The sequence below is a fragment of the Ruditapes philippinarum genome, unplaced genomic scaffold (assembly GCF_026571515.1).
Source record: "Ruditapes philippinarum isolate M1 unplaced genomic scaffold, ASM2657151v2 ctg4168_1_1_1_1, whole genome shotgun sequence".
NCBI lineage: Eukaryota > Metazoa > Mollusca > Bivalvia > Venerida > Veneridae > Ruditapes > Ruditapes philippinarum.
The window spans coordinates 1-51,774 of NW_026855361.1; the positions used below are offsets into that span (position 1 = coordinate 1).

Below are 51,774 nucleotides of genomic sequence, written 5' to 3' on the forward strand. Positions count from 1 at the left end.
AAGATAATTTATGAATTATAATGCAAAATTATACAGAGAGAATAATATTTTTGATTCTTTGTCTTTGGTTTTTTGTAGATAAATAATTTTGAAGAAGACATCAAAAGATGGTTTAGCATTTTCTATAAAGATGGGATTTCAGCAATTTATCAAAATGAATTTTTACCAAAGTTCTTTAGCATTCAGCGTGGGTGTCGGAAGTCTGGTTCCCTGCCTCAATTTACTACGGAAAGTACGTAGTATAAGGGGAAGGAACTCCAGACTAGGGTGACGGCGGGTGACCCGTAAATTGTTATATTTTATTTTATATAATAAAATACTTTCGCAGAAAATTAGGTCAAATAACAACATTAAAGGAATTAAAAAGAATATGGTAGAACATAAGCCACCTCAATTTGTAGATGATACTACAATTAATCTAAATGGTTCGGCCTCTATTTTAAATGCAACCATAGACACATTGTCCTCACAGTCCACATTTACTATTATTTCATGTTTAAAAAATTATTTTCACAAAACAAAATTCGTCTGGATTGGAAAAGAAAAATTCAGGGTAAATAGTATAAAAAATGAAAATTGTCTTGTAATCAGCAACATTTTGACATGCCTGGCTTCAAGTTCCATGTAGATTTGTCAAAAATGCTAGAACTAAACTACAAATCTAAAATTGCAAACGCAGAGCATTGTTAAAAATGTTGAAGAGAAGAATGATTACACAAATGGAAGAATAGTTGTCATTAAGACTCTTGTATTGTCATTCTTTTATCATTTGTTTGTCTCTTTGTCTAATGCTCCAAAATCTTGTTTTTAATAAATAGAAACATTATTCTTTGATTTTATATGACAAGGTCCATGCAAAGTTAAAAAAGGACGTTTTAATAAAAAGACGGTATAGTGGGGCGGGAAATAAGGTCTCTGCTGTCAAAATAGTGCAAATTGTGATACAAGCATGAAACTTTCAGGAAATCATCTTTAGACCATGTAGATTTCAAAAGTGAAGTGGGCCCAAAATATCTCTGCTCATTCAAGATGGCCGCCATTTTCAAGATGGCCGCCATATAAATTTGACGTACATAATAGCTCATTCATTCCAATTTCATGTACAGACTTGAAACTTACACCAAAGCATGCTTATAGTTTCTCCTTTTCAAATATTAAAATCTTTAAGCAATTTTTGCTTGCATATTTCTTCAGAATCCAAGATGGCGTCCAATATGGCTGCCAATTTTAATGAAAACTTATATATCTCTTTTGTAGTATAATTGTTTGCAGACAGTATGCTTATTTCCATATAAAAATGTTAAACATTTGAACAAAATCAAATTTTAGGTTAACCACATTGTTAGTCGTGTTTTTAGTCTTTTCTACAAAAACAAAATCTTTAAAAAAATATCAAAAGAAAAAGTGCTTTTTTTGCATTTTTCTCTAACATGGTTTTCTTGGTCTATGTACAAAATTCCAAAAGTTACATAGTTTCTTAAAGTGTATTAATTTTGATATTGAATCAACACTATGTTTTATTGTATAATTGTAACAAAAACAAAAAAATGTGAAGGTTTTATACTTATTCAAAGTGGGTGGGGTAAATTTATCAGACAATTGTAGTGCAAAATAACGTCTTTTATGAATTCTTATGCAACTATTCACTGTAAAAGTATTTTTATTAATATTAAGGTATTTGTGTCTTCCTTCAGGTCTAGAGGGTGTACTAAAATATCAATAAAGGCAGATACAATCATATGTATACATTCAGTTTAATATTAAATGTGTTTGCATGATATAAGTTGTTTCAATATTCTAAATATAAATTTGATAATTGTACAGAAAGAAGACTGAATATTCATCAACAAACCATATGTTAGATAAAATCATGAATGGACCTGAGTGAAATGCTGTCTATTTATGAATAAAATTATTTCCTGGACAATTGAGTCTTGCTAAAAGCTTGTAACAAAATGATTGAAAGTTATATTTACTTGCACATCATTGTAACCAAGTATAATTTAGTTAGTACTGTCTTTTTCTTATGTAGACATGATGTTTTCAAAAGAAACAAAAATTAAGGCGACTGATACATCATATTATCTATGTGTGCTAAAATAGGTAAAAACAATAAAACCGCTTGACCCACATAACATAGCTTATGATTTAGAATATAAACTAAATTTATTCATACTTTATTTTCCCCATTAAACAATAGAGAATAGTTGACCCTAGATCACTCGCCTAAGATCCACTGCTGGAAAACGTCTATAATTCTTTAATACTGAAGAATGCTAAAATCATATAAGGAGTATCTTTTTTCAACATATACAGTCATGCTTTATAATCTGTTTGAAAAGAAACATGCCCAATAACTAGGCTCTCAGAACTACAAGAAAACTCATATAACTATATTCCAATTAGAGGTCCATGTAAACTAAGTGATTTTCACCCTATGCCAAAATAGTTCATAATCTTTATATAGCATCAACAATGTGATGATATACGATATACTTTCTTCTCTATACACTGTAGTTTCGGAGAAGAATTTTATTATATAAGTCAATGTAAACAAAGTGACTGGTAAAGCCTTTTTTAGACTGCAGGAGCATGATTTAAGGCCCTCACGAGGAACACAGTTTTTAAAAACCTGTGTAGGGAATCTTATTGAATTTTTTTTGTTGTTGTTATTTAAAAAAAAATCAACAAACAAACAAACTACAATGCCTAGAGCTTAGATAGTCACCATATAACCTTGCCAAGTAAAGAAGACCTCTTTTAAAGTTACATAAAACACTTTTGGATCATTAAGTGTACATGCAAATAAAAAATCTTCTCAAAAATCAAAATGCACAGAGCACAGGTACTTAGCATGTAGCACCACCTTGTGTCTTTATTAACATATTTAATGTATCATGTCATAGAGCCACCTAGGTTCACAGACTTGTATAGGAAAACACATTAAAACATCAAGTGTTAAACTACAATGACTTTAACTAAGATATTTGGGATGTAGCCTGATATAACATGCATAAATTTGTATGATGCTACTAAATGGTTTAAAATGGTTTTGCAATGAGTATCACTTAATTTACAAAGACTAATGTATTAAATCTATTTTCTCCAAACCAACAGTATCCGATGCATAGACATTAATCATGTATCATCATAATTGTAGTATACTCTACATATATTTGATATATCATGGTCAACATGGTCGAAATTTACTAAGTTTATATGGACTCATATATGAATATGGTTATTAAAGTCCTCTCGTGTGAAAAAAATGAAACTAGATATTGAGCATGTTTCTTTAAACGCAACCGGATTCAATTATGACACAAATCATGTGTGTTATGACATAATTGACACTCCAAAAATGATCTTGTTACCTTTTTCCAACAATGATCTTAGGTGAGGGATCCAGGGTCATCATTGCCCTCTTATTGAAAGAAAAAAATGAGATATGATAACTTTAGGAAATACACTTAGTTTGTATCTTAACTTTTCAAAAAAAAAACAGCATGCAGGCCAGGCCATATCATTGATATATCTGTTTCGTATCATATACATTTTGTTGGCTTTTAAGCCATGTTTATATTATAAATATAAAATTGTGAAGCAGTCAAAAATATGCGTTTATGGACTACTTTTTAAACCTTACATTCTATACATGCTTGCTATTTTAAGCACGTTTAGTTGATTTATTGTCTCCTTATAAGACTTTACAATTAACAATTAAAAATATATGATATCAAATATATTGAAACAAAAATTATCATGCAACCACATTTAATAACTGAATGTATACACATGTTTGTACGTGCATTTCTTGCTTAGCCACTTGGCCCGAAGAAAAACAAAAATACTTTCATCCAATAAAAACTACTTTTTAAGTTGGATCATTCGCATTAGAATTCATAAAAAAGTAAAAAGGCAAAGAAATAGAATGAACTTAGCTATGTTTATTTTCTGTTGTTTTTTCTTTAACAATAATTTCCATACAAAATTACCCCACCCACTTTCACAAAATATAAAACCTACAGATTTAATGTTTTTCTCACATTTCTTTTACAATAAACACATGATATTAATGGAATGTCAAATACAGTTTAAGATATAAAGTAACTTTTTTAACTTTGTACATTAATTTAGAAAATCAAACTTGAAAAATATGAAAAAAATGGATTTTTTCTTGATCTTTCTAAAAGATATTTCTAAGAAAAAAGCTTTTAAAATGTTTTTCTTTTATTGAGATTAACATATAATTTGATTATCTCTGATATGCTTAAACACTTTTTACTATAATAAACATAATTTGTGCAACAAATTATACAATAAAAATGATATAACAGTTTTGCACAAAATCGACGGCCATATTGGACGCCATCTTGGATTTGGAAGAGGTATGAAAGAGAAATTTTGTAAGATTTAAATTTTTGAAAAAGAGAAACTATATGCATGCTTTTTGTGTTAGTTAAAGGTCTGTACCAAAAATTGGAATGATTAATGAGCTAGTATGTACGTCAAATGTATATGGCGGCCATTTTGAAAATGGCGGCCATCTTGAATGAGCAGAGATATTTTTGGGCCCACTTCACTTTTGAAATCTACATGGTCTAAAGATGATTTCCTGAAAGTTTCCTGCTTGTATCACAATTTGCACTATTTTCTCAATTTCCCTCCCCACTAGTAAAAAAGATGGAGGACTTGACATGATAGTTAAAATGCCTTAATATCTGCACTAAAAACTACTTGGATTAGAAAAATCATTATGAGCAAAGGAAAATGGCTAGATATTGTTTCTTAACTAATAGATATAAATTAATTGTTAAAACAATAGCGAAATCCTGTAGAAACTTATATTGAGAAGTTACATATAAGATAAATGCTTTTGTTCATTATGTGAAAAAATGTCCAATGTTCTGATTAGTTGTTGGATTATCCATTATTTTATAACCCAAAGATATTGATTGGTAAAAAATTATATCTTTAAAGTCATTGTTTTATGCTGGTGTTCAGTGTATAGGTGACTTGTTTAACATGAAGGGATCCATGAATACAATAAAATTTATAGCTTGAGTGCTTATTCTTTTGCATTTTCAAGGTATAAATCTATTATCTTAAAAGTGCTGGTTATTCTGTTAGTGGGTTGAAAAATGTTTCAAGACCTTTTATTCCACCAATACTATCTCAAATTTTAAAAAAAAAGAAAAAAATTCACAACCGATGCATTATATATTAAAATATAATGTACAGCTGTTTGTAAACTTATATGGTAATACTAAATTTGAAGATGAAGAATGAAACAATTTTTTTCACTTATATTTGATATCACTAAAAACACGATTGTACAGTAGTTTCAATAGATTACTTGGCACAAAGAACTTTTGTATAAGATAAAATACAAAGATAATACAAACTGCAGTTTTTGTAACGCTTGGAATACCTCTTTTGGGACTGTGAAGTTGTTTTTGATATGATTCGTGGTCTTTTTGAAAATACTCATTTGCATTTGACAAGAATGCAATTTCTTTAAGGCATACAAAATGCAGATTATGAAACAAGTCTTTTTGCTTTTATTTGTAAAGAAGTACATATATCATTGTAAAATGAATTTTAAAAAAACCGTCTATAGAGGTTGCTAAGCATTATATTATGTTTATATACATTATACTACAGGCTTCAAATATATATATAGAAAAGTATAGAGGTGTTTTACATTAATCGCAGGCTTCTTTTATTTATTTCATTTTATGTTATTTTTTATGAAGCATTGTTCGATTTAGATACATGTATCTTTGTATGTATGTCTGTATGTATGTAATTATCTATGTTCAAAATAAACGGGGTTACCTTTTAAGGGTCTAAAAAAAGAGAATTATTATACATTGCTGCAATTGTGTTGGTTCAAACAGTAGTCAACAGAACATATTAATATTATAAAATCACATTCACTGAGTGTAGTATCATATTCACTAGCTGAATAGGTTGTTCCGAATCTAAAAATAGAACCTGTCTCATATCAAATAACCTTTCAACAAAGATAATTAACTGCGCGTGCGTTAATTATATTCACCGAGTGAATATGATTTACGCATGCGCCGTTATCACTTGCACTGGCTGAATTTGACTTCCTCTATCTAAAATAGAAACAGACTCATAAATGACCTACAGACTTGAGTATATATTTAATGTTTCATTTTGTCCTTGATGGCATGTTTTGCAATTTAAAACTATTTACTCAACAATGACAAGTAAGAAAGTAACACCGCAAGTATAAGTATATTGATATCTTGTTTATAATATCGGGCTTTACTTTTTTTAATCTTAGGTTGATCATATAATAAAATAATAATTGACTAAATAAATGATTCATTGAATATGGTGTGATATTCACCGGCAAAATGTCACTACATTCCTGCAGGTAAATTATTAATTATTTACCCACTGTTTGCGTAGGTTTATTGAAACCTTGATGAACTTGTGATAAATATTATATATATAATTATTCTCAGGAGAAGAAGAACAGATATTTACCAGAGATATTATGATCCAGTACATTAATCAAATAAAACTTTGTGTTTATAATACTGAACTATTCTGCTCCGAGCATTGAAAATATTATTAAACTTTTTTTTTCTAGATAGAACATAAATTATATTTCTGAAGGGGAAAAATAATTATTGAAATAAACGAATACCAAAACGCATTTTGAAAGAAAATTTAAAGTGAACTGGTCCATAACGAAATGCCTGTGATAACATAAATAATTATATTGAAAGTATTCAGTATCGTACATGGCACAAAACCATGAATGAATTACATATGATGCCGGTAAGTGTGTCCGCAAGAAAACTACATATGTGTACGCTATTATCTACGTTACGTCTTACCGCGCTATTTGACGTCAACGTCACTTCTGACGTATGTTGTTATTGTTTATATATTACTGTTGAGATTTTGTACACATTGAATCGAGAGTCAATACAGATCGAACCTACACAACGCCTTTGTATTATTTACTTCCATATACGAAATCACTTCCACATTGGTGCCGTTTGTATAGCTATTGACTAATCATGAATCTACAGAAGCTTTTTTCAACAAGAGAAGGTCATCGCAGAAATTGTGCAGAGAAAATTAGCCGCAATTGATCAAAATGAGGAAATGTCATCTCTAGAAATTTCATCACTCATAGATTATCTGACAGAGAAAGCTACGATAATCAAAGGATTTGAATGAAAAAATCATAAATCAGTGTGACGATATTGAAACAGAAATCGTGGAAAGTGAAGAAATATTCATACGATTTGGATCTGAGGATTCAAAAGTTAAGTGAGACTTACCGGAAACATACTCAAGACTTTACAAACAATAGTTCCGTTGATCAAGAAGAAAACCCTATGGTACCGCGACATACGAGTTCGAGTACATTTGCGCAACATAAACTTCCAAAACTTACCATACCTAATTTTGACGGAGATCTTACCAACTGGCAGACTTTCTGGGACTCTTATGAGTTCATCTATTCATCTGAATTCTACGTTATCGACGTTCAGAAGTTCAACTACTTGCGATCTCTGGTTCAAGGTATAGCAGCACGGTGTATAGACGGGTTTCCTTTGACGAATGCGAACTATTTAAAGGCAGTGAATCTACTAAGGGAGCGCTTCGGACAACCACAGAAGATAATTCATAGATACATGCAGTCCTTGCTTGAACTTCCAAGACCTAGCAACAATGTAGTAAGTTTACAATGTTTTTATGATAAAATGGAAACTTTTATCAGAGGTTTAGAATCACTTGGGCAGTCACAGGAATCTTACGGTAGCTTATTAATACCAATAATCTTAGAGAAGTTACCAGGCATAATGAAGCAAAATATGGCACGTGAACATCGCAGTGTAAACTGGGAATTACAAGAGTTAAGGTCAGCTATCTGTAAAGAAATTTCTTTCATGGAAGCAGGTATTTCTACTAGTGATATTATCAACCGTGAACCTGATGTTCATATTCCCACAGCGTCATTCTTTACTGGAACCAGACAAAGTACAAATGAACGTAAAAATGAACGTAAGAAAGACGTCAATTTTCGGAAAATTTTCAAGAAAGTTTGTCCCTTTTGTAATGATGAACATTCCCCCAAACGAGTGCAGAAAGGTTACATCATATGAATCGCGTATAGATATTGTAAAAAGAGAACATTTGTGTTTTAACTGTTTACGGAAACATCAAGTATCGGCATGTCGTTCCACAAATAGATGTCGTCACTGTCAGCGCAAACATCATTCAAGTATCTGTGACAAATCTGCCAAGCAATCAAACTCAAAGCTCAATCCCAATGCCGCAAGTTTCACCATACCAGCTACTTCCGGTGTTTCAAATCAACCCGAAGCTGCAATTCTACACTCTACCACTCAGCTAAGACATGACGTTCTTCTGAAGACAGCCGTTGCAAAGATATGTTTTAACAGCGTTTCAATGGAAACAAATATTCTTTTTGATGAGGGAGCTCAGCGTTCTTTTATCACTGAAGAATTAGCGGAGAAACTACAAATTGAGCAGACCGGAAGTGAAGTCGTTCATTTAGCATCGTTTGGTGATACTAGCCAAAGAGTACGACACATGAGGACAAATGTTGTATACAACTTATTACAGACGACAATGAGAAAATATGCATTGATGTTTTGATTGTTTCAAAGATAGCCGTACCGCTGCGAAATATTAATCAGAATATATTAGCCCTCCCATACTTGCATGGTTTTAAAGCTAGCTCATCCAGTTACAAATGACAGAGATTTTGAGATATCGTTACTGATTGGAGCAGATTCATATTGGAAAATTGTTCAAGATAAGGTAGTCCGAGGGAATGGTCCAACAGCGGTGCAGTCGAGACTTGGATATCTTTTATCCGGTCCACTTCCGGTTTCCAACTTTCCAGCGTCAATACAACACCAACTTCCGGTTTCTACACTTACAGCGTCCACATCCCAACAGCCTCCAGTTCCCGCACAAGAAACGTCCACCCATTTGTTGAACATTCTAACGTCCTCCCCAGATTCCTTTGATATTGAGAGATTTTGGAAGCTTGAGTCTCTTGGTATATCTCAAGAAGAAAGAGAACCCTGAGGCTACATACCTAGAAAACTACCAGCGTGATTCTATCACCTACAATAACGGACGTTTACACAGCCAAACTGCCTTGGAAAGAAGATCACGCTATCTTACCAACGAATTATGACATCACCAAGAAACGCACTGAAAACGTAATCAGACGTTTACGTCAAGATCCTAGTAGTCTACAAACGTATGGAGAAATAATCAATGATCAAGAAAAGAGAGGTTTTATTGAGAAGGTAGACGAAGGTATCACACCCCAACACAAGATACATTACATTCCCCACCACGGCGTCAAGAAAGACTCAGTCACAACACCGATACGCATCGTATATGATTGTAGTTGTCATCAGTCACGTAACCAACCAAGCTTAAATGACTGTTTGAAGTCTACGCCACCAGAGCTTAACGATCTTACTCAAATTCTTATCCGTTTTCGGTTACATAGATATGCTGTTACTACTGACATAGAGAAGGCTTTTCTACAAATACAGCTTGCAGAAGAAGACAGAGATGTAACAAGATTTCTTTGGTTAAGTGACACCAAAAATCCCGACAGTACTTTGATCACCTACAGGTTTAAAGCAGTTCTGTTTGGTGCAACATGTTCCCCGTTCATTCTTAATGCAACGATTTTAAAACATCTAGCAAGTAACAGTGATGTATGGGTCAGTAGTATTTTAAGAAGAGATTTGTATGTGGACAACGTTTTGTCAAGCTTTGAAGATGAAAACCAGGCACTTGCTTACTTCCATGATTCACGAAAGCTTATGTCGTCTGCAAACTTTAACTTACGCTCTTGGAATTCAAATAGCCAGAAACTACGAAATTTAGCCTTAAACTACGACGTACAAGATAGAGATAAAATCACAAAGATACTTGGAATGCGATGGAATACAGAGACAGATATGTTGACTTTCCAACAAACCTATATACCTGTCACAGATACTACAACGAAACGAGAAATCTTGCGACAGACGTCAAAAATATTCGATCCTCTTGGTCTACTTAGTCCGGTTACGGTACGTGCTAAGATTATATTGCAACAAATTTGGGAAGAAAAGTTTGATTGGGATACTCCACTTCCAGCAAATATACAAAAGAGGTGGAAAAATCTTGCTGCAGATTTGACTACACTATCCACCACACAATACAGACGTTGCTTTTTCCCCGGAGCAGACGAGAAAATTAGACAAGCAGACGACCATTCACATACAACCTTGCACGTGTTTGTAGATGCTAGTCAGTCATCATATGGAGCTGCCAGCTTACCTTTCCAATGGTCAAAATTCATCACTAATTATGGCAAAGAATCGTGTGGCACCTCTTAAAAAACTTACGTTACCCCGACTAGAATTAATGTGCAGCTGTAAATAGGTGCTCGACTTTTAAGCCACATAAAGAAGACATTAAAACACACAAATTTCTATCTTTGGTCAGACAGTCAGATTGTTTTACATTGGTTAGAAAACAGTTTAAAACTTTACCCCGCTTCGTGAGGAACAGAGTCGAAGAAATACAAAAACTGACCGGGGACCGGAAATGGAAATACTGTCCAACCAACTTTAACCCAGCAGATTTACTTACCGTGGTATAACAGCGACCCAGTTTGTCAATAACAGCCTTTGGCAATATGGACCATCCTGGATCAACAATCAATCAAAATGGCCTACATGGAATCCAAAAAGATGCAACAGTACTTACAGCTTCCTTATATGACACTTCCGGTCATGAAACCAACACTTCCAGTCCAGACCCTAGCACTATCAGTTACTGTTACCACAACTAACGAGCAAGGCATTCATAGAGTTATTATATTGACAGATTCGGTTCATACCAGAAACTATTACGTGTTACTGCATATGTGATGAGATTCATACAAAACAGCAAACGTTCTAAAAAGAGACTCGAACCCCTGTCCCCCAATGAATTACTTCAAGCTGAGAAATTATGGCTAATAGACTGTCAGTCCAGTACTTATCCAGCAGAGATCAGCAACATGAGATCAAGTAAATCCCGCTCACAGCTTGTCAAAACAACTTCGACTATTTTTAGATAACGATGGCGGAATCCGTTGCGGAGGTCGAATTCACAATGCCCCACTGGTCGAGAGTTCGAAATTCCCTTACCTGTTACCATCAAAACATAAGTTGACCCGTTTGATTGTACTTCATTGCCATCAAAAAATACTACATGCTGGAGTAAATTCTACAATTACTTATATACGACAGAAGTTTTGGATACCTGCTATTCGTCAATGTATAAAGACAATTCTTCGCAAATGTGTCACTTGCCGGAAGGTAGTTGGCCAAGCATACTCATCCCCAGATCCTCCTCCATTACCCAGATATCGAGTAGGAAGATACAGTGCCATTTACAGTGACAGGTGTAGACTTTACAGGCGCACTTTATGTCAGAACTAAAGACGGAATTGAAACAAAAGCATATATTTGTTTATTTACGTGTGCCTCCACACGAGCGGTGCACTTAGAAACTCGTGCCAGATTTGACAGAAGACTCCTTTCTACAAGCATTTAGAAGATTCAGCAGCCGAAAATCTTTACCACATGTCATGATCTCTGATAATGCTTCAACATTTATGGCTGCATCCAACCATATAACACGTTTGTTCGAGTCCCGACATGTACATCACACACTTACCAGTCATGGTACCACATGGAAATTCATTCCTAAGCGTGCACCTTGGTATGGAGGATGGTGGGAAAGGTTTGATTGGACTCACAAAGACAGCACTCAAGAAAACCCTAGGCCGTACCTACGTTACATATACGACTCTTTGCAGGGACTGTCATAACCGAGATAGAAGCCGTTATGAATGACCGTCCGTTAACATATGTCTCGTCCGGCAATCGCCCAGAACCAGAACCATTAACACCAGCCCATCTTTTATATGGTAGACGCATTACTACATTACCGTATCATGACACTGTTGATGAAACGGACCTAAGTTTGAGCCTTGGGAAACAACAGAACATTACACAACGTGCCAGAGTTCAGATTAAAATCATAGAAGACTTCCGTAAGAGATGGAGACATGATTACCTAACTGCTCTTCGTGAACAAACATCGTACATCCGGAAAAAATAAAAATCCATATCAGTTGGTGACGTAGTACAAGTTCACGATGACGTACCACGTGCACAATGGAAATTGGCGGTCGTGAACAACTCGTGCCCGGGAGAGATGGACTCGTTCGGTCGGCGAAAATTAGAACAGACAGTGGTGTTACCAATAGACCGATAGTGAAACTTTTTTCCTTTGGAAGTTACAGAACTTTAACTATGAAATTATATTCATACAAAGTGACTCTTTTAAAAAACTGTATTTTAAAGATTAATAACCATAATATTTTTGCCAAATGAATGCTTAGAAACGATACTTACTTATTTAAATTACTCTTTGATATTGCTGATAAGTTATTTCTGAACATACTGCTTAAATATTCTTTATCTTTGTGTAATAAGTGTTAAACATTTCGCGGCCCCCCAGTATTCGCAAGAAAACTACATATGTGTACGCTATTATCTACGTTAACGTCTTACCGCCTATTTGACGTCAACGTCACTTCTGACGTATGTTGTTATATGTTTATATATTACTGTTGAGATTTTGTACACATTGAACGAGAGTCAATACAGATTCGAAAACCTACACAAAGCCTTTGTATTATTACTTCCCAATATACGAAATCACTTCCACAAAGTGCAAGATACATGATCCGATATTCAATATATTGTAGATTATAATGTTTCATGGACAGAGCATTTTTTTAAGCATAAGGATGTTCATATTGAACCACTTGGATTGCTATCAACATTTTTTTTCCAAGACATATTTTATAAGAATATTCAAACGATACATTTTTTGGGTTTTTTTTTGGCCAAATATTTGTAATATTTATGAAAATTGTGCCCATTGTAGATGGCACACAAAGCACTTAGTAAGTAATGAATTTAAGTTTTTCTTTAAAAATGCAAACCTGTGTTAAATCATCTTTTGTCAAATCAGTAACGTGAAGATAGTAGCATTAAATGTATAAAAATTTAGCATATACGAAGCAAAGCACACACATAGTGTTATTTTGTGTTTTATACTTAATACTGAATCATTATCACTTACTTTACTTTACCAAAAACGGAAATTGGTTCAGATGTATCAGCTCTATGCTTAATGAGTACAGTTTTCGAACAAGTGACCTTTTATAAAATAAATGTCATGTTTTGTTTTTACTTCTTTATGTATCTATTTTTGGGATAGGGTGGAGGGTGGAGGGGCTTAAAACTGCATGCCACTAGGTGAGTCACATATTTCAAGAAAATCAAAAAATGTAAAAAAGTAAAATTCTAGATTCAAGTAATAGTTGACATGGAATGTGCAATTAACGACTGATTTTGCAGTATTTATCGCCATATTTCTACTGCGTAAGTGATGCTGTCACGGTTTTTCTTCTCCATGCTATGGCCTCTTTCTGAATGATTGTAAGTGCTGATTGCAAATGTGTTGACAGTACAAAATTTTCTTTTTAAGTTATCTTTTTTCTTTTTTTAAATTTTTGTGAAAAATAAAATTAATCTGGAGGCAAGTTGCTTTAATGAGTATTTAGAAGAAGAAAAAAAACGTGCTCATTCACAGCGGCGGTTTAGATTTTTTTTGAAGTAGTATGTTATGTATTTTTGGCGCTACATAACATCATTACGGTTTATAAAGGATTTCTTTAAGCTTTGACTTATTGCATGATGATTTTTGTTGTTGATTTTTTTAAATAAAATAAGAATAAAATAAAATGAAAATACGGTCTACTTTATTGTTAACTGTACCCAAGTATCCTGTTTGAAATATATGTTATTGAAGAAAGTTATTAAATAAAGATACCTGAACGTACTATATAAGCAATACATACCAATACATTAAGGTTCCTTTTTCGGTAGCACATATTTACAAATGATCCCATTTCATTATAGAAATCATAAAATTATTTCTTATAACAATCTGTCACTCTCCTACTATTTACTGTCAATTACTGAGCAGCCTTCGTTCTTTGTTCAATCAAGCGGAATTATGAGGAAGCTATTACTAATTAATTAGGCATTAATGGGGCATTCTACGCAGCATCTCCTAGTAACATGCCTATCATCACATCTACAATTCATGCATGATATACGGCCGTATTGCTTGATGCCAGTTGTTCCCAATGCCCCTTACGTATGGACTACAAAATCCTCGTTACGTTTGATACGACGGCGATCAAAGACCGACATGAAATAAAATATTAAGGATAAATATTATAAAGTACAAAAAAGTACTTGGCTGTGTATGACAAAGTTTGTTCATTTTATACCTATGCCATAGTTGCAAGACCGTCAAGTGGTATTGCACCGCCATGCGTATACTCTGCGTTACATAAACGTGGTGTAAAGACGCTGTGAACATTTACGTTTTATTATCGGCGCCTCAAAGTAAAAAGGCTATTTTTTACAACTGTTAACAGTTCTTATTTTTTACATGTGTTAAGCATGATAGTATAGTATATTCGCATAGCTTCATTTCTAATTTTATGTAATATTTATATCAAACGAGCTAGTTTTGACGATATAATACTGGCTGGGGCGACATCGAGGGATGTTTCTGCGTAAAAGAAAATGTCGAGACCGTTAGGCGGAGACGCTGTTTTTATTACAGAAACCTTTGAACAAGGGACCAGAGTAAACTGTTTCTTGGAGTCCATGTAAGGAGAATGAGTTCACGTGAATTATTCTAAAATAGAAGATCTGCAAATCCAGAAACAATCATGCTAAAAGTATTCAGTATCATACGTGAAAACAAAAGTGTTGTGTACAAATCCGATATGACATATCAATATATAAAAGATATAAATGTTTTCTAGAACAGTATATTATTATTCATCTCATAAATACTCATTTCATTTTAGATCCCTTTAGAACTCTATCAAGATTTTATTTTGGCAGAAATATTTCATAAGAATATCCAAAAGATACATTCTTGTTATCAATGTTTACAATATTTATTGAAAATGTGCCCTTTGTATACCAATCCACTTTAAAAACCACCAATGACAAGACAACTAATTTTATTTAGATTTGTATATTTTACATAAAATAAAACTCATAACAAGCAGAAGCTTCCTTCGGAATAGAAATGTATTTTTCCCGGCCGGAAAACCGTAGAAATCGATAAACTAAATCAAATCTATCGATTATCTCACGATATTGGCAATTTTAATTTCTTTCTTGAATAATTTATCAACAAAGAGAAATATATTAACCTGAACATTCTTGGATGCACAAGAAAATCAATATAAGGGAATTTGAGTTATAGTTTAACATGCAAACATCAAGATACTATTGTAGATAAATTATAAGAAACTAATAGCAGAAAATATTCGCCGGTTAATATGAAGGGAGAATATTCGCTGCCTAGACTATAAATGACCTTTATAGATAGATTATTCGTTGGCTAATATGTAAATGTACGTTATGAATATATTACTGGCTGGCTAATATCCTGTAATATCTAATGTACTTTACAGATAGATTACTCGCTGGCTAATATGTAATGTTCAATGTACTTTACCGATAGATTACTCACTGGCTAATATGAAAATGAACGTTATGGATAGATTACTCGCTGGCTAATATGTAATGTTCAATGTACTTTACAGATATATTACTCACTGGCTAATATGAAAATGAACGTTATGGCTAGATTACTCGCTGGCTAATATGTAATGTTCAATGTACTTTACAGATAGATTACTCACTGGCTAATATGAAAATTTACGTTATGGATAGATTTCTCGCTGGCTAATATGTAATATCTAATGTACTTTACAGATAGATAGCTCACTGGCTAATATGTTAATGTAAGTTATGGGTAGATTACTCGCTGGCTAATATGTAATATCTTATGTTTTTTACAGATATATTACTCACTGGCTAATATGTTACTGTACTTTATAGATAGATTACTCTCTGGCTTATATGTAGGCTAATATGTAAATATACTTTATAGATAGATTACTCACTGGCTTATATGTAAATGTACTTTATAGATATATTATTGGTTATCTTACATGTATTAAATGGAGATATTTATAACGTAATGAATTGCTCTTAATAAATGATACAAATGTTTGCTTCTTTTCAACATAACATTATTAACTTGAAACGTAGTATATATACAAATCTACTTCCTGTTATCGCAAGAAAGGTATAAGTTAAAAATATATAGGTACAGTGGCCGGAAGTTTGCTTAAATTTTGTAATACCTGAGTTACATATTGAATAAGACACGGTGCAGTGATTTCGTTTATATATACTATGATAAGTATGATAACTTTAAATACATGACATTGTATCATATTCGTTTAAATTTTAGCCGGGGTCTTTATTTACGAATAAAAGTGTTGCTGTTGTTGTTGTTGTTGTTGTTATAAATGTAGATATTATATTATTATGCGTAGATAACTTTACTCATATAGACATTAATTTTATGTATACAGGTAATATGACATATGCAAGAAAGGTGCTACATGATCAAGCATTAAGAGCATACCACAGCCTGATGTTTCTATTTGACAAAGTGAAATTTGATGTTAAAACTAAATTATTATTATTTGATACAATGGTGGTGCCAATACCTTTATATGGTTCAGAGATTTTGGGGTATATTACTATAAAGAAGTGGACAAATTACATATCAGATTCTGAAAGCATGTTTTAGGTGTACAACAACAAACCCCAAACTATGCGGTACTGGGATAACTGGGTAGGTTACCATTATCCGTTACATGTAAGGAACGATCTTTAAATTTTTAGCTAAACATTATGAAACATGTTTCTTCCCCCATTTATGTTATGTATAGAGATCTTATTGACCTTAATATTAATAGCTGCTGGGCTTCTCGTATACATTCTACTATTGTTCAACTAGGATTTACTCATACTTATGTTGGTTAGAAATATTATCAATGTTTAAGAATCGTTTACGCGATCAGTTTTTACAAGATTGTTCAGTCAATACGATCTATGCCTAAACTTGAATATAATTTTAATTTTAAAATGGTGTTTAAATTTGAAAACTTTTTTTATTTAATTGAAAATGACACTCTTAGAAACTGTTTACCTCGTTTTAGATTAAGCTCGCACAATTTAGAAATTGAAACAGGTCGTTATAGTGGCATAGCTAGAGAAAACCGATTGTGTAAACTGTGCAACCAAAATGTAATTGAAAATGAATATCATTTAATGTTTTGTTGTAGCATATATAGAAATCTTATAAATAAATACCAATTTAATGTACCTTGGCCTAGAAAGAATATTTTTAATAGTTATATGTCAACTAAAAACAAGAAAAAATGTAATAATGCTATATACATTAAAGATGCTTTTACGTTAAGAAACAATACCATTGAAAATATTACTGTTTCTTAAATATTTTAATTATTGTAATATTTTGTAGGATGTTTGTACGAATGTTTTTGTATATATTATAAAATATGTCCGTCTTTGCCATATATAGTTATTGTAAATATGGCCAAAGACATTTTACATGGCTGATAGCAAATACATTTTGAACCCTTTGAATTATTATTTTTAGGTCTGTATAGTGATTACGTTTTTATAAGTAGCTTTATATAAGCTTTTGAAATTGGTTCATACGGGCTATATCAAATTATATATTTAATCTGGTTTATACGGTCTATATCAAATTATATATTTAATCTGGTTTATACGGTCTTTATCAAATTATATATTTAATCTGGTTTATACGGTCTATATCAAATTATATATTTAATCTGGTTTATACGGTCTATATCAAATTATATAATTATTTGATTTAATTTATACAGGCTATATCAAATTATATACTTAATCTGGTTTATCGGCCTATATCAAAGTATATATTCAATCTAGTATATACTGTCTATATCAAATTATATATTTAATCGGTTTATACGGTCTATATCAAATAATATAGTTTATCTGGTTTATACGGTCTTCATCAAATTATATATTTAATCTGGTTTATACGGTCTATATCAAATTATATATTTAGTCTGGTATATACAGCCTATATCAAATTATATATTTAATCGGTTTATACGGTCTATATCAAATTATATATTTAATCGCTTTATACGGTCTACATCAAATTATATAATTATTTGATTTAATTTATACAGGCTATATCAAATTAGATATTTACTCTGGTTTATCGGCCTTTGTCAAATTATATATTCAATCTGGTATATACGGTCTATATCAAATTATATATTTAATCGGTTTATACGGTCTATATCAAATTATATATTTAATCAGTTTATACGGTCTACATCAATTATTTGATTTGGTTTATAGGGGCTATATCAAATTATATATTATATCTGGTTAATCGGTCTAATCAAAATTATATATATATTTTCTAATCTGGTATATACGGTCTATATTATTTATTTCCCTTAACAACATCACCTCCGGACTAAAATCGACAAAAAAAAACGTACACTTTTTTATTGTGCATGACGAACGAATGAATTTAACCTTCGTACATACAAATCTTCGTAACTTACACATATATATGATATATTTGTTAAGAGATATACACGGCTGGATGGTTACATACTAACTTAACACTAAAACTTTATGACATAAAAAAAAACGACAGCTGTTGGAGCATATGCAGGGAAATCTATTTTCTTCTGTTTCATTCAGGTACACATATACCGAAAATTACATTTAATACTAAATTCTTATTATTATCGATGCACGACTATCAGTCAATGATCTGTTAATTTCGAAGGATACGGGTCGTAAGTTACTGGTATAGCGATTCACAAATCATAGTATACATGTATGTTATAATAATATGTTATTTTGTCAATACTGTATCAACTAAAATCTAAAATATATAGCAGGGTATCTTGATATTTTAATTCAGAGACATACCTTATTAGACATTTGCGTGAACTTATGTTGAGTGAGTGGAAACAAACTTCCTACTTGTAAGCATTTAAATTCTTTATTAAAATCTGGGAATGTTATAAAATAATTTCAAAGAGCTTAAACGCGAATCTGTTTAAGAAAAAGTTTAAAAAAAGGATATTATATTTTTTTATAATTATATAATAATAATAATAATAAAATCTGGGAATGTAATAATCATATCCCAGTTAAAATTCATGAAATGCTACGTCACAGGCTCAATATTAAATCACTTTTATAGAACTAAAAGATGTGCCATGCTCTTATATTCTGCACGATAAAATTTGGAACATAGCACAAAAATATTAAATAAAAATCATTTAAAGTGACTCGAAAGTTATGGTTCCGTGAAAACACAAGTAGGGTTCAGATCATTAAAAGTGTTAGTTATCAGAAAGTTCGCCTCTATTATTAAAGTTTTATCAAATTTTAAAAATATGTATACAAGTGTCTGTCCGGTAACATGAGGTAAAGACAATTAAGTTAAGATTAAGATATGAGTTATAGTGAAGTAAAACAATTTTAAGCATAAATTTGCTTGTGTAATCGGCGTGTGTTGACAAAAACAAAACATGAAGCGAAGAGCACAGCGTTGTATGCGCATATATTTTACGAAGAATGTTATGGATGCATAATTATAACAGCAAAGATAAAATATTTATTAATATGATACAAATGCTAACATAACTTCACAGATTAAATGCAAGCCGTCTTAAAAACGTTTTATGGTTCATCCAGCTTGTTTGTACGGAACTGATGTGGAGATCTTCTCACAAGATCTGGTTGGGGTACAAATCGTTTATAAACTGTGGGCAAAGGTGGTGTCCGAGAATGAAATTTAATTTGATCTTAGTATTTATTTATGTTTTTTATGGGTTTTAAATAATCTATACTGTTTTTTGCTGCGTAACGACGTGCGATCTGGTTCAGTTATTTATGTACTTCTTGTAATAAAGCACTCACGACTATGGGTACTATTAGTTATTGGGGATGTATCAAATTTTATAGACTTTATTGCGAGCGAAGCCGAAGGCGTAACGAGGCAATAAGTTTCATAAAATATGATATATACATAAAGATCTATAGTAGACCAATAACTTGCTTATAGTTTGTCACTATGTACATCAGCAAATTAGAAATCCGCACCGCAATATGAAGGGGTTAACCATATATATATAAATAATGTTTATGGCTGCAGCTTGAATTCATAGGGAAATACACCAAACAATATGTATTTTTTTTACGTAGTTTTGACAATGATTTTTGTTTCTGTTTATTTATTTAATCATTTTTATTTAGTTTGCTTGTACGGCGTGCAAACAAAATTTAGGTCATATAGCGCCAACAGAAGAAAGATGAATTTGGCTAAAATCGGGTGTCATAATAGGACGAAACAAATTTCAAAATCCTGTTAGCGAAATACGAAATACTGTTTTTTATAATAAATTATGTTACAGAACTTAGAACATTTAGTCGCCTGACAAATGGATGCCCTATAGAATAAATGGATAATTGGAATGTTAAATTTTAACTTCAATGCTATTTCACAAAAAAAAAAAATAAATAAATAAAAACAAAAAACAACAAAAACAACATCAAGCCACCAAAGTTCCTCAGCGTTACATAGGCTGACATAAACGATTCTGATTCTGAACATGTATGTAAGAAATGAATAACAAAAACAGAAACAAAACAATGTTCGTTAATAATACATGTTTTAATTATTATTACAAACAGCACGCATAGTATCGTTTTTTTTATTAACACACTGGTGTTATATACTGTCTAATAGAAAGAGCATCAAAACACGAGGCTTTCTGATTTATACGATAAGGGCTTAGCCCCCGAGTATTTATCAGATTGCCGAGTGTTTTGATGTTCTTTCTCTTTTGTATCATAGTCAAACATAAAAACTGCTGTTCCTTGTTACATCAACAATAATCAATAACAATATGAAACCCCAGAAAAAAGTAACCAATGAACGAGCATCTTAATATGATGTTTCTATCGCTTTCCCTTTCTTTACCATCACAAGAAGTAAACCCCAGCAAAAATGAGCCAATCAATGGGCATGCTTTTGAGTGCGGCACTCCAGTTAACTGTGCATGTATCTGTATCCGATTTAACCCTGCCACTTTTTCAACAGAAAGGTCCCCAAACCATGATACTTTCATATTTATACATTTAGCTGATGCGACTTAAATTACTTTAGCAAACATAGCGTGTCAAGAAAAATACATTATACATTTTTTTAATCAATGTTGTTGATCACATACAATTAGGGTGACAAAAATGTACTAACCAGGAAAACCAGGAAAATCCGTTTCGGTGTCGTTATTACTTTCATCACTTTGTTTCCTTCGGCAATTCAGTACTTAATCCTTGTTGAACAATTCATTATCATATATTTATATTTCTGTTTTTAGATTATAATAAAACAATATGAAAAAAGGAGAAAGTTATAGGTAATATTTCACGTTTGATTACGTCCATCATGATACAAACAGTAAAACACTCTGTCATTCAACAATACACCGCTAAATTTGTTTTACACGGTATCCGACTTTTCATAAGTATGTATTTTGCTACATACCTTTTATAGCATTTTTTAAGCTAAATGCAATACTAGTAACTACAAGATGCATTTTTTCGGTGTTCCCATTGATTTTATATATCGGGATGACATCTGCCTTTGCTATGCACCATTTCCTTTGCAATTAAATGTTTTACATTACTGGTACAGTAGCTGATTGTAACAGCACTGTAGAAGGAAGGTTGTCTCATGAAGCGTGACCGATGTGCTCGTGAACATTCATATTTGTTACAAATTGGAAGTGAGACAGATGTGCTCGACATTCAATAGAAAGGACACTCGAAGCACATTTGACTCACATTTTTCCATAAAATTTTGCTGAAAAGGAAAACAGTTTCTGCTTAGTTCATTGTAATTGTCCGAAAAGGCATGAGTAGTTTGACACCCCGAGTGGGTGTCGAACATACAGAGATTAGGGGCAAGTGTTGCTTTTTTTTAAATCACTCGCCCACAGAGGCCCCTTAATGATCTAAGGAAGAAAATGAGAAGACCATTTCACATGTATTTTGCGTTCATCAGAATGTATAGATTAAAAATATCGTCATTTTACGATCAACCATTTAACAAACGAATATTGTCGCACAATTCGCCCGTCACACAAGCTTTTGACAGAGATGCGGGCATTATATATAGGTACGCATAACGGAGACATGCTCAGGGCAATATCCGGAAAATATCTTATCATCTATAGTGGCCTTGACCTTGCAAATATTAATTTAAATTACAATAACATGTGTCACAATTGTACTGATGATAGTTATCATTTGTGTTACAATCCCTCAATAAATAATGACTAAATGGTCCCCGTACAAAATCTTTGACCTCTTTATGTGAACTTGACTCTTATAGCAGGGACCTGGAATTTGTGAGCAGTAAGCGTCACAATGGTGAACATTTGTACCAAAAACATTAAAATTCCCCGATGAATGTAAAAGCTAGGCTTCGAGCAAGCATTTTTAATGACCTCTTAGTGTGACCTTATCCTTTAACCTAGAGACCTGTATCATGCACATGACACTGCTTCTCATAGTGGTGAATATTTCTATGAAGTCTCAGAAGAATCCGAGCATGCGTGGAGGAGATATGCTCTGGACAAAATCTATATTTTATTATCTCTAATGACCTTGACCTTGCAAATATGTATTAACCTAAATTACATGTTTCACACCAGTAGTCATAATAATGACCATTTGTGTTTCAATCCTTGATGATTCATCCACGCCCCAGCAGTGTGATTTTAAGTAATTTTACGGTAGAAATGTTTCTTAGAAGATATATAACACCAACTTTCCTCATCATTTTATATCAGTTTTATCATCTCTTTAAAATGAAATAAGGATTTTTCTCTAAAATGGGACTAGCTATGTTTTGTATCTCTTGAAAAATGTCAGTTTAATAGAGATTATATAGGGAATACTACATAACGGTATTTGGCTTCAAAGGATTTTCTTCTCTCGAGTCGACGAACGAGATGCGAAGCGAGACGTGAGGCTAGCTTCGACGACACAATATTGTATATAATGCCCGATTACGGTGGTCCGGTTGGACATAAGTAACATTTTTTTCTCTCTGAACCGCGATTTATGATGGTACAATGGTAATAGCGCTCATAAACGATGATACGATAATGAAAACACAATTGCCGAAGATGAAACAACAATGGCACGATGGTGAAATCACAATGATGCGATGACACGATGGTGAAAATAATAACCCGTTTTCATCAGCATGCCATCGCAGTTTCATCATCGTATTTTCACCACCGACCATCACGTTTTCAGCATCATGCCTTCGTTGTTTCATCATCGTACCATCTTTGTTACCATCGTACAATCGTTTTACGTCATCATTACGTTATCATTGTGTTTTCGCCATCATATCATCGCGTTTTCATCATCGTACCATCGTCATATTGCGTTTTCACAATTTTACCATTGTGAACGGGATTCAGCATGTTTCAGTGGACTCCCTCAGGTTCAGCCAATCAATTTTCTTAAATAATAGATATAAGAATTTATAGTTCCACTGTAGGTTTTAGGTTTAGGATTTTAAAAAGTATTAGAAACTTATTCATGATTACACTTGCCATGAGGTAAAACGGAGAACCTTGATTCTAAAAAAATCTGCCTTGGGAAAATATGTGTCAAATAATTCATAAAACTGACATGAGACAAATGTGCTTTCTTGTCCCTTAAAACATGAGACAAATGTGCTTTCTTGTCCCTTAAAACATGAGACAAATGTGCTTTCTTGTCCCTTAAAACATGAGACAAATGTGCTTTCTTGTCCCTTAAAACATGAGACAAATGTGCTTTCTTGTCCCTTAAAAAACATGAGACAAATGTGCTTTCTTGTCCCTTAAAACATGAGACAAATGTGCTTTCTTGTCCCTTAAAACATGAGACAAATGTGCTTTCTTGTCCCTTAAAACATGAGACAAATGTGCTTTCTTGTCCCTTAAAACATGAGACAAATGTGCTTTCTTGTCCCTTAAAACATGAGACAAATGTGCTTTCTTGTCCCTTAAAACATGAGACAAATGTGCTTTCTTGTCCCTTAAAACATGAGACAAATGTGCTTTCTTGTCCCTTAAAACATGAGACAAATGTGCTTTCTTGTCCCTTAAAAAACAGGAGACAAATGTGCTTTCTTGTCCCTTAAAAACATGAGACAAATGTGCTTTCTTGTCCCTTAAAACATGAGACAAATGTGCTTTCTTGTCCCTTAAAAACATGAGACAAATGTGCTTTCTTGTCCCTTAAAACATGAGACAAATGTGCTTTCTTGTCCCTTAAAAACATGAGACAAATGTGCTTTCTTGTCCCTTAAAAACATGAGACAAATGTGCTTTCTTGTCCCTTAAAACATGAGGAAAATGTGCTTTCTTTTCCCTTAAAAAACATTAGGCAAATGTGCTTTCTTGTCCATAAAAAAAACATGAGACAAATGTGCTTTCTTTTCCCTTAAAAAACATGAGACAAATGTGCTTTCTTGTCCCTTAAAACATGAGACAAATGTGCTTTCTTGTCCCTTAAAAACATGAGACAAATGTGCTTTCTTGTCCCTTAAAACATGAGACAAATGTGCTTTCTTGTCCCTTAAAACATGAGACAAATGTGCTTTCTTGTCCCTTAAAACATGAGACAAATGTGCTTTCTTGTCCCTTAAAACATGAGACAAATGTGCTTTCTTGTCGCTTAAAACATGAGACAAATGTGCTTTCTTGTCGCTTAAAACATGAGACAAATGTGCTTTCTTGTCGCTTAAAACATGAGACAAATGTGCTTTCTTGTCCCTTAAAAACATGAGACAAAAGTGCTTTCTTGTCCCTTAAAACATGAGACAAATGTGCTTTCTTGTCCCTTAAAAACATGAAACAAAAGTGCTTTCTTGTCGCTTAAAGACTTGTTTGGAGCACATTTGTCACACATATGTGTTTTTAAGTTGATTTTTGAGGTCCCATTTGTCTCATGTGGGACAAATGCGATCACAAGACAAAGCTCCGAGACAAATGTGCTCCTACAAAGAACATTCCCTTCCCTTATATAGTGGATGTTGAATGACTGCAGATTTACTGCTAAATTTATTCAACAATTTCAGTAAATCAAGTCTTAAATCTACATGAATATTTAGAGATATTCCTTCAATAAATAAATTGCGTGATCGTGAAAGATTTTTAATTGAGTTATATCTATTTATTAAAACTTATTAACTTCAAGTAATAACTCAATTGTCAACTCTCAATGTACTGGAATCACAAGGCTCAATATTAGGATCTTTATTATTTCTAATATACATAAATGACATAGCTTTCATAGGTAATGATATAAAAATTGATTTATACGCAGATGATTCTACTCTTTATGAGTCCGGAGAAAATATATCAAAAGTAGAACTAAAACTTCAAGATCATTTAAATAACATTGACAAATGGTGCAAAATAAATAATATGGCCTTAAATCCAGATAAGTCAAAATGTAGGAACAAGGCAAAAAGTAAATATTATGAGAAAATTAATTCTTAAGATAAATGAAATAGCTCTTGAAAATGTAACTGATCAAAAAGTCTTGGGTATTTGCATAGATAACAACTTAAAATGGCACTTGCAAATTGACAATGTTTGTAAAAAGAACTTAACGTAAAAATTGCCTTATTGAAAAAAATATCGTATTTTTGCACTTTGATATGAAATTATTGTTTTACAATGCATATTATTGCCCATCATGGACTATTGTTGTATTATATGGGGTAAAGGAAACACAAACTACATAAATAATGTTTGTAAGTTACAAAAACGAATTGCTAAAATCATTTTACAGCAACCTCAAAGATCTCCGTTAATAAATCTATTCGAAACTCTTAATTGGTTACCGTTCCTTGACAGATGCAAATACCACACGGCAGTGCTTGTTTTTAAAACTTTAAATAACATGGCACCGACTTATATGACAGAACTGATGACTTTATCCGACAACAAAATATATAACTTAAGATCTAGGTCACGAAAAGATATTATATTGTGGACAACACCTAAAACAAATTATATTAAAGATACGTTTTCTTATTATGGCATGAACATTTGGAACAATATACCTTTAAATATTCGTAATGTTAATAACCTTAAATTTTTTAAAGAAAAATACAAAGCATATCTTGATGTTCATATGAGTGAATGAATGAGTGAATGAATGAATGAATAAATATATGAACGAACGAACGAATGATGCAATATACGTATATGTTTAAACAAATTGTTGAGTGTCTGTCGAAAGTATATGTGTTGTATTATTCTAAAAATCACATATTATACATTCATTTTTCTACCTATACATGTCCTGTTGTTGTTGTTGTTGTTGTTGTTTTCTATTTCAGAAGGCAACATTTGAAATAAGATATATATGATTGTTATTGTATGTTCTTAATGTGTAACCTTCTTTAAATAAAGATATTATTATTATTATTATTATTTATTGAAGTTTCAGAAAAATATAACAACACTGACTGAACATTCAAAATAGATCCTTAAATTGCCGATTATGTTTGTTTTTGTTTTGTTATTCGTGAATTTTTATCCCAAAAAGGTTTTTTCCCTTTGAAAATTTACCCAAATTTTTTTTCATTTTAAATATTCCCTTTTTAATTATAGAAAATCATTTTTAATTTTTAATTTCATAAAAAAATTTGAAATAAACCCAAAATTTTTCCCCTTTTTTAGAAAAACAGGGTTGTTTTTTTTTTTTTTTTTTATTTTTTCCCCTTTTTGTTACTTAAAGGGGAAAATTGGCCAAATTTTTTCCGTATCTTAAAAAGGGGTTTATCATTTTGTAAACCATTGTAAATACATACAATTAAAGAATTTTGATGCTTTTAAATTCCCTTTTAAACCTTATGTGCCTTTTTTTAAAAAAATTGGGGGGGGGGGGGTTTTTAAAAAAGGTAAATTCCCTTTTTCCCTTTAAATTTTTAAATACACAAACATTTGTTTAATTTAAAAAAAAAGGGAAAATGTTTTAAATTTAAAATTTTCTCATAGATCTTGTTCGCAGGCAATGTATTATGCTTTTTTTTGGAAATTTTAAAATGGAGAAATTTGTTTTTAAAATTATTTTTTAATCTTTTGGTTTTAAAATTGGGAATGTAATGAGTTTGATCGGGAATGTTTGTATTTTAAATACCCCTTTAACCCCAAAAAAATTGTAAAAACACTTTGTACAAATTTAAAAAACAAAAAACAAAAAAAAAACCCCAAAAAAAATGACACCCCCCAAAAAATGTCCTCTAATTTTTGAAAAACCCAAACGAATAATGAAACTGGGGAACTTTGTTTCCCGCTTTTTGGGCGTTCCAGAATAACCCAGTTCATTTTAAAACATCTTTCCGACCTAATCTCGGCGACTTTTTATACCCGGGGAGTAAAATATCACGCGGGTTTTTTTAACTAGCTAAAAATTTGGTTTTAAAATTTTTGCCAAAATCTATTGCCGTGTCTTTTTCCCATTAATTTTTAAAATTTCTTTTTATTTTTTAATTTTTCAATTTTCACTTTTTTCACTTCAAATTTTAAGGTTTAATTTAAATTTCAAAAAGGGCTTTAATGAAAAAATTTTCCCAAGGGCCCTTATGAAAAAAGTAAAACATTTATGAGAAAACTGGTTTTTAAGAATTTAAATTTTTGGCCCCCCAAGCTGGCCTTATTTTTTTTTCCAATTGAAAAAACCCTCGCCATTTTTAATTTCCTGAAGGTGGGTTTTCCCCGGGGAATTTTAAAAAACTTTAATCCCCATTTCCCAATAGCAAAAAACCGGGAAATTTACTTTAATTTATTTTTTCATTAAGAAATTAAATTTTTTTTATTTTATGTGTATTATTATTTTTAAAAATTGTTTTCAGAATGGTTCGTTTTTTGGCTTTAGACTGTCATATAAGCGTTCTGCTTCATGCTAATATGACAGTCTTCAGCCCAATAACAAAGCCATTATTAAAGCACTTAATTATTAGCATTATAAAAATACTTGTTTTCTTAAGCTATAGAGCAATGCTGCGTGGTATAAGTGTGCTTTTATCAATTTTGTATTTTATGTAGGTTTTTTTAAAGCATAATCTCACTAGATTTCAAAATTATAAATAGATACTACCAAACAGGGAGGTCAGGAGTTGAATTCCTTCCTCTTCGATGTGTTGTACATGATAAGTTCAACTTGGTTCTAGTTGATCCGTTGTTGTTTTTGTCCGCACTTTGTTTTAATATTCCTATTTGAACGCGTACACACTTACTTTGAATCTTAATTAGAAATATTCTTTGGATAGTTTATGGTTTTGTGGTCACCATAAATATTATTGTTACCTCAATTGCAACGTTATCTATTTTGCCATGAAATGTTACCACAAAATAGCATATATATTACATCTATTATATTCAAGTAAAAGGAGGTGTGTGTGCGGAGGGGGGGGGGGGGTATAAATACGGAGAGGAGTGGGGGAATTAAACGAAGAAAAGTAAAAAAGGAAAGGAACGATTCCTTTTTATATACAATAAAACTACTAGCAAAAGACAATACCAAACAGATTGAAACACACTCGAATATTTTTTCCATCGACTTTTTGGATAAACTGAAAAAATGTTTTTAAAATTTGTAAGAGACAAATCCCATTTTTAGCGTTCCCCAGGGCTTTCCCTTAAATGAAAACCATCTGCCGGGAAATTTTTATCCCCCTCAAGAACAAAAGTGACAAAAAGTTACGGGAAGGGCCCCGCCGTTTAAAAAGCGGATTTCATTTTCTTTTGTTAAAAGACATCGCCGTTTTGAAAAGGGAAAGTGACTACAAATTTAAAAGGCGTTTTTGAAAAAAAAGCCCCGTTTTGAATAGGGAAAAGGTAACATTTCTTTGTTACAAGGATCTTTGAAGAAAAAACCCTTTAAAAAGATGTGACCTGTCTCCCCCCGTATAAAAAGGTTTTGTTCTTTAAATTCCCTTTGAAAGGAAATGACGTAAAAACGCTCCCAAAGGGTCATTTTTGACAAATTCCCTTGGGAAAAAAAGTCCTTTTTGAAAAAACGGAAGTGACGTATACCAGTATACCCCGGGTACGGGTAAGAACTTCGTTTTCCCTTTACGCTTGCAAAATTTGGCCGTCGGGACAAGGAAAGGACGACTTGTAACCTCCGTTTTCCCTACATTCTTTTGATAAAAGGGGAAAAATTTTATTAAAAAAAATTTTTTTAAATTCCCAGCCGTTTTTTAAAAGAAACGGGAAAAATTTAATTTTAAAAAAATTTAATTTTATTCAAAATTCCCAACCAAAAAAACTTTTACCAAAATTTTTTTAAAAAATTTTTAACACCTTCCTTTTTTAAAAAAAAACGTTCCGAAAAACCACATTGGCAATTTTCCTGATTATAAAAATAAAGATGAAAAAAAGGGCTTTTTTAAAATTATTTCACCCTTGCGCAAAGTAAAGGGGAAAATTTTCCCCTTTTAAGGACGGGAAATTTTTTTCAAAAAACGGGAAAAAACCGAAAAGGTTAAAGGACAAAATTTCAGATTCCCATGATGAAGGGAAATTTTCCTTTTTTGTAGTCCCTTTTTCTGGGTTACAAAACCCCGTGACTGCTTCATAATGATTAAAACCAAAAAGAACGCTGATACAGTCGAAAGAAAATTTTTGAGGGCCATATCCCGAAAGATTTAAATAATTAAAAAAAAATTTGTTTAAGCTTCTTAAATTAAATTTCCCCCAAAACAGATTTTGTGTTATAATAAAAATTAGCAAATAAATGCCCTCCCCGTAAAAAAATTTTAAGAAATTTAGATAAAATTTTTACTCAGTTGGGCTAATTCCCTTTGTTTTTTCATTTGAAAATGTTAAATTTTTCCAGGGAAAGTGTCCCCTAGGAAAAGGGGGCCCCCCAAATCCATTTTTAATTTTTTGATTTTTTGCCAAATATCTTTTGGGGTACATGTGCCAAATTGAAAAATAAAATCCTTTAAAAGTAAAGGGGAAAAACTTTAGAAATACTGAATTTAAATCCAAGCAAACCCCCCAAGGTGCCCATTAAAAGTACGGTTTTTTTTTGCTTTTTACAAAAACTGGGAAAAACAAAGAAAAAAGGGCCCAAAAAGCCCTAGATCGCTCACCTGACACAAAACCCCTCCAATCAATATTTTGACTTTCTCCTTTTGAGTTTTTATAAAAAATTTTGTCCCAAAAAATAACCCCCTTTGATGCTAACAATGTTTTTCCATATTTGGGGAGTGGACCTTGCTTTTTAAACCCCAGGTAACCCTAATCGATTTTTACCAAAAAACATCAAAACCAAAATTCCCGACCAATTTCCAAGGGGTATTTGGATAACAACAATTTGCCACTTTAGAATTAACAATATTTTTCTTTTTTTTAAATCCGTGAAATTTTTCCCTCAGAGTGATTTTAAACTTTTAAAATCAAATCCCGGGGGGCCAAATTAACTAAAGAAACCAAGGGGGAATTTCCCCTTTTTTAAAAATTAAGGTTTAAAAAAAATTTGAAATTTTGAAGGCAAAAATTAATGTTTTTAAAAAAAACCAAAAAAGGGAAAAAATTGTTTAACAAAAAAAGGTTTTTTTTTTTCCAAATTTTTTTAAAATGGGGGACCTTAAGATTTTTTGAAAACCCCCGGGGTGACCCCAAAAATTTTTTTTTTTTAAAAAACTCGACCTAAAAAAAAATCAATTTTTTTTAAACCAAAAATTTTAGGGAAAAAAAGGCAATTTTTTTGGAAAATTTTTTTGGATCAAAAAAAAAAGGGTTTTGGAAAAAACCAAAAAAAATCGGGCCTTAAAGAAAAAGCCTTTTTAAAAACAAAGGCAAAAAAAGGTGGGGGGAAATGGGTTTTTGCACAAAAAATGGTTTGGATTGAAAACCTGTTTTTCAATTTTTGGTAATGGAAAAGAAAAAAGGGGTTTCCGGGTCAACCCCCCCTTAGCACCGGGCCTTTTTAAGCCCCCGAATAAATTAAAAAATTTGGGGGCCAAAAAAAAAATTGGGTTAAAAATTTTTTGAATTTAGGGGAAACATTCCCCCCAAAAAATGGGGGGAAAATTAGAAAATTGGGGGAAACGATTTGAGTGTTTTTAAAAAAAAAAACCCTTTTTTTTTTTTTAGCCTTTTTGTTTTCCGAAAATTGAACCATTTGGGGGTTCCCCGGGAAAACTCATGGGAAATTAAAACGGTTTTTGTTCACTGATGAGTCAAGGGTTTTTACCTTTGACTTCACATTGAAAAGTGCTAGAGTCTGGAAAATGAGGGTTTAAAAATTTCAGACTGCAAATATAGCTAAGCATGAAAGCTACGGAGTTTTGGGTCAGGGTTTTGGGATTGGGGAGGACAGCTGGGATGGGCGAACCGACCTTTGGGTTTTGCTAAATTGGGGGCCAAATTGACAGGTTTAGCAATACATTTAAGACACTTAGAAAAACCAGATTATGTTGTTTTGCTGGAGGGAGTCGGGATCATTTTATTTTAATGGGCAATAATGCTTTTCCCCTATCGCCAGGTTGGTCAGGACTACCTAAGAGGGAGCCCATTAGCGCATGGGCTGGCCAACTCCCCTTTTACCTGGCTTAATTCCCAAAAGAACTCATGTGGGGAAAAAGCTGCAATTTGAAATTTCCTTTGTCAGCAGCAAATCAGAACCATCCGGGAATTGGAGTCATATTGGGCCAATATCCCTTAGATAGGGGGATGAGAAAGGGGCTGCCAAGGGTGTCAGTGAAAGTCACGGGGCACCACACGGTATTTTGTTAAAAATTTAAACAAAAAAAACAACAATTTTTAAAAAATTTGGAAAAAATGCTGCAAAATTTTTAAAATTTTTAAAAAAAATGTGGGGTGGTTTTTTTTGTGTTTGGGGTGTGTGGGAAGGGGGTGTCATGCTCTTCCAAGCATAAAATTAGTGTAAAACTCATTTATGAAGTTAATTCGCCCTTCAGCTGAATTCAATTTGATACAATGGTAAATTTAAAATTTTAAAAAACCCATCGCTCCCGGGGTTAAAAAAAAAACAATTCCCCAAAAAAAATTCACACCCAAAAAAAAATTGCTTAGCAAAAGTTTTAGTTTAAAAAAAGCATTGCCCCGGAAAAAAATTTTAAAAATAGATCATTTTTACCCTTAGATGTTGAAATTTTTTTCCAAAGACCCTTCTTTCCGGGGTGTCTGTGTCGTTGAGGGCTTTTTTTTTGGCTGTGAACAAAGTTTTTATGGATACCCCTATAGTTTTAGCATTTTGTTGTTGTTGAGACGATCCGTTGTATCTTCTGTTGTTTTCTGAAAATCGATATCGTTGTTCTTCTGTTTTTTGCTGAACTCGATATTGTTGTATTTTTTGTTGTTGTTGAACCGATTTTTTTTTAATCGAATTTTTTATTTTTTTTTCTGTTTTTTTTTGTTTGAACCTTTGAATTTTTTTCGGGTTTTTTATTTTTCTTGTTTTTTGTTGAACTTTTATATCGATGTATCTTCTGTTGTTGCTGAACTCGGGTATCCTTTTATCTTTTTTTGTTGGTGAACTTGATATTGTTGTACCCTTTTGTTGTTGTTTTAAAAAGATTTCCCATGTATTTTCTGTTTTTTGTTTAACTTGATATTTGTGTTAAATTTTTGTTGTTTTCTGAAATTGATATCGTTGTATCTTTGTTTTGCTGAACTCGATATCGTTTGTATCTTCTGTTGTTTTTGAAAAAAGATATTTTTTCCGGGTTTTTAATCTTTTTTCTTTGTTGTTGAAAATCGATATCGTTGTAAACTTCTGTTGTTGTTTAACCGTATCGTTTTTCTTCTGTTGTTTTTTGAACTTGATTTTCCCTTGTTTTCTTCTTTTTTGTTTGTTTTGAACTCGATATCGTTTTTTTCTTTTTTTGTTTGTTTTTTTTGTTTGAACTTGATATCGTTTTATCTTCTTTTTTTTGTTTAACTCGATATCGTTTTTATCTTCTGTTGTTGTTTAATTTGATATCGTTGTAAACTTTCTGTTTTTTCTTTAACTCCCATTCGTTGTATTTTTTTTTTGTTGTTTTAACTCATTTTCGTTTTATCTTCTTTTTTTGTTGTTGAACTTGATATCGATGTATCTTCTTTTTTGTTGTTAAAATCGGGAAAAGTTTTATCTTTCTGTTGTTGTAATAAGGACCTGTTTTTTGTTTTTGTTTTTGTTTTTTGTTTTGGAAATTTATATTGTTGATTTTATTTGTTTTTGTAGGACCTGGGGTGTTTGTTTATTTCTGTTGTTTGTTTTAAATTTCTTTTAGTTGTTTTGAATTGAATCTTTTTTTGTTTTGGAAAACCTATGTTGTTTTTTTTCTGGTTTTGGGTTTTTTTTTGGGAAAACCCTTTCTTTTAGTTGTTTTGGTTGAATGTAATTTCGGTTGTTGTAGGACCTTGTGTTGTTTTATCTGTTGTTGTTTGACTTTCAGAAGTTGTTGATGTAATTTCTGTTGTTGTAGGACTTGGTGTTGTTTTATCTGGTGTTGTTTGACTTTCAGTGGTTGTTGATGGAATTTCTGTTGTTGTAGGACCTAGTGTTGTTTTATCGGTTGTTGTTTGACTTTCAGTAGTTGTTGATGTAATTTCTGTTGTTGTCGGACCTTGTGTTGTTTTATCTGTTGTTGTTTGACTTTCAGTAGTTGTTGATGTCATATCTGTTGTTGTCGGACCTAGTGTTGTTATATCGGTTGTTGTTTGACTTTCTGTGGTTGTTGATGGAATTTCTGTTGTAGTAGGACCTAGTGTTGTTTTATCTGTTGTTGTTTGACTTTCAGTAGTTGTTGATGGAATTTCTGTTGTTGTCGGACCTAGTGTTGCTATATCGGTTGTTGTTTGACTTTCAGTAGTTGTTGTTGTAATTTGTGTTGTTGTAGGACCTGGTGTTGTTTTATCGGTTGTTGTTTGACTTTCAGTAGTTGTTGATGTAATTTCTGTTGTTGTAGGACCTGGTGTTGTTTTATCTGTTGTGGTTTGACTTTCAGTAGTTGTTGATGAAATTTCTGTTGGTGTCGGACCTTGTGTTGTTTTATCTGTTGTTGTTTGACTTTCAGTAGTTGTTGATGTATTTTCTTTTGTTGTGGGACCTAGTGTTGTTTTATCGGTTGTTGTTTTGCTTTCAGTAGTTGTTGATGATATTTCTATTGTTGTGGGACCTTGAGTTGTTTTATCTGTTGTTGTTTGACTATCAGTATTTGTTGATGTAATTTCTGTTGTTGAAGGACCAAGTGTTAATTTATCTATTGTTGTCGGACTTTCAGTAGTTGCTGATGTAATTTCTGTTTTTGCCGGACCTGGTGTTGTTTTATCTGTTGTTGTTTGACTTTCAGTAGTTGTTGATGTTATTTCTGTTGTTGTGGGACCTTGTGTTGTTTTATCTGTTGTTGTTTGACTTTCTGTAGTTGTTGATGGAATTTCTGTTGTAGTAGGACCTAGTGTTGTTTTATCTGTTGTTGTTTGACTTTCAGTAGTTGTTGATGTAATTTCTGTTGTTGTAGGACCTAGTGTTGTTTTATCTGTTGTTGTTTGACTTTCAGTAGTTGTTGATGTAATTTCTGTTGTTGTAGGACCTAGTGTTGTTTTATCTGTTGTTGTTTGACTTTCAGTAGTTGTTGATGTAATTTCTGTTGTTGTCGGACCTAGTGTTGTTTTGTCTGTTGTTGTTTGGCTTTCTGTGGTTGTTGATGTTATATCTGTTGTTGTCGGACCCAGTGTTGTTTCATCTGTTGTTGTTTGACTTTCAGTAGTTGTTGATGTAATTTCTGTTGTTGTCGGACCTAGTGTTGTTTTATCTGTTGTTGTTTGACTTTCAGTAGTTGTTGATGTAATTTCTGTTGTTGTCGGACCTTGTGTTGTTTTATCTGTTGTTGTTTGACTTTCAGTAGTTGTTGATGTAATTTCTGTTGTTGTCGGACCTAGTGTTGTTTTATCTGTTGTTGTTTGACTTTCAGTAGTTGTTGATGTAATTTCTGTTGTTGTCGGACCTAGTGTTGTTTTATCTGTTGTTGTTTGGCTTTCAGTAGTTGTTGATGTAATTTCTGTTTTTGTAGGACCTTGTGTTGTTTTATCTGTTGTTGTTTGACTTTCAGTAGTTGTTGATGTTATTTCTGTTGTTGTGGGACCTTGTGTTGGTTTATATGTTGTTGTTTGGCTTTCAGTATTTGTTGATGTAATTTCTGTTGTTGAAGGACCTAGTGTTGTTTTATCTATTGTTTTCGGACTTTCAGTAATTGCTGATGTAATTTCTGTTGTTGTTGGACCTTGTGTTGTTTTATCTCTTGTTGTTTGACTTTCAGTAAATGTTGATGTTATTTCTGTTGTTGTCGAACCTTTTGTTGTTTTATCTGTTGTTGTTTGACTTTCAATAGTTGTGGATGTAATTTCTGTTGTTGTCGGACCTTGTGTTGTTTTATCTGTTGTTGTTTGACTTTCAGAAGTTGTTGATGAAATTTCTGTTGTTGTAGGACTTGGTGTTGTTTTATCTGTTGTTGTTTGACTTTCAGTAGTTGTTGAGGTTATTTCTGATGTTGTAGGACCTGGTGTTGTTTTATCTGGTGTTGTTTGACTTTCAGTAGTTGTTGATGTTATATTTGTTGTAGTAGGACCTAGTGTTGTTTTATCTGGTGTTGTTTGGCTTTCAGTAGATGTTGATGTACTTTCTGTTGTAGTAGGACCTAGTGTTGTTTTATCTGTTGTTGTTTGGCCATCAGTAGTTGTTGATGTTATTTCTGTTGTTGTAGGACCTAGTGTTGTTTTATCTGTTGTTGTTTGGCTCTCAGTAGTTGTTGATGTTATATCTGTTGTAGTAGGACCTGGTGTTGTTTTATCTGTTGTTGTTTGACTTTCAGTAGATGTTGATGTAATTTCTGATGTTGTAGGACCTGGTGTTGTTATATCGGTTGTTGTTTGACTTTCAGTAGTTGTTGATGTACTTTCTGTTGTTGTAGGACCTAGTGTTGTTTTATCTGGTGTTGTTTGACCATCAGTAGTTGTTGATGTAATTTCTGTTGTTGTCGGACCTTGTGTTGTTTTATCTGGTGTTGTTTGACTTTCATTAGTTGTTGATGTTATTTCTGTTGTTGTAGGACCTAGTGTTGTTTTATCTGGTGTTGTTTGACTTTCAGTAGTTGTTGATGTAATTTCTGTTGTTGTCGGACCTTGTGTTGTTTTATCTGTTGTTGTTTGACTTTCAGTAGTTGTTGATGTACTTTCTGTTGTTGTAGGACCTGGTGTTGTTTTATCTGGTGTTGTTTGGCTCTCAGTAGTTGTTGATAGAATTTCTGATGTTGTAGGACCTAGTGTGGTTTGATCTGTTGCTGTAAATTGCTGGGTTGTTGTTGAAAATGCTGAACTTGTTTGCTGACTAGATTGTGTGGTCACGACTGTAGTTGTTGTAGTTTGTGGTGACGTCATTGATGTAGTTGATGATGTCGACGATGTACTGCTAGGTGTGGAAGACTGACACGTGAGACAGCAATCCCTCTTTGGATTTTCGTAAGTATTGCATAGAAATGAGAGACACACCAGTCTATCTCCATAAAGGCAGTCTAGACAGGAAAAATAATCATGTTATCATTAAAGATTGAATTGTCATGAAAAAGATTGAATGTAGTTATTACGTTATTTAAGACATATATATTTTAACCATAACAATCTAGGAAAAAGACTAATCCAAATTTCAAAACATGACAAATCCATTGCGCAATTTTATTGTATAAAGGGTAAATATTATACCTGGATTTCCAGAACTGACTTCAGTGCACGAAAAACAGCAAGCTTTCTCCACATCCTCGTTATAGCATTCTCTCGTTGTAGATTCTCGGACTAAACCGCTACATGTCTTACCTTCCTTGGTAAATGATAGGTCATCTACGCATTCATCTTCCTTCTCTGAAACTTGGTGGAATAAAACATAAGATGAACAGTTCGAAAGTTTGGGAAAACTTGTTTTGCAAAGATTGTTATGAAGATATCTTATTAATTAAAGAATTTGTTGTTATGTAAAGTTAATATAGCGGAACATTTATTGTTATTATAGTTTAAAATGCTTTTATCACATATACAGTTCGTGTAACTTATTGATGTACGCCACTTATCTACCTATTGTCTTTTACTAAATATTTCTAATGTCGTATTGTATATATAATTATCAACTCAAAAATTTTGAAGTTTGTTTTCTCGAAAAACCACCAAGATACTGATATCAAGCTTACAACTTATTTTCCTACCCTACTTTACTTTATAGACATCGTTTGTACTTAGATCTAGTATGAAATATTCGAGGATATATAGCATACCGAAAACAAAATTTATAGAAAGAAAATCAGTATCATTCAGAAACCTGGTGGTAATTCTGTCAGTGACGTAGACGGCTTTTGTACCGTAGTTAATGACGTCGATGATGACGTTGAACTGCTTGACATCAGCGGCATGCATGTGAGACAACATTCAGTAGGATCGGTGTAGGTGTCACAAAGGTAAGGATAGCATACTTTGCGGTCTCCATAGGGACAATCTGTTGATAATGTTGATTATATATATATTGTTAGTTATATATAATATACTTTATGTATAGATTTATTTTATTTATTTCACACCTTATGAATCATCAGCGTTTGAACCATTTGATGTTCCAAACAAAATTATGAGTGGATCTTATCAGTTTAGCGTCGTTTCAATTTCCAGAAATCTATATCAAATATCTAAATCAAATAAATATCGTACTCGTTTTCATTCCGAAAAATTCACATCAAATCCTTATTATACTTGAAGTTATGTACAAAGTTCTGTCAAAATGTCTAAATATGGTGGTGTGAAATAAAGAGGTCAGTATACATTGCCGAGGACATACTGATTTTGTTGGACTCGTTCACAGCTTTAAAACCTATATATCAGATTCGACTTGCTGCCATTCCAGTATTGGTTTCACAACTGTGTACACTTCCAGTAGAATTCAATATTGTACTCAATGTTTCAATGTATAATAACCTCATAATATACATGTTAATATAAGGGAATATTGCAATGAACGAAATATTCTAATTGTTAAATTTGCTCGAGTTAATTGTGTAAAACTTATTCTAGGAAGTCTGTCGGGCGAAACGGGATGATGCTTTATGCAATTAAAAAGAGCAATACAATCCATCAGAAAAGCACATTCATCAAGTTTTGTTGTATTATATACAGTTTCAACGTATTAAAATGAGCTTTTCCCCATTGATTGACTGTCCACTAACTTATTGGCGTCCGCGCCGAAGCGCGTCGCCTCTTATGGAATGAAATCAGATTTTGTGACAATCTCCTACGTAGTGATCTCCCCTTACAGGTTAAGATCTCTGCCATCACAACATTTTCGTCAAGATATTTGACGATATGAATTTTTTCAATTTTTATATTTATTTTAAAAAGTAAACACGGTTTTGCTAATGTTTCAAGACCGATAGATGTTAGATGTGAACTTAAATAAAAAAATAATTTTGGAACATAAATATTATGAATTTTTTTTTATTTCCAAAACAATGACCCCTCTCGAAAGAGAAATCATTCAAGTAATTATTAATTTCGACTCTAAGCTTTACAAAAATCTTTTTTTTTCCAATCATTGACATATTTGAGACCAGAGTTAAAGTTTTTAATGTCGCTGTTTATTATAGATAAAACACTTTTTAAACGATTTCATTGGCGTATACGCCATTTTTACACAATCATGTGATAAGACCATCATCACGTGATCTGTGTGAAGGCAGTGGTTGTAACCGGTGCGCGGAGTTTAATTTTGGGAAAGGGCAACTGCAAAATCTTGGGCATTTTCGTCAGGCATAATAGCCGATCATTCCGATTATTGTTATGCTGTTATGGTACTCCTTTGCATTCATGTTACGTCATGGAGCGCGCGAAACTATCCGCCATTTAGATATTAAACAAAACATGGTTTTAGAATCCTTTGGAATTTAATGTGAAATAATATGCATTTCATTTTGTTAGTCTGATATTATTTACATTTTAAGGATATTTTTCTGCATCGATGTTGTGACGTCATAATTGACACATCTAAAAATAAAGAAACTTGGGTTTCCCTCTACGTTCTGTAGGCGAAAGAAAACACAAGTAATTCGTCAAATATTATGGTTGACATACATATGTACTACATATGTATAACAAAGGCTAAGTGTTGGATACGAATTTTCGTACCTCCTTCGCGGAAAATTAATGTATTTTCCGCATGAAACTTAAAGCTATAATTATAATAAAGATCTTCATGATATTCCGTAATCAAATTTTCCAGAAGTAGTGTAACATAATTATGTCAAACCATCATTTCTCAATATGTTACAAAGGATTAAATGAACGAACAGAAAATTTATTACACTTGTTAAGATAGTTACAAATGTTCATACAGGTTGGGGATGGGGAATGCAGATGAGATATTAAGATAATTCATTTCGGCATCTCATAGCTGATTCCGTCGAATTGAATTAATCTAACATGCAGTAGTCCTACTTAAAGATTTAAGTCAACCATACAACTGTATCATAGTTTGAAGACTTTTTTATTGAAAATGTGTCAGAGTCAAATCAATAACCTACACATGCACATTGCGTTATCCGGAGTGCAGCACTTCTGTTACCACATGAATGTCGGGTATAAAAATAGATCATGTTCGTTGATAGACTTCATTTTTTCTGGGTTTTAATTATTGTGACGAAAGGGAAAGAGATAAGTAATAGAAAGAGCATCGAAACGCGGGGATATCTGATTTGTACAAGGGGGGATAGCCCCCGAGTATAAATGAGATTGCCGTGTGTTTTGACGTTTTTTCTCTTTTGTATCACAGGCAAAAATGAAAACACTTTCCTTGCTGTCACAATATGAAACCCCAGAAAAAATGTTAACAATAAACAAGCATCTTATTGTGATATTTCAATCGCTATCTCTTTCTCTGTCATCACAATAAATAAAGCCCGGTCAAAATGAGCCAATCAATGGGCATGCTCTGAGGTGCGAGTAAGTAATAGTTCCTGCACTCCAGTTAACACACTGTGCATGTATACTGCAGTATGTATCCGATATAATTCTGACACATTTTCAACAGAAAGACACCCAGACCATGTGCCAAACTATGATACCATGATAGAAAGTTACATTTTTATTTCTGGGGTTTCATATTGTGACGACAGGCAAAGTGTTGCCATTTTTACCTATGATACAAAAAAAACCCCGAACATTTAAACACTCGGCAACCTGATTTATACTCGGGAGCTACGTCCCTCTCGTACAAATCAGATAGTTTCGTGTTATTATATAACCATACAGTAAATATACGTTATGGTATGTTCGAAGTAATTTTTACGTATTGAAGCGTACAGGGAACAATAATTAATTAAACACAAAAGAACTACTTTATGTTAGATTATTTCAGCGTGACGGAACATTTCCAATATACAAAAATATAATAAAATTTCAAATGGCGTTCAATTTTAATTCCTATACGTCATGCAATCATGCTTTTACAATTATTTATTCAAATCATGCATAATATCAAATTGTAAAAAAAGTATAATGGGATACCAGAAGTATAGTTACCTGCTATATTTAATTGTACATGTGAACAAGAATAACAGCACGCTGTGCTAACTTCCGGCTCATAACACAGCTTTATTGTTGACTCTCGTATCAGATATCGGCACTGGCGACCATTCAGCATGTATGTCGGATCGTCTACGCATGCGCTTACTTCTCCTTAATAAAATGTACAAAAAATATTCATATGTACAAACAAGTTAGTAAATTTTGATTATGACCTGTTCTGTATTGGCGCGTGTTCAAACCCAACCAAAATAAAATAAACATAAAACCATGATAACTGATATATCAATTAATATCTGCTAATGACCAACAAGTATTTCATTATCTTGAACAAAATCTTTAGTTCATGTCACAATATTTTCTTCCCTGGAGGTAGTTTTGCACTTTACATATTTACAGACACCTTTAATCAGTACAAATGTGACCACTGTAGCTCTGATTGACGGTTGATAAAATATTTAAACGTTTAGTTTTAAACGGCCCGGATGATTCGACAATATGCTAAAGAAATAAAAGAGAAACTGATCATCTTCACCCTGGACTTTTTTATACGAAAAGATAGTTTTCGAGTTTTTATACGGAAAGTTCGTTCTCAATTTTTTTAAACGGAAAGTTAGTTTTTGTGACAAGAGCATAATGACGTCACCATTTATTTGTTAGATACAAATGTTTATGAAATATATATCATTGATCTCAATAAATGTATAAGAAAGAAATTACGAAAAAAGTGAAAGCAGAAAGAAAGAAAGAAAGAAAGAAAAATAGGAAGGAAGAAAGTCAACATAAGATGAGTGAGAGAAACAATTTAAATGAATGGATGAATATATATTAATTGAAATAATTGTGTCACTTGCAATAAGACAAATTTTAGCAACATAATGTAAATATCTTTGGAATGTATCATTTATTTGTACAATATTATTTGGACGAATCTTTACAAATGTTACCATAAGGTCCTTCTGTTTCATTTGTTACAATAACATTACAACCTTTTAGATAAATGGCATAAAAGATATGTATAACTCGTCATGTTTACATATACATCGGTCAGGGGCACCCATCCAGTGCACTTAAGTTACAAAAATAATAATACTTTTCTAATGTTTGTGAGATTTGCTTCAAGAATCCAAATAAAACAATCTTTGTTCAATTATATAAATACATGTAAAATTATGTCAAAAAGCAGGAAATTGACAAAGATTTTCGATTAGCTAGTCATAAAGTTGATAAGAAACAACGACGCTACGGACTGGTGTCAATTAAATATTATTTAAGCGCTTACTATGAAACGCTTCTTTTTTGATAAATGAAAACATAACTTTAAATAATTAAAATAACATATATCATGTTTTACTTTACTTTTCCATTTTTACAATCTTTATAAGCATAATATTAAATCAGTTTAAATCTACTTAGTCTTTATTAAAGTTTTCTTTCTAAAGTAATTATTGTTTATTCTTGCAATTAAAATAATTATAATAAGTTTGTAAATTTGTATAATGTATGCAATGTATTTGTTTGTACGAACTAGATAATAAAAAAAATGATAAAAAAAGGAAACGACAGAAGGTAGTACGTGCTTTACAAGTGTTTTGTGATAGAATAGATGGGTTTTACATCGCACCAACAGTACTGTATATGTCATAATTACATGTATAGTGACTTTCCTGGTTTACTGGCGGAGGAAGACATCAAGTGGTCCTGTGTGTGTAAGCAAGCTGGATAGCTTTCACACATGAAATAATCCGAAGACACTTGGGCGACTAGAACCTACAACGATGAGAGGCAAATGGTTTGAAGTAAACGACCTTAACCACTCGGCCACGGATATGAATAAGGGAAGTCTCAACCTAGACTCTATGACAGAATTTACGAAAACATACACAATATGTAGTTATGCCGGCTCGCCACGGCGAGCCGGTATTACGGTAGGATTTTACTGAGAAACAACCTAAAACTCCGAAGCTATCCAAAAATTTAATCGAAGCTTGGCTTCCAGCTTTCTACAAAATTTATCTATCAGGGCTAGGATCCAAAATTATTTAGCCAATCAAATTTAATCTTACATAGCGTCAAAAAACCTTCAATTTTCACGCCATTTTTAAAAATCAGCAAGAATTGTTTTGAGCGCAAAGATATAATGATGATGAAAATGTTTGTCTTTATGAACTCTTTTCAATAAATCATATTTACACTGACTTCTGATTTAGCGATTTCACCTGTTTTCTCTGTAGTAAGTTTTCGTTTGGTTAATTAACATAAGTGTACTTCTTGTTCTGTGCATTTTTTATTTTTCCTTTTTTCCGGTCATTTTATCCTTTCCGGTATTTAGTGTATGTATTTCCTGGCCGGGATCCGGGACGCACGGGATCCGGGATCGTATAAGATATGGAGGAAAAACCTAATGAACTATATTTGTGTTGATTGATATCGCAATGAAAGGCCATTAAACGTTAATTTTTTTATTGTATATAATGAACGTAAAATTAATTTAACTTAGAATATAGATATATTTAGAGCTATTTATTAACAAACTTAAAATGCGGAAATCACAATACTTATAATTATATGCCTAATTAATTGGAAAAATCAAAGACTATTTCTTGAATTGGTCAAATCCCGGGATCCCTTTATGTTTTAAAACGATCCCAGCTTTTCTGAAAACTATATATTTGAACTGGCCAATCCGTGAGATCTATTTACATTTTAATACGATCCCGGCTTTTCTGAAAACTATATTCTTGAACTTGTCAATTCCCGGGATCCCTATATGTTTTAATAGGATCCCGGCTTATCTGAAAAACACCTTCTTAGACTGGTCAATTTCCGGGATCCCTATATTTTTTAATAGGACCCCGGCTTTTCTGGCTGAATTGATTGACAACTTGTGTTTACTTTAGGACTTGTGCCCCTCATTCCAATACTAAATAACATACATGTATTACAACTTAATTTTGTATAAAGAGACATCTTTATGAAATCTACTTATCTAACATTTTGTGGTCAAGGTCAACAGGCCATATAGTAAATGTGCATAGACATAGGTTCTTCATTCAATCTGTTTACATGCACCTTCATATATATTCATACTCATCTTGGTTAAACTGAGAGAACTTTATATGTCACTTTCAGTCAATGAGTTTAAGATTTTTGAATTTACTGGCCGAATTCCAGTTTTGAATTTATTCTACTAAATAATTAAACAAAATTTTCTTAAATTTACACTGGCCTGAACTTATATACACTGGCCATCGGGCACCGGGCCAGTGTTGACTTCACTTTTATTTTGATGTTCGCTGAAGTCTCTTCAGCTAACAGAACTGTCATTTTTACATTTAAACACACCCCTTGAAAAAAAATTACGAAGCAAGTCGCTACTAGCTTTTTTAAAAGCTAACCTTGTTAACTTATTATCTCACTAGCAATCCCATTTCCGGTCCGCTTTTATAAAATAAACCACCCATTCGGAACTGATTCGGTCCTTATCCAAAGACTGACGGAAAGGGCAGAGTAATTGCGATTGTTAAACTCCATGCAGAGGTTACTTCCCCTGATCAGTAGAAAAAAATAAGTGTGACGTAAATGATGTCAGAAGTTTGCTATGGAATAATTTTATTCTATCAGTCTTTTATAATAACCACAACACTAAAAGTAATTATGAAAACATTCCTGCATTATCTTTTTTATTTTTTGTGCAAAGAATTCGTGATGCACCATAATATTGAATAATCAGATAGAGCAAGACGATTCTTCCGTGGGTCAAATTCGAGGTACTTTAATTTTGCAACAATGGCATTAAAGTTTCATACGATAACTTAAACAATGTTATTAATGCACTTAGTTTTAATCAATGGCTTTTAGTCAAAATCTTTATTTCAGCTAGGATCACGGCAATTAGCACACAAGAGCACAGTTCAACTACAGCATCGTTACTGGGCTCGTTACTGTGTTGTCAAGCAGTTTACTAGTACTACTAATGCATTCACTTTCACAAGGATCTGATAACCTCAGTACATGCCAGAACAGAGGTACTTTGTAATTGACCATAGCAAGGTTTTCATGATCAATCACAACGAAAGTGACTTGCACCGTTCGGGAGTCGTACCCGGGTCGCCCGATTTACAGTCAAAGGTTCTATCTATTGAGCTAACCGGACGGTTATCAATCCCATATCGGGAAGATGCTATTGGAAGCAGATCTACATTTCGTATCTCCAAATGAAGAGAGTTTTGGGAGTTGTTTTATCCCACAATTACCGACTCTTCATAAAGTACTTTTCGAAAATCTTTCCAAAATCCTCATACATTGTAGTTTGACACATACGAGTCCCGTATTGCTCGCAAACTTTGATGACGGCTCTTCGAACTGGCGATGACAAAAACAATCATGGGATCTTCTTATGAACCAATATTTATAGGGGATATTTGTTTATTTCAGTGCAGGGTCGAATTGTAGTTCAGTAAGTGTACATCAACACATTTGTCATGTAAAATATTCTTTGAGTATCTTATCACTTTTGGCATGACGTCATTAGATTATTGCGTAAAATGGTCATAGTAAAACATAGTTTAACAAGATAAAATTTTAAAATTGAGTTTGCAATTATTTAAGAACAAATTATACTTTTATAAACAATTGAGTGTTTTTCTGTAAATGCTCCATTTATCCGGAAATGGAAATATATATGTTATTCTACGCTTATCATTTTGTTATAATAAAATGATATCTAAAATAATAAATTGGACATGTATAGCAAAATGAAATAAAAGTCACCAGTTTACAATTGAAGCGTCCGTTATAGCACAGTAATATTAATCCATGTGTTAGTAAATTGTGTCAACCATTAAAGCAACACGCCTCCAGAATCATGCTTATTTTATAAAAAATTTGAAAATGTATTTGAATGTGATATATTGTGATGTAACCAAAAGGATGCAGTTTACACATTATCATTGGCAATTACAAACCACGTAAATTACAAAAAGTGGTCAAAATGTGCACAAATAGCCTTACTGTGTTAATAACGCAGAAGAGATATAGTTGTAAATATTGAAAAATCAGTCATTAATCGCACATAATATGTAAAATATTACTTGAATCTTGAAACTATCTACTTTTCTTTACACCCTTGTACATTTTTTTCAAGTTTGATTTTATTGAAATATTTTTACTCATCTGGAGGCATGGAGCTTTGAAATATGATAACATTTGATAATACTGTATCATAATAATAAAGTACACAAATTAATATAAATTTATAATAACTTGGACTTACCGTTTATAATGGTTAAAATAAGCCATAGAATAATGACGAGCGTTTTCGATGCTAGCTTTGCATGGCACATCATTAAGTATATACGAAAATCGTTTAGTCTATTTATATTTCTCCATATCAACATCCATCATTTTCTCTAAGTATGCGAAACTAATCGAGCACGAAAATACAACAGGTCGGTCAACGGATGAAACATCGGTTGATTACTGACCACTCTACATTTTTGTTTTAATCAGAAACACTAGATTTCTAGTTTTATTTTATAAAATATCTGGTTAGCCAAAGTACGAAAGTCTTCGCGCCTTCTAATTCAGATTCCAGATGTCAAGCTCTAAGGTTTTCTTTTCTAACTTTTTAAAATTGTATTTCTATACTCATTAATGAGAACGATTCACCTAAAGTGTATTTTCTTTTGGAATAATTGCGTCACTAGAAAAATTCACGTTTACCCGTTTCAACACTTATTATAATTATTATCATAATAGAATAATCTCTCTCAGGATATTACGTATATTGCACTATATCAAACATACGATATTCGATTTTATATCACACGAAAATTTGAACTTTTACACCATTCGAAACCACCGATCCTACTGCAGAAGAACGGGTCAGACGACAATTGGTTTATATTATTATATCTATATGACACATAGCTGTCTATGACAAACGGTCAGCCTCACACTGATTTATTAAACCATGAAATATTTAAAGTGCTCGGAGAAATTTGGCGGTTTTGAAAAAAAAGCAGACGATAACATCTGGCCGTCGAATTCGAAACTAATCAGCCGTATGTCGTTATAAATTCGAAACTAATTTAGCATTAAATATGATGACTATGTCGCCACTTATAGAAAACAAGAATAAGAGAAACGATTGTCTTTCCGGGGTTTTCTTTATTTATATATTTATGATATATTTATAATTAATTTGCAGAAATCGGTCACTTTTGTTATCACAACTTTACCTATTCTCTGAAACATTTTGCAAATGTAAGCAATGGTATAAGTACAAATCATAAAAAAGGACGTTTCGTACAGACTTTAAAGATTGAGAAGCAGTTACATGTATATGTACTTTTATTAAAATAATGTTATTTACAACAAGAAGTATCTTTAGAAAAGATACTCCGCCGAAGTAAAACTGGTTAACTTGCATATGTTAATTCTAAGTTTTCCATGCAAAATCATATAGAAATTTTAGCATAGCTTGCATAACATATATCTACTTGATTAATATGCAAAAATATATGAAAAATTATAAATTTATTATATCAATTGAACACATTAATAATCATGTTATATATTAAAAACGTATTATTCATCATACACCTAGGGTACCTGATAAGGTCTGATATTATTCTCGTTATTTTAGAAAAAAACTTTTGTGTAAAATAAACTCAGTAAATTCTTACATAAAATAAACTGTTCACTAGAAAATGTAATGAGATCTGAATGCAGTGTAAATGTTTTGTAGGAGGAAGTATTTTCGAACAGAACTTGAATATCTGAGTAATTTAGCTAGAAAGTTAAATAATGATGACTATTTCTATAGAATAGTCTCTGTTATTTGGGGAACAACTTATACCCTGCCCTGGTTATGACGTAGGTACTAGTATCTTAACGTCATATACCTTTAACGCTGCGTCGAATATTGTAACAAGGAAGAAATGAAATTGTTGAAAAAAATTGAAAAAAAATCGCGCTGACCAAAAAGCAATCGATAGTTTAATATTTCTTCTAGAATGAATCGATAAGACGTCGGTGAAATTTTTCTGTGTGGCCCTATAAAGCAGCAATTTTTGTTGATATTTTCCCACGATTTTGAAGCGGATTTTGTTTCTTGATGGTTTTTGGTAGGGAAACATGGAACACTGAATTCAAGCACAGGATATTATATGGACAGAGAAAGTTTTCTTTATTCAAAATTCAGATTTTAGATCTTCAAAAGGTTTTAAATTTTTAAATTATTTTATAATTTTTCAATTGTTTTGGAATTTGTACTTTGGTCTAGCCCTTTATTGCTGACTGCTGGCCGTAAAAATTGACAATTTTTTTTAATTTATTATGACAATACCATGGATTCACTCTCCAGCTAGTATGTATTTCGCTATTCGATGTATTAGTTTGATTAAGGCCACGAATAGGATGAATTTTAAAATGGAAAACCTTTTAAAAAAAAAATATTAATAGAATTCTACAAAATAATACGATGATCAGCCAGGCAGTAAAGGTTTGCACTTTTGCTATTTTTCAATGGCGTTAAGGGAATGGTGAAAGCAAGGGAAATTTTCGTTAAACATTGGGGCTAAATTGTCTAGCTTTAAAAGGTCGTTCAGGCGTACCCGTTTTATATTATATGGACATGACGTAACGCTTGAAGATAACCCCGGTTTAGGGAAAAGGGGTCCCCAAAAATCGTTCCAGGAAAAATTGACCCACCTCCGTAATTTATTTATCGAACATGCACGAAGTAAAGGTGAAAGCCATACCTTGAAAAACGATATATAATCTGTTGATAAGCCCAAGGATGGGCAAATAAAAATTTTATTAGGAACATAAATACCTAATAGTTTTTCCGACCAGGTAAAAATTTGGCAACTTGGCCGCCATATTGTCAAAAATGTTTGACCACGTGATTACGAGATTGACCTTTTATGAACCCATGTGCCTCCAATATTTTTTATAGATTACTTTTTTTTAAAAGATGTTGAAAAAGGTTATTTACTGACTGTTATATTCAATAAAATCATAATTAAATACTCAAAAAAAATTATGAAAAATAGATAAAAACATTATCTTGAATAAAAAATATCGAAATCATGTCAACAAAATGTTTCTAAAATATAGTAACACAACCTCTATTCAAATCCTGTTCCGCGAATGACGTCATACGAGGTCCTCGCGTGGCACTTGAAAATCGTCGCATGGCCGATGTAGTCGGCGAAAAATTTGATGTTTTACAGTTAAATGCGCAATTTTAATGACGGTAAATTGATATTTTATTACTTGAATTTGGTATAGAAACGAATATTTAAATAAAATTGTTTACCGTAAAATGGCACAAGAAAATTGAAATCCGGGTCAATGTATTTTGCAAGTGAAAAACAAGAATAAATCAAACTTATGTTATTCTGGTTAAGGTTTCGAAAACGGGTCTCTAAAATCCAAAACTTTAATTGCCGGCATCTTATGAAAAACAAAATGTTTTAAAAAGCGGCTGTATAAAGTTTTGGAAGCCAGAAAACTACTAATTGTACCTGAATTAAGGAAAAAAATGTGGTCTATTAAAGCTAAAAACAGGTTCATAATTAAATCAGTTATTATTTAGCTAATCAGTTTTAAAAAATATTATTGTGCTTTTAAATTTAAATAGATAAAATTTCTTTTTGGTGGAGACGAGATTGGAAGAGATGTGATTAAAGACAATACACTACTGGGTATGTATGGGAAATGTGGAAATGAAATTGCGCATGGTGATCAGCAGCGTCTTTGTGATACTCCTGACATTTGATGAATTTTGTATGAAGGATAAATGGTGACATGATGTTAGTAAGAAGCTAGTAGTTTAGTTCCTTACAGTATTAGGTGAGGTATTTTTCCTGTTTTAAATGTTTATTTTATACCATTATTTTACCAAGTGTGAAACTAGGTTTAGAAATCTAACAAGTTGCAACAAATTAATTATTCAGTATATTTCATATTTGTTAATCAATTAGATGTGAATACATTGGCCTTATTTTTAGGGCCTATTGTTTTCATGGTAAAAATTAAGTATGCATAATAAAGCAAAATTATGTTGGATAAAGAAGGGGTTAAATCACATTAAATTTGAAATTGATAAATTAATAATGCACAAAATAATAAAAAGATGCAGACTTCAATGCAACATCAGTCACATGATTAAGATATTAGATAATAATAATTATAGTTAATTAAATAAAGTTTACATTATATAAAAATAAAATTTTGAATAAACAATAAAATTAATAATAATAATAATAATGAATTGATAATAATAATAATAATAATTTAAATTATTAATGATGATGATTAATATAAAATAATAGAATTAGTAATAATAATAATGAATTGATAATAGTATAATAATAATATGATGTTGTGATTAATGAATAATAATAAGACAATCATGGAATTCATAATTATAATAAAAATAAGAAATTATTAATAATAATAAATTGTGATAAAATAATATTTTAAATAGACTATGTTGTGTTATAATTCAGGTTGAGGCTACATTTTACAGTACAGATTTTATACAAAATATATATTTGTCACACCCAATTTATTGCAATTTTTTTAGTTGACAGTTTTTGTTCACTTTTTCATTGTAAAATTTATTTTCCATTGCACGGTGCACCTTTTATTTACTTTACACAACATAAAAAGATAAATATTTTAATATAATAAATGGATAGCTAATTTTTATTAAATGATTATGGGAACCTCTTTTGATGATTTAGTCATAGTGAAACACCATCCAAATATAAAACTTTAAATTTGAAAGTATATCATTTACTTTTTTATTTTTTCTTGTATAGTTTGACAATAGATCTACACATAATTAAAACTTAAAACTTTAATTTTAGAGGTAGAAAAGTTTTAAATTTAGAGGTTAAAAGTTTTCCATTTCTTAGGATTTCTTGTAATCCTCATGCTATAATTATAGGCAACTCATTCCCTAAGCTAGTGATAAAAGTGAACCACGCTTCTCAAATTTTAGTGTTAAAACAGTTACACTGTTGATAATATTTACACAAAAATCCAGGCATTCACGTTTTATCTTTTTTCTTTGTTGAGATGTTATTCAAAAGGAAAATCAATTCAAGACAATTTTCTCTTGGCTTTAGTATAGATACCCAATTTTGGTTGAATTGCAAGACCAATTTTTATGTAAACTAATAGAGGATGTGAGGTTTGATATTTAAAAAGTTAATATAAATCGTCTTTTACTTTAATTTCGATGTTGGAACAAATATTTTATTTGTGAAAAAGTACACCCTATTAAATTTCAAAATAACCCATGGTTTGTGATATTAAAATTGACATTGTGGCCTTATTTTGTTCAATGGTCAGCTTATGCTGAATTGTTTTTATGTTTCAAAATAATTTGACTGAAAAAAGGTTATTGACCTACAGCTGAAATTTTATAAAAATGTTTTAAGGATAAAATATAAGTTATGCCATAAATAAGTATAAAAAGACTGTCCCAAACTTTTTAATAAAAATTGAAACATTTTGGGGTTAATTTCCGAATGGCCATTGATTTATCGTTCATAAATGGAAAGTTACAGTAATATTGTCATTATAAAAATTGAAAGGGAATTATGGCAAGATATTAAACCTTATTTGGACGTTTCACCTGTTTCCACTCATTATAATTAAAGCCTGGATGGGGCATTATTGCATTATGTTCAAAAATATCTATTACATTACTGTTTAATAACTGTTTACATTCTATTAGTGTCAATTAAAATGTACAAATATTTTTATAATTTTGTAATAAATTATTATGCACTTTCAGAGTCCATTCTAGCCTTGATATTTATATAATTTTTGTTCTTAAAAATTATTGCCTTTTATCTTCATGGTAATTATTAATAAACTTTGTTGATTTCTGTCTGGATTATTTTATTAACAATAAACATAATAAGCGC

General features: G+C 32.0%; 2 protein-coding genes across 2 annotated transcripts; one reads left to right on the top strand and one right to left on the bottom strand.

The window, feature by feature from the left end:
- Window positions 1–8,742: 8,742 nt before the first annotated feature.
- Window positions 8,743–10,433, top strand: LOC132743056 (uncharacterized). The gene is made up of 2 exons (XM_060731568.1): window positions 8,743–9,085; window positions 9,178–10,433. The coding sequence occupies exons 1-2, from the start codon at window positions 8,743–8,745 to the stop codon at window positions 10,431–10,433; spliced, it is 1,599 nt and encodes a 532-aa protein (XP_060587551.1).
- Window positions 10,434–33,592: 23,159 nt separating this feature from the next.
- Window positions 33,593–37,333, bottom strand: LOC132743057 (mucin-2-like). The gene is made up of 2 exons (XM_060731569.1): window positions 36,971–37,333; window positions 33,593–36,783 (listed from the first exon to the last, which is right to left on the bottom strand). Exon 2 carries the CDS (start codon window positions 36,647–36,649, stop codon window positions 33,593–33,595), a length of 3,057 nt encoding a protein of 1,018 aa, XP_060587552.1. The 5' UTR covers window positions 36,650–36,783; window positions 36,971–37,333.
- Window positions 37,334–51,774: the final 14,441 nt, after the last annotated feature.

Excerpts from the sequence above, each read along its gene's own strand:
- LOC132743057 (XM_060731569.1), bottom strand. The coding sequence starts at position 36,649 with ATGACGTCACCACAAACTACAACAACTACAGTCGTGACCACACAATCT.
- LOC132743056 (XM_060731568.1), top strand. The coding sequence starts at position 8,743 with ATGGTTTTAAAGCTAGCTCATCCAGTTACAAATGACAGAGATTTTGAG. Across the intron at positions 9,086-9,177 it reads TTGGAAGCTTGAGTCTCTTG|CCAAACTGCCTTGGAAAGAA; the intron begins GTATATCTCAAG and ends ACGTTTACACAG.